The sequence below is a fragment of the Anolis sagrei genome, chromosome 1, assembly GCF_037176765.1.
Source record: "Anolis sagrei isolate rAnoSag1 chromosome 1, rAnoSag1.mat, whole genome shotgun sequence".
NCBI classification, from domain to species: Eukaryota; Metazoa; Chordata; class Lepidosauria; order Squamata; family Dactyloidae; genus Anolis; species Anolis sagrei.
In genome coordinates this window covers 10,570,390-10,642,478 of record NC_090021.1, presented here as the reverse complement: position 1 = coordinate 10,642,478, position 72,089 = coordinate 10,570,390, and the positions used below count along the sequence as shown (strand labels likewise).

Below are 72,089 nucleotides of genomic sequence, written 5' to 3'. Positions count from 1 at the left end.
CAAATAATGCTTCATCTGACTACATATACTGTACTTGGGACTTGTATCTCCTCATTAGCTATGTCTCTAGCACTCAGAAATTGGTTCCGCTTTAGCTGAGAATTTCTTATCTTTTTCTCTCAGAGCCTGGCAGAACGCCGAAGCTACTGGTCGGTTCTCCTATTTTGACTGATATCCTCCCGTCTATCTATTTGCTCATTAATTTCTGCAGCTGAGCCAGGTGCCGAGCTGTTTTCATGTTCCCTATCATGGGAACTCTCTGGTAACAATTCAGAAAGCACACTATCATCCCCACACCCCTCAGGGACATTCATATGGGAAACTAAACTTTGAACAGGGATCTCCTGGTCATTCTCTGCATCAATATCACTGGCCAAACCATTGCCATCTTGAAACTCATCTTGCACCTCATTGACATCACTCCCCACATCCAAAGCACCCTGATCCTGAAACACAATAACAGGCTGAGCTCCAACAGCAGCGGTATGCTGCCGGGGATGCATCTCTGGAGGCCCTGTGATCGCCATTACCAGCAACCACATCACCACAGCAACCATCATCCAATCAACTGTTCTGGGGTGTCATGGATTTCTAATTATAGTCTTTTTCTTGAAGTGACACCCCAACCGAGTTATGCTCGGGTTTTTGGCGAATTTTGACACGCCAAGCTCAAAAGGTTGCCCATCACTGCCCTAGGACCCCAGGATTTCAGGGTCTGAATCCTTGCTCAGCCTTGGAATTCCACTGAGGAGCTTTGGGCAGTTGACATTCTCTGACCCTCAAATGAGAGCAAGGGGAAAACCCTTCTGAACAACTCTCCCAACTCTGTTATTCTGTGATTCTATGAAATCTTGTCCAGGAAAGCCTGTGATAGTATTGCCTTAGAAACTTGAAGGTAATAAATAACACAACAATTTTCTTTGAGATTAAAAACACACTATATGCTTTCTGGACATTTAGGAAAGGTGTGAAAGTGACATTAAGATACTTCTACCATTACTACAAATAATAGCAAAGAGGTTGGGTATTCCTTATCTTGTGACCAGAACTGGGATTTTTTTCCAGGTTATGTAATACTTATATTTGTATATATGTATGTGTGTGTACTGTATATAACAACTGACTCTGTAGGTGAGGAGTATGGAGGAACTCCCCCCGGGGCGGGTGGTTCTGCGGGTGAAGGGACTGCCATAGGGGTGGTGACAGGTAGGGGGAGATACGGGAAAGGGAGAATGAGTTATCCAATTTGACACAAAATTTATAACAATGATCTGGCAAACCCAAAACGTATTAAGGACTCGAGACAAAAGCAAATTCGGCCCAAAATTTACAATAGAACATTGGCAATTCCAAAGATCACACATTCTACAACCATGCAAACGATTCGGCCTGAAAATGATAGGAACATATCGGCAACTTCTAAAAATCCTCCCGACAAGATACAGCTGAGGTGTCAGGATGGTGGTCCCTCTGGGTTAAGGGTGGTGCTGTTTAATGCCAGGTCGGTAAATGGAAAAACCTCCACCATTCGAGATCTAATTCAGGAGGAGCGAGCCGACCTGGCATGCATAACAGAGACCTGGCTGGACGAGGGGGGAGGGGTGAATCTCTCCCAACTATGCCCACCAGGTTACTCTGCGCAGCACCAGCCAAGACCTGGAGGGCGGGGAGGAGGAGTGGCAGTGGTCTATAAGGTTGATATTCCCCTGATCAGGTGCCCCATCCCACAATCATCATCATTTGAGTGTGCCGGCTTCAGGTTAGGTGACCGGGACAGGATAGGGATTCTGTTAGCGTACCGACCACCCCGCTGCACGACAGTCTCCTTACCTGAGCTAGCAGGAGTGGTCTCGGACATGACGTTGAGCTCCCAGCGGCTTCTGGTCCTGGGAGATTTCAATGTTCATGCCGAGACCTCTCTCTCTGGAGCGGCTCAGGACTTCATGGCCGCCATGACAACCATGGGCCTGTCCCAATTAGTATCTGGTCCCACCCATACTGCTGGACACACACTGGATTTGGTCTTTACACAGGGATGGGGTGACAGTGTCGGGGCGGAGGAGCTGACCATCGCTCCATTGTCATGGTCCGATCACTACCTGATTAGGTTTAGACTTACTGTTCCTCCCAACCTCCGCAGGGGTGGTGGACCCATTAGAATGGTCCGCCCCAGGAGACTTATGGATCCAAATGGTTTCCTGACGGCTCTTGGGGAGTTTCCCACCTCCTTGACTGGCGACCCTGTCGATGCCTTGGTCTCTCATTGGAACACCGAGATGACTAGGGCAATCGACACAATCGCTCCGGAACGCCCCCTCTCGAGTAACCGAGCTAACCCAGCCTCTTGGTTTACTGAGGAGCTGGCAGCAATGAAGCGAAAGAAGAGGTGGCTAGAGCGCGTGTGGCGCGGGAATCCGACTAAATCAGCCCAAACACATCTGAATGCCTTTTTAAGGTCCTATGATGTGGCAATAACGGCAGCACAAAAAACATATTTTGCTGCCAATATTGCATCTGTGAAGAATCGTCCAGCTGAGCTCTTCCGAGTTGTCAGGGGTCTGTTAAACCCGCCGAAAAGCGAGATCCCTGACAACTCTGGAGCCCGCTGTGAAGCGTTTGCTCGATTCTTCGCAGATAAAATTGGGCGGATTCGGTCGGCTTTTGACACCACCTTACCTGCAGTCTCTGGGAATGTAACGAGAGCATCTGCTTGTCAGGTTTTATTGGATTCATTTCAATTGGTTCAGCTTGAGGATGTGGACAGGATCCTTGGAGAGGTGCGGCCCACCACATGCATCCTAGACCCCTGCCCATCCTGGCTGTTAAAAGAAGCCAGAGGGGGTTTGGCAGAGTGGGTGAAGGTGGTGGTTAATGCCTCCTTACAGGAGGGCAAGATTCCAGCGAGCTTGAAACAAGCTATTATCAAACCGCTGTTGAAAAAACCATCACTGGACCCCACTCAATTAGACAACTATCGGCCAGTTTCCAATCTCCCCTATTTGGGCAAAGTCCTGGAACGTGTGGTGGCGGCACAACTCCAGGGATTTCTGGTAGACACTGATTATCTTGATCCGGCACAGTCTGGCTTTAGACCGGGACATGGAATGGAAACAGCCTTGGTCGCCTTGGTAGATGATCTGCGCAGGGAACTGGACAGGGGGAGTGTGTCCCTGTTAGTTTTGCTGGACCTCTCAGCGGCCTTCGATACCGTCGATCACGGTATCCTCCTGGGACGCCTCATAGACATGGGTCTTGGGGGTACTGCCTTGCAGTGGCTCCAGTCATTTCTTGAGGGACGGTCCCAGAAGGTGTTACTGGGTGACACCTGTTCGGCCCCACAACCGTTGTCGTGTGGAGTCCCACAGGGTTCGATCCTGTCCCCAATGTTATTTAACATCTACATGAAGCCGCTGGGAGAGATCATTCGGAGTTTCGGAATGAGATGTTATCTCTACGCAGATGATGTCCAGATCTGTCACTCCTTTTCACCTGTCACCAAGGAGGCTGTCCAGACCTTGAATCGGTGTCTGGCTGCTGTGTCGGACTGGATGAGAGCTAACAAATTGAAATTGAATCCAGACAAGACAGAGGTCCTACTGGTCAGTCGCAAGGCCGAACAGGGTATAGGGTTACAGCCTGTGCTGGATGGGGTTACACTCCCCCTGAAGACGCAGGTTTGCAGCTTGGGAGTGATCCTAGACTCACAGCTGAGCCTGGAACCCCAGGTCTCAGCGGTGGCTGGGAGAGCTTTTGCACAACTAAAACTTGTGCACCAGTTGCGCCCGTACCTCGGGAAGTCTGATCTGGCCACGGTGGTCCACGCTCTTGTTACATCCCGAATAGACTACTGCAACGCTCTCTACGTGGGGTTGCCCTTGAAGACTGCTCGGAAACTTCAACTAGTCCAACGAGCGGCAGCCAGATTGCTCACCGGAGCGACATACAGGGAGCATACCACCCCCCTGTTGTGCCAGCTCCACTGGCTGCCGATTCAGTTCCGAGCACAATTCAAGGTGCTGGTTTTGACCTACAAAACCCTATACGGTTCCGGTCCAGTGTATCTGTCCGAACGTATCTCCCTCTATGTCCCACCCCGGAGTCTGAGATCATCTGGGGAGGCCCTGCTCTCGACCCCACCACTGTCACAAGTGAGGCTGGTGGGGACGAGGAGCAGGGCTTTCTCAGTGGTAGCCCCCCACCTGTGGAACTCACTCCCGGGGGAGATTAGGGCATCATCATCCCTCCTCCCCTTCAGGAGGAGGGTGAAAACCTGGTTATGGGACCAGGCCTTTGGGCACTCTGGCAATTAAATCAATCAATCAGGCAGGTAAGACCAGCAGGATGGATGAATGGAACGAAAAACTAGATCTAGGTGTTAACAAACACTGACCATGTAAGAGGAGAAACTGGGTTTGTATTTGGTTTTAATGATTTTATTGATTTTATGGTTATATTGTATGCATGTCAACTGTGAATTGTTGTAATTTTTGTGTAATTTTGTGTACGATTGTTTATGATGCAGGCATCAAATTGTGCCTTGCTCCTGTAAGCCGCCCTGAGTCCCCTTCGGGGTGAGAAGGGCGGGGTAAAAGAACCCCCAAATAAATAAATAAATAAATATATACACATGCATACATACATATACACACACACATATATAATGAGAAATTTTGGAAATGGGACCAACTCTAAACACAACTTTATGTTTCATGTACATTTTATACCCATAACCTGAATGCAATTTTATCAAATTTTATCAAATTTCAAAAATTAATTTTGGGAATGAAACAAAGTTTGTGTACATTGAACTATCGTAAAGCAAAGATGTCCATGGTGATGCAACAGGTTATTCCATTTTGCTACTGAACATGGTGACCAGAAGGTTGGTGGTTTGAATCCGTGGAATGGGGGTGAGTTCCCATTGTTAGCCCCAGCTCCTGCCAACCTAGCAGTTCAAAAACATGCAAATATGAAAGTAGATCAATAGGTACCATCTTGGCAGGAAGATAAATGATGCTCCATGCAGTCATGCCGGCCACATGACCAGGAGATGTCTATGGACAACGCAGGTTCTTTGGCTTAGAAATTGAGATGAGCACCACCCCCCAGAGCTGGAGGTGAAGGGGAAGCTATACCTTTAACTATGTGTCTGTGGTTCATTGTTTCGAGGCATTGAATATTTGCCTTGTGTCTCTGTATATGCTGGAATCCGTCCTGAGTCCCCTTGGGAGAGACAGAGAAGAATACAAATAAATTGTTGTTGTTGTTATAGTATTATATTATTATAAGTTGTCACTATCCCAGCCATCCATATGGACATATTGGATTATTTCGGAATTCCAGAGAATGGACGCTTATTGCTCAACCCATACTGAGTGGTGCTGTTTGTTATACTTGCCGTGACTACTCGGTAGTTTTGTTGCTTAGTTTGCATTTCCTTCTGTCGAATGTGTGCTTTCTGGCTACATCTCATGACCGCTGTCTCAGCGCTGAGATTAGTATGAGGTGTCACAAGTCAAGTTTGTGATGTTACGGCATGGGAAGAAGTCCTTTTATAGGAGTTTTAAGGAATGAGTCAGCTAAATAACAGAGGAGGTGATGGAGGTTTAGAAGGCAAAATTTATGATGCATCACCATTTTTCTTTCCTCTTTCGTCCAAAGGCTGATATTGTTAGTTTCACTATGCTCTTTGGCCAGCTAATAATATCTCAGAATGGCTCGTAATCATCCAATGATGCTTTGCTTTCTAATGATCTAATGTGCACAGTATTATTATAAATACAGGTTGGGCATATTATAGATGGAATTTTGATACCTAAAATACTTTAGAATCCAAAACTATTCACATGACTAGCTGGGATAGTGATGCCTTTGCTTCCTAATGGTTCCACATGAACAAACCTAGTCTCATGCACAAAATTATTTAAAATATTGTATATGGAATTATCTTCAGATGATGTGCATATGGAGTATATGAAACATAAATATATTTCATGTTTACACGTAGGCCCCATCTCCATAATATCAAAGTATGTATATGAGCGTATTCCAAAATCCTAGAAAATTCAAAATATGGAGCATTCCTGGTTCCAAGCATTTCAGATAACAGGGCTCAATTACTTTCAGGCTATATGTATTGGAGATATTCGATTTCATACTTGGTCATCATTACATTATGTACATGCATGTAAAAACAGGTGTTTCAGAATACAAATGAAAGTATCCAGAATTCGGAACACTTTTGATTTCAAGGGATATTCAATGTGTACTGTGCTCATTTTCTGATTATGAGCTTCCCAAAAGCAACCTTTTGATACCTGGGGAATATAGGGTGTTGTAGTTTAATGAAGCACCAGCACTCTTTGGCAAAGACTGACAGGTCTTGTAAAACTGTAGCTGACATGATTTCATAGCATTGAACCATAGCAATTGAAATGATGTTGAACTGGATTAATTCTACAGTGTAGCTGCACCCCAGACATTTTGGTCTGCATAAATAGGAGAATAGTGTCTAGATCCAGGGAAGTCATGCTCCCCCTCTGTTCTGCCTTGGTCACACCACATCTGGAATCACAATGTGTTCAATTCTGGGCACTGCAATTGAAGAGAGATGTTGACAAGCTGGAACATGTCCAGAGGAGGGTGACAAAAATGATCAAGGGTCTGGAGAACAAGCCCTATGAGGATCGGCCTAAAGAGCTAAGCATGTTTAGCCTGCTGAAGAGAAGGCTGAGAGGAGACATGATGACTATGTATAAATATGTGAGGGGAAGTTATGGGGAGGAGGGAACAAGCCCTGGAGATTATGACGTGGAACAGTGGCTTCAAACTACAGGAAAGGAGATTTTACCTGAATATTAGGAAGAACTTCCTGACTATGAGAACTGTTTAGCAGTGGAACTCTCTTCCCTGGAGTGTGGTGGAGGCTCCTTCTTTTGAGACTTTTAAGCAGAGGCTGGATGGCCATCTGTTGGAGGTGCTTTGAATGTGATTTTCCTGCTTCTTGGCAGAAAGGGGTTGGACTGGATGGCCTGCGAGATCTCTTCCATCTCAATGATTCTATGACTCAGAACTCAGCTCTTTCTCACACGCTCATAAAATGGGTCATAAAAGAAAAAAATGAGAGACAACGATTTAGCCCACTTCTGATTGCATACCATCTTGGCTCATGAACATGAATTCACACACTGATTTTTGCTACACGATGCTTCCTTTCTCTGCTTGTATGTTTGAATTTTGAAAGGCTACTGTCAACATGCCTCTCGCATCGCTGCATTTTTGAAGGCTTGTTGAGTTTGAGAAGAGTGTTTGGATTCTTGAGTGTGATGGTCCAAAAAAAATTCAAAAAGCTCTCCTTTACAAACAAAATGTCTTGGAAGTCAGTCTATTGAAAAGGGGACATACAAAGTTTCCAGTTTCAGTGCAGAGTGGGGTGCAGACTAGCCAGAAAAAAAAGCCTTTCACAAAAATTTTACTCTACAGAAACAATTTCCCAGAAGTTCTCGTTTGCAGAACACCAAATGAGATCTGAGGCATCTTTTGGTTTTCTTCTGTTGGTGAATATCTACTGCCAATAAAACTGGAGCAACCAACCTTTTGGTTTGCAACATGCAAACCTTCAGATGATATTGCATTATTATTGAGTGATTTCTGTTACTGCAAAATCATGAGTTCGGAAGCTCAGTGCATCTAGCTTTCCCAGAAGGCTGAATCAGGATATGGATGGGTTTAAAGTCAAACGCATAGGTTTTTGTTCTCCCTAACCAAAAAGAATATCAGTTCAATGTATTGTCGAAGGCTTTCATGGCCAGAATCACTGGGTTGTTGTAGGTTTTTTTGAGCTATATGGCCATGTTCTAGAGGCATTCTCTCCTGAAGTTTACCCTGCATCTATGGCAAGCATCCTCAGAGGTAGTGAGGTTGTTGGAACTAGAAAAAAACTACAACAATCCAATATCAACTGAATTTGCTTTCCCAAAGACTGACATTCTGCAATTGTGAATATAGAAATTTTTATTTCATTTGACAGCTATTCAAGGAACCCATATCTGTTCCTGATTGGCTGAGAAGCAGCCCAGTTTGGACCCGTACTCTGGATGGCTGAAGACACTGTTGAGCACCTTCACTGGTTGGCTCTTGCTGGTGGCAGGAAATTCAATAAACTGTCATTGGGTTATATGAAGCGTCAGTCCCTGAGAGGAATGTGATCAAATGGAATGGAATGTGACAATATGCAAAAGAGTCTATGATGGGATTAATGGGTTAGTTCAGGTGGATACAATAGGGTGAGACCTGTGTACACAATGGATTCTTGTGGGTGATAATTCTCTCAATAGGTGAAGCTGGCCTGAGAACTGCGTGCCCGATCCTTTACACCAGTGGTCTCAACCTGGGGTCCCCAGATGTTTTTGGCCTTCAACTCCCAGAAATCCTAACAGTTGGTAAACTGGCTGGGATTTCTGGGAGTTGTAGACCAAAAACATCTGGGGACCCCAGGTTGAGAACCACTGCTTTACATAGATTGCTGAGATTCAATTGTAGCAGGAAACACTCCGATGTATATTGATAGACTAATTTTATCTCCTCTGAAGATGCCATCCACAGATGCATGTGAAACGTCAGAAGAAAATGCAGCTAGGACATGGCTGTATAGACCGGAAACTATACAACACTCCAATTTCCCCTCCGTCTTTCAATTTATTGTGAAAAAATTATGAAGATCAAGGCAGAGGTCTTGGGTGCAACTGCACACTATTCCAGAGATGATTTATGAAAAAGGTTATGGCGGGAAAAGGTTATGGTGTAGCTTTCTGGGTCTCGAAGATCAGCAGATACCATTTCATATAATTTCATATAATTCATAATTTGGGGAGTCCGATTTCTCAATATCATTGCAACACCTCACCATAACATTGCCTGATGAGAGCAAAATAAATCAGGACGCAGTATTCTTGATTTTGCTTGAGACGTTAATGAGATGTTATATTGATGTTTAACTGTTTATCATGTTACTATTTTAATCGTTTCAACTGTTTTTTATGATGTCAAGCATTGAATTTTTGCTATTGTTAACCGCTTTGAGTCGTCCGAGGGCTGAGAAAAGCAGTATATAAATGAAGTAAATAAATAAAAATAAATAAATATTCTGTCCAGGACTTTCTCCAGATTCAAACTTTTAGTGCCAAATCTACCAGTAATATATTTCCTTTGCCTACATTCAGACTGCCCCCACTTTTTTCCTTCCCCTTTTGGCTGCCATCCTCTTCTTAGCTGAGCCCAGCCATGAAAACAATGGTGAAATGGTTCATTAATTTACCACCTCACCACTGATCACATGGCAGGTGTCTCATTCTGGCTCTTCTTTGGCCACTTAACCTCAGAACAAGCAACTTCACCATTTAAAAAAACATTAAAGCCTTAAAGAAGTGCTTTCATTATTAAAATGGTTATATGTTGTGTGTCTGGACAGCAGCGCTTCTCAAACTGGGGGTCACGGGGGGGGTGTTGGAGGGGGTCGCCAAAGACCATCAGAAAACACAGTATTTTCTGTTCATCACAGGGATTCTGTGTAGGAAGTTTGTTCCAATTCTATTTCTTGTTGGAGTTTATAATGTTCTTTGATTGTAGGTGAACTATAAATCCCAGTAACTACAACTCTCAAATGTCAAGATCTATTTTCCGCAAACTCCACCAGTGTTCACATTTGGGCATATTGAGTATCTGTGCCAAGTTTGGTCCAGATCCATCATTGCTTGCTTCCACTGTGCTTTTTGGAAGTAGATGAACTACAACTCCAAAACTCAAGGTCAAAGCCCACCAAACCTTTCCAGCATTTCCTGTTGGTGATGTGAGTTCTGTGTGCCCAGTTTGGTTCAATTCCGTCATTGCTTGAGTTCAAAATGCTCTTTGATTGTAGGTGAACTATAAATCCCAGCAACTACAACTCCTAAATGACAAAATCAATTTCCCCCATAAACCCCACCATTATTCAAATTTGGGCATATTGGATATTTGTGCCAAATTTGATCCAGTGAATGAAAACACATCCTGCATACCAGATACTTACATTACGATTCCTAACAGTAGCAAAAGTACAGTTATGAAGTAGCAATGAAAATAATTGTTATGGTTGGGGGTCACCACCACATGAGGAACTGTATTAAGGGGTCGCGCCATTGGGGAGGTTGAGAAACACTGCCCTACAAAATAAAGGTAGAATAAGGCTTTTTTGTTTGCTAGTGTGGATGAAGCCTGAGATAAGGAACAGGGATCTCATCCTTTTAGTATGTAAGAATGGAATTTTCAGCAGGTCTACTGCTTTTCACAAAAGAAGCAGGAACTTTCAAACTATGTTGCAAAGGCAAGAGGAAAAAGAATCAGAGTTCCTAAAATGTTTTTAGGAACTCAGACGACCCCAGGATGCACATGACATTTCTGTTGAATTTTAAGTCAAAGTAGCAGACATTGCAACACAACGGAAAATGCACTTAAGTACTAAGACATTGGTGATGTAGGTATGGTACATACCCATGGGATTTTGACTTCCTTGCTCTTTTTTTAAAGCCAATATCCAAGGTTTGACTCTCTTCAGAAGTAGCTGGTGGGAATAGAACATCAGTGACATCATGGTGACCTCATTCCTGTTCCTAGAGGCTTATAGGAAATCAAAGAGGTCATGGGGAAAGTATATTTTGGCAGAAATGTTCTTGGTGAAGGCGGCCAACAGATGAGCCTAGCTGCACAATGCTATACATGTTTATTTGGAGGAAAAGTTGAATGACCATCTATAGCAGAGGTTCTCAACCTGTGGGTCCCCAGAAGTTTTGGCCTTCAACTCCCAGAAATCCTAACAGCTGGTAAACTGGCTGGGATTTCTAGGAGTTGTAGGCCAAAACACCTGGAGACCCACAGGTTGAGAACCACTGATCTATGGCATGCAAGGCTACACTTTCCATTTTTACAGCCCGTTTTTACAGTCCACAACTATAGAATATTATTGTTATCATCAACATCATTTCTACTCTGCCTTTCTTCCCATAGGGACTCAAGGATCTAACGATCATATGCCACAATTAATGCAGTTTGCTGCCTCTTGAACTACCATGGCTCAATGTTATCGATTTCTGGGATTTATAGCTTAGTGAGGCACTAGCACCATTCCTCAGAGAATGAAATGAATAGATTGGAAAGTATGCATCTAGTGCAGGTGTCCTCAAACTTTTTAAACCAAGGGCCAGGTCACAGTCCCTCAAAGTGTTGGAGGGCTGGATAATTTGAAAAAAACATGAATGAATTCCTATGCACACTGCACGTATCTTATTTGTAGTGCAAAAAACACTTAAAACAATACAATTAAAATGAAGAACAATGTTAACAAATATAAACTTATTAGTATTTCAATGGGCAGTGTAGGCCTGCTTTTGGCTGATGAGATAGCATTGTTGTTGTGGTTGTTGTGTGCTTTCAAGTCGTTTTAGACTTAGGTTGACCCTGAGCAAGGGCCGGGTAAATGACCTTGGAGGGCCATATCCATCCCCCAGACCTTAGTTTGAGGACCCCTGATCTAGTGTGTAGAATGAATGCATTTTGACGTCACTTGAATTGTCATGGCTCAATTTTATCAAACCTTTGGTGCTGTATTTGAACAGATCATCACCATCATCACCATCATCACCATCATCACCATCATCACCATCATTACCATCGCCTTCTTTGTGAAAGGGTGTTCGTGCCTTACAAAACTACATATACCAGGATTCCATAGTACTGGATTATGGGAATTAAAGTGGTATCAAACCACAAATTCTACAGTGTAAGTGCACTCTGTGGCTCTCCAGAGCACAGGAGCAAAAATGGTCATAAAATCTCATCTTATGTGCAAAAGATGAGAAGTTTGGTCTGGGTGGGGAGTAGATAAAGGAGTAGTGGACACAGTCCAGGTTTAGAGCTCCATATGGCCTCACAGGTCTGTTTTAGGAAACCTTCAAACTTTCCTTTATCTGGATAAAAGGTTAGAAGCTTCCAAGGGAGTCAGAGTGGTGTAGTAATTTGAGGGTTGGAGACCATGGTTTGAATCCCTCACTCAGCCATGGACCTTGGGCAAGTCACACTTTCTCAGCCGCTGTGCCCTTCTACACAGCCCTGTATCCCAGAATATCAAGGCAGAAAATTCCAAAATACCTGCTTTGAACTGGGTTATCCGAGTCCACACTCAGATAATGTGGGATTTTCTGCCTTGATATTCTGGGATATAGGGCTGTGTGGAAGGTCCCTCAGAGGACCTCAAACCAATCTAAACCAATCTTGCCAAGTAACCTCCACAACTGGGTCCCCATAAGCTGGGGCACATCAACACAGCTCCAGATATAACAATTCACCTTCTAGATTAGTGGTTCTCTCAACCTGTGGGTCCCCAGGTGTTTTGGACTACAACTCCCAGAAATCCCAGCCAGTTTTCCAGCTGTTAGGATTTCTTGGAATTGAAGTCCAAAACATCTAGGGACCCACAGGTTGAGAACCCCTGTTCTAGACAGATGACAGCCTTCCCCTAGTGTTGCATTGCATATACATCAAGAGACCGTCATTTTCCACAATTTTCAGGCACTTTCAATGTTTGTACTTTCCAGATGGCTTCCCAGAAGATCCCAGGGGGGGGGGGGGGGGGATTGCAGCCAGGCCCTTTGGTTGCTCAATTCAGTTGAAATAAAATGTCCAGCCCTTCCAGTTGTAAGATTTTCTTCCCTATTTTTATTCATTACGATGAAGTCAGCTTCAATTTATGTTGAATGTTTTTATGCTGAATGTTTTTATGTTGAATGTTTTTATGAATGTTTTTATATTGAATGTTTTATATTGTGTATAAGCTATTTTAAATTGTAAGTCACTCGGAGCACTTTGGTGGAGAGCGACTAATTAAGAAATAAAGTGATGATGATGATGATGATGATGATGATGATGAATTTATGTTGATTTCAGACAGATTAAGAGCACTGATCATCCACTTCTCTGAGCAGCACTTGAAAACCCAGAAGAGCCATGGCTTCTCCTTTCATTCAGTTAGCCGCTCTCTAATATGTGGTTTACTTTTCCAACAGCTTTCCACTGAACTCTTGTTTTCCTTGATAGTAAATATAAAGTGCCTCTGAGCATGTCCAGAGAACCTTTGCCTTTCCATTGGAAGCACCCTCATTTCAAATATAGGAATTAAATCTATTTTTCTCATTGCCTGCAATACTCCTTACATAAAATGGAAACAAAAACAGAAATAGAAACAAAAAAACTTCACAATGCAATACTTCCTCATCTTCTGACTAAAACGGTGATTCTCAACCTTCCTAATGATATCGAGCTCTTTTTGGGGGTTCTCCCAGCGAGGGGAGACCCAAAGAACCGCAAATGGGGTTCTGACCTTGGCAAGCGACCAGCGGAGGCCAATTCAAAAAGACGCAAAAACGTTGAAAATCAATCTCACCAAGGCTGAAGAGGAGATCTGCGACCGAAGCGTTTATTTTGCGATTCAGCTGAAAAGGATGCGTTACAGGGATGAATCCTCAAGTAAGCATACAGTACAGTGATTTTCAGGCATATTTATACAGTCAGAACAAAGAAATCCTGGTTTGAATCTCCCGCCCGCCTCCTGTCAGTTTCCCTTGTCCTGATTGGCCGGCTCCGGAACAGCTGGGAGGAGGCTTGGCCGCTGGTCCCACCCTCCCTCCAATCGCCGGCCGCTGTCGCCTCTAAAGGGCCAATCAGAGCCCTCAGAGCGCCTCCAGAGATTGTCCAATCAGCAGCCGGGAGGCGGGCTCTGGTTTGACAGCACAGGAGGGCGGAACGCCCGGGAGGCGTTCGCCAGCTGATTGAACACTTATTGTCTCCCCACAGCAGGGGAGACGGCTAGGGCAACAAAGGATTTCCTGGGTCCGATAAAGAATGTGTATAGGCAAAAGAGGGTGGCTATGGGCGATGTCTGGATCTCCAACCTTGCAGGCAAAGGGTCCTTTGTCACAAGGGAGCATGCACAAACACCGTGATTGATGCAATCAGTCTGGTTTTCCGGCTTCTGGCTGATCAAATCTCTGGCTTTTGTTTGTCTGCACTCTGAAAAACAAAGCCACAGATTTGCCAGTATTTTCCATGCAATGTCAATATGGATGGAGTTCCTTCCAAGGAAATTGAATTTCCTTAACTGTAATCCCCTGGTCGCATACTCTTTTATAGGGTAAAGTTCAAGAGGGGAAAGACAGGAGAGGGGGAAGGCGAAGATACATCTTATTTCATTTCATTTCATATTACACATACTCCATACATACATTCTTTTCAGTCCATCATAATTCATAGTTTTTCATAGGAAAGATCCCCATCCCAGCAAACTTTATTAGAAAACCCACAGCAATTAATGAAAGCAATCATCAGAGCCCCTGAGGTATTATCCTTTGCAACGAAAGGCATGCACCCACAGGCGGGGGCCATGCTTCTCAAGCGGCTGGTTTGGAGTTCATAGAGGAAATCCGTGGCGCTAGGGCACCAAGTCAATCAGAGAAGGCAGAAAAAAGTCCGAAAAAGAATCTGTGAGCGACGGCAGGCGGGCCAATGTCCCTTGGAGAACTGCATCTCCCAGCCAAGACTCAGGACTCATCTGGCCTCCCTCCCCAGGGCCGCTGCGGTCGGCTGCTGCAGATCCCAGGCGGCCTGAATCCACGTGGAGCGAGGGCTGCCGCGGGGAAGCGGGGAGTCCCGGTTTGACAATCAGCTGTTTCTCTGCAAGACAGAAGTTCTGGAAACAAAACTAATTTCTTCCCGGGAGGAGCAGCCCAAAACAGAGAAACTGGGATGGCAGATAGACTTAGAATTAGTCACTGATCAAGGCAAAATTGGAACGGCGGCGATCCGCCATGTTAAATGTTTAGTGGATAGCGGGGCCCGAGATGGCGGTTTCCTTATCCGCGTTTTGGCCGAACGCAGATTCGGGGTCCGGGGAGCACCTGGAGGCGCCCCCCGCGGGCTCACGGCTCTCCGGAACCCAGAAAGGAGTTTATGGCAAGGTTTATGGAGTGCTGAGCCAGGAAGGGATACAAAAGTATCATGCGGGAGGACAAAAAGTTTCAAGTTTCAAGTGGTTTATTAGGGAATGATACAAAGTAAGGAGAGGGGAAAGTTAGCTGAGGTTTGCAAGCATTCCTGGTCTTGGAGCTGGCGGCTGAGGCACATTCCATCTGCTGGCCTCAAAGTTCGGCCCAGGAACTGCGGAACTCCCTGCTGCAGTTCATACCAATGTAAATGCTGGGCTACCGGCCGCGTCCGCTGTCAAATCCCCACTCGGAGGCGCTGGAGGCCGCAGGAGGCGGCCTCCTACAGCCTCCGCCCACGCACGGTAGCCAGCTAATGGCAGCATGGCCATCTGCCTAGACGGATTTGCACGTCCCCTTTTTTGGCAAATTTTGAGCAGAGAGGGGGTGTGCGACCAGCAGCAGCTCAAGACCAGCAATAGGACAACTAGACCCAAGAAAACCAGAAAGCCCTTTCTAAGCCATGCCAATGAGGGAAGCCAGTCTGTCAGAAAACTGAGATCAAAGCCCACAGATTCTTTTATCCCTGCCGCCAAATCATCCAGTCCCTCTATGGCTTTTCTAACTACAGGGGTCCGGTCGGTCAGATTGAAGCAACACATGTGTCGCACACTCTCACAGCCATAGTGATTCTTTAACAAAAGAAAATCAATGGCAGCCCGATTGTCCAACACGGCCTCCCTTAGCTCATGCATCTCAGTAGCTATGGAGGCCAAGGCTTGTGAGGTGTAATTGATGTTCTTGACCAGAGCACAGGCCAGATGTTTAATGGCCCTGTAGTTCATTGCCGCTGCAACCCCAGGGGTAAACAGGGCCGCTGCCACAAATTGAGGAATGCCCTTGATTACCATAGAGGGATCACAATTTGGGTCCAAGTTTTGTATGGACCTAGCCTCTCGATCCAGGGAGTGTGCCAGCTCCAGATCGCTTTTGGAAGGCAAAAAGATAGACAGCCTGCCCAAGGCGCAATTCCCAATGGTGGAATTGGCTGGGAGGTAGCTATAGGCTGTCTGCCCGCACAGGAAGAACCATCCAGGGGGCAACACCAAATGGGCATTCATGTAAGGCAGCACTTCAACAGCGGAACAATTTAAAAGATTTTCTTTTGGCAAATCATGGCACTTCCCCACACACTTGGGGATTTGGAAGCAGTGATGGGCATGTGGCTGGTGTGCCAATTTAATGACCACCATGCCCGGCTCCCTTTCCCTGACGGCCCTGCCCCATACAGAAATGTCTCTATAGGACATGGCCTTCGATGGGATATTTTGGAAAACTGTAAAATTTCGAAAAATCTCCAGGGGCTCTGGAACCCCTATTAGGCAGGAAGAGAAGATATCAGTGGCTGAGGCCCCACTAGTCAGACAGAAATCGGAAACATTTAAGACTCGGTATGCCAACTGTTGCCAAAAATTGATCTTAGTTGACAACCACTCATACAGCACAGGGCTGGAAGCCATGCCTTGGGAAGGGAAAAGCAGGCAAAATAATAATGGATAGATCATGCTGAAAGGTGTTGGACAGCTCCTCCCCCTAGTGGCCGAATAGACTTACTGTTTGCAGAGAGTGCTGAACTGCTGGACAGCTCCCAGCGGTCTCGATAGAGCGATGGAGAGGCAAAAAGCGGCAGAGATGTCTCAAACGCGCTTGTCAAAATCAGCTGGTGGTGAGTTTGACAGCTGTCAGGAGCTGTCAGTGGAACTTCTGAACCCGGAAGTAGGCGGAAAAAGGAGGCTTCCCGTGGGGCTATCGGCTTGAAACTTGGTGGGGATCCTTTGGGGGCCCTCCTCGACCAGAGGCACGCCGTCTCCTCCTCCTGGCTGTTCTAGAAGGGGGTGGACCGGTGGGCTCAGGAGCCGAAGAGTCTTTCGGCGGCAACCTCCGGAATAGAAGCCGCAGATCCTCCCCTGGCTCTACAGCCCACTGTTCGTCGTCACCTCCTCCCTCTGTGGTCCCCACTTGTGGCTCTGGGGCGAGCTTCAGCCTGGAATGGTGGACCCAGGACCGGATACCCGCTACCTTAGCCGCAGTGTGGGTGGTGAGGAGGATCTGGTGGGGCCCGACCCACTTTTCGGTCAATGCCTCCGGTCGGTACGTACGAACCAGGACCCAGTCACCGATAGAGAAGTTGTGGACAGGAGCATCCAAAGGAACAGGAAGGTGAGAAAGCAGGTACCTATTCATAGAAGAGAGGATAGAAGTGAGAAGAGACAGTCTCTCCCTGATACTCTCGGATCCCACCTCATGCAAGTGCTCAGCTTTGAGGGGGACCCGGGAGGAAGGGAAAGGCCTACCATAGAGGATCTCAAAAGGGCTCAGCTTCAAGCCCTTCCTAGGAGCGGCCCTGATTCGAGTGAGAGCTAGTGGGAGAGCATCTGGCCAGGGCAGGCTCGCCTGCTGACAGATCTTAGCCAATTGCCTTTTGATGGTCTGGTTCATTCGCTCGACCTTCCCGCTTGCTTCAGGGTGCCAGCTGGTATGCAGGTTCCACTGGATCTGGAGAGCCTGGGCGACCTGCTGGGTGACTTTGGAGACGAAAGATGCTCCGTTATCTGAGGAGAGGCAGATGGGCAATCCGAAACGGGGGATGATGTGATTGAGCAGGGCATGGCTCACCTCCTTGGCAGCACAGGTGTAGCAAGGGAAGGCCTCAGGCCACCCGCTATAACAGTCCACAAACACCAACAGGTATTTGTACTTCCGGCTAGAGGGCAGCTCTGCGAAGTCCACTTGCCACACTTGCCCTGGTTGGAGGCCCGCCTTGAGATGCCCCACTTCTGGCCGCTTCTGGATCTTGGGGTTGTTCTTAAGACAGAGGAGACACCGACGACAAGCCCAAATGGACTGCTGGGCCATGCGAGGGCCGATGAAGAGAGTCCTGAGATGCTCCAGCATAGCATCATGGCCCCAATGGGTGCTCTTGTGGAGGCGCAGGGCCACTTCACGCATAAGGGGATCAGTCAGCAACAGACGGCCTTGGTTGTCCTTCCACCAGCCCTCCTCCTGCTTCAGACCCTCTCCCTTCGCGAACTCATCATCCATGGCTCCATACACAGGGAGGGAGGTCACAGTGGTGTCTGGGATCAAAGCACCAAGGAAGATGGGCTCTCGATTGGCAGCCGCCTTGGCTGCAGCGTCCGCTCTTCGATTCCCCTTAGCTGTGTCCTGGTCCCCGGCCTGGTGCCCCCTGCAGTGGATGACGGCTACTGCCGCAGGCTTGCAGACAGCCTCCAAGAGTCTCAGAATCTCAGCCTGATGCTTCACGGGGCTGCCAGCTGTTGTCAGTAGCCCCCTCTCCCTCCAAATGGCCCCGTGAGCGTGGAGCACATGGAAGGCAAACTTAGAGTCCGTGTAGATGTTGGCAGTCTTTCCCTCGGCCAGCTCCAAGGCTCTGGTGAGGGCGATGAGCTCTGCCTTCTGGGCGGAGGTGCCAGGAGGGAGTGGTTCAGCCTCGATGGTGTCCCAGAGAGTGACCACAGCATACCCGGCTCTCCTTTCGCCCTGATGGCAGCTGCTGCTGCCGTCGGTGAAGAACTCAAGCTCAGCATCAGGAAGGGGCTGGTCCTTGAGGTCAGGGCGGCTGGAGTAGACCTCCTCGATGGTGGCAATGCAGTCATGGGGCTCCTGGTCGTCTCCTTCAGCCAAGTCGATGGGCATCAGGGTGGCAGGGTTGAGGCGGTTGGTGGTGGCCAGGGTGAGGTCCCCTTGGTCGATGAGCAGGGCCTGGTAGCGCGTGAGCCGGCCGGCGGACAGCCAGTTGGTCCCCTTGGCATCCAGGACCGCCAAGACACTGTGGGGAACGTAGACGGTCGTCGGTTGGCCCAACGTCAGCTTCCTGGCCTCCTCAGCAATCAGGGCAGTTGCAGCCACGGCTCTCAGGCAGGCAGGCCACCCAAGGCTGGTGTTGTCTAGGCGCTTGGAAAAGTAGGCAACTGGTCTCTTGGTGCTGCCCAGGGGCTGGGTAAGTACCCCTGCTGCCACCCCCTGGCGTTCATGGACATAGAGGAAGAAGGGCTTGGTCATGTCAGGAAGTCCCAAGGCAGGGGCCGACATCAGGGCTTTCTTGATGGCTTCAAAGGCTGTCCTGCACTCAGCTGACCAGACTAGAAACGTCTCTGGCCCCGACGTCGCCTCATACAGAGGCTTGGCAATCAGTCCAAAGCCTGGAACCCAGATTCTACAAAATGAAGCCATGCCCAAGAAGCCCCTCAGCTGTTTCTTCGTCCTAGGCTCCTTGACCCTGCAGATGGCCTCCTTCCTCTCTGGTCCCAATGCCCTCTGCCCTTGGCTGACGTCAAACCCCAGGTACCTCACAGTGTCCTTGCAGATCTGGGCCTTCTTCTTGGATACCTTGAAGCCGGCTTCCCCCAGGAAGTTGAGGAGGCTGATGGTGAGACGTTCACAGGTATCCTTGTCCCCACAGCAAAGCAGCAGATCGTCAATATACTGCAGCAGGACCCCTTGGTCGCGATCAGGCCACTTCTCCAACTCAGAGGCGAGGCTTTGGCTGAAGATGGTAGGACTCGACGTGAAGCCTTGGGGCAGAACCTGCCAGCAAAGTTGCACCCGCCTGGCAGTGCCCACATGCTCCCACTCGAATGCAAAGATCTCCTGGCTATCCTTGTGAATAGGGATCGAGAAAAAAGCATCCTTTAAATCCAAAACAGTAAAGCAAGAACAGGAAGGAGGAATAGTAGAGAGTAGAGTGTAAGGATTGGGCACCACAGGGTGCAGATCCACCACCACAGCATTGATGGCCCTCAGGTCCTGAACAAAACGATATTCAGAACCATCGCCTTTACGTACTGGGAGGACTGGGGAGTTGAATGGAGAGGCACACTCTCTCAGCAGAGAGTGCTTTAAGAAATTATCAATAATGGGCTGGAGGCCTTTCCTAGCCTCCATGGGAATCCTATACTGAGGGATCCTTGGGGGAGTGATGTCTGGTTTGAGGGTGATTGAGACAGGGGCAATGTTCTTAGCTCTTCCCGGGACCCCATCTGCCCAAACTATGGGATCCACCTGTTGTAGGACTGCTAGAGGAATCAGATCAGCCTCTGGACTGGGCTGATGGAGAAGGAAGGCCTGGGCTCTCCATCCTTCTTCCTCAGGCACTGCTAGGATGATCTTTTCTGGCCCAAAGGCAACTTGGGCCCTGATTTTACAAAGGATATCCCTGCCCAGAAGGGGGACAGGACACTCTGGCATATATAAGAACTCGTGAGACAAGGTCCTCCCCCCCACTTCACACTCCATGGGCTTCATGAAGGAACGCTCTGCCTCTTTCCCCGAGACCCCAACTACCTGAGCCTTCCTGTTCCCCAATTCTGTTCCCCTGAACCCCTCTGTGAGCACTGAGTGGGTGGCCCCACAATCCAGGAGGAAGTCGACAGTTCTCCTCCCAAACTTCAATGGCACAATGGGGTCAGAGGGTGCCAGGGAGATCCTTCTTCCTAGTCACAGGACCCTCTCATGGGCCCCTCTTTCCCTTCCCTCTGGGCAGTCCCTTCTGATGTGTCCTGTCTTTTTGCACCCATAACATTGGACATCCCTGTAGTCCCTCTGCCTCCCCTGGTTCCGATTTCCCCCATTCTGTCTGTCCCTGTTGTCCCTGTGGTCCCTCCCTCCATCCCTGCCCCTGTCCCTGTCTGCCAGAGCAGCCAACATGCAAGTGGCCTGAACCTCAGCCTGTGCCCTCCTGTCATCCTCCTCCTTCTGTGCAGCAGCGTCTTCCCGGTTGTGGAAGACCTTAAAAGCTATGTTGATGAGCTGGGAGACGGGCATTGCCTCCCCTCCCTCTATCTTCTGGAGCTTGAGTTTGATGTCCCTGGTGGACTTCCCAATGAAGAGGGTGTTCAGCATGCGCTGGCTGTCGGGGTCAGTGGGGTCAATGTTGGTCCAGTTCTTGGCCATTCGACACATCCGGTCGTAGAAGTCCGAAGGACTCTCGTCCGGCTTCTGTTGAATGTCAAGAAGCTTGGAGAGGTTCAAGGGGCGAGGGTATACCAAAGGCACACCCACCAAGATATGGCGATGGAAGGCCTTCAAGGCTTTCCTGCCATCCTCAGTATTGAAGTTCCACCCAGGATCTTCCTTGATGGGGAAAACAGCCTCCCTGTCCTCACCTTCGTCCACCTCCCCCTTCATGGCTTCAGCCTGAGCAGCGGCCAGCAGGCGGCGCTTCTCTTCCTGGGTGAGGAGTGAACCCAGAAGGGTCATGACATCCCCCCATGTGGGGCGATGGGTTAGGAAAATGGTTTTGAGCAGCTCGTACATTTCAGTGGGATCCTGGGAAAGAGGAGCTGTGTTCCTCTTCCAATTGATGAGGTCTGAGGTAGTGAAGGGAACATGCACGAGGAAGGAAGTGCCTCCCGGCCCCACTGTCTCCCTCAAAGGAGCCTGGATGTGAGCAGGGTGGCTACGCAAGCTGCCCTTGGTGATGAGGGGCTCAAAGGGATCCTGAGGGTCTGTGGGGACCCTTGGGGAAGCTGCAGGTGGGGCAGGAGAGGGGATCAGGGGTTGCTCAGGAGGGGGAGGGGCCCTGGAAGCGCCTTGGTGGCAGCAAGGGGAATGGGAAGTTGCTGGGGCACTGATGGCAGGGAGCCTGGGTTGGGGAGCGAAGCAGGGGGCGAGGGGGTCAAGTTCCCTCAGGGATAGGGGCTCCAGCCGCGGGCTGGGGCGCCTTTTGGGGGTCTGAGCGGGAAGTGGGAGAGGATCAAGAGGGGTGCTGTGTCTGGCCGGGGCGAAAGAGGAAGAGGAGGAGGAGGGCGGGCAGCTGAGGCTCAGCGAGGGGGTCCTGGAGGAGCTGGGGGGTGAGGATGGGGTAGGAGTGGGGCTGCAGAGAGGGGCAGATGGCAGTGGAGGGTACAAGGGGGTGGAGGCGCTCTGGATAGAGGGCCCAGACTTTGCAGAGGGAGATGTCCCTGCTGGGGAAGATCGGGGCTGGCTGGGTGCCTGAGCTGGGGAGGACAAGAGGGCAGGAATCCCTGGGAGGAGAGATTCTGAAGGAGGGGTTGCAGAGGAGGGCTCAGGAGAAGTTACAGGAGGGGAAAAGGGAAGGCTGGGGCGATAAGGAGGGGGATAAGCAAGTGTGTCAAGGAGGTCCTCCTCGGGAGGAGGCAAAGGGTCTGGAGGGAGGCTTCCCGGGGGCTGGGGCTTCGTTCCCTTCTCCTTGCATGGGAGGAGCTGGACACGACTGCCCCCTTCCGCCTCCTTCCGGTGCAGGGCGAAAAAGCATGAGGCATAGGCTAGCTCGGCCCATTTGGCCCTGGCACAACAGTCCTGCTGGAGCTTCAAGATGAGCTCCGGGTCAGTGCTGCCGTGAGGGGGCCACGAAGCTCCGCCTTCCAAGGGCCTGGTGGGCCACTTCCTCATGCTAAATTTCACCATACTGGCCTGCGTCAGCGACCGTGACGCGACACTGTCCCATTCCGCCAGTATCCTTCCCAAAGGTGTTTCTGATGGAACAGTACGATTGACCCCTGAATAACATGCGCCCATCTCTCTTGATAGCCCCACACTGAAGTGGCTAATCAGGGTAGCCCCCCCAACCGCTGGTAGGCTAGAGCCTGAACGGTCCCCTAGCAAGAGAGCCCGAGGCGATCAGCCCTTGGCAGCTAGGCAGTCCGAAAGGGAAGGGCTCCCTCTCCAGCGTAGCTCCAGCCAAGGCCGCAAAAGCGAGCTGAGTTGCTATTCTGGACCTCAAACGTGGATGTTCGCTACCTCCCGCCAGGAATTTGTTACCGAGACCCAGAGAATCCCTCCCCAGTGGGCCGACTCCGAAGCTGGTTCAGAAAGCCTAGGGTCCCCTCCCACCTGGCAGCCAAGGCAGCCCGCGGTTGGCTTCTTACCCGTCCGGACGTTTTCTTCCCCCCTTCTCGCGTCGGTCGCTCCTCTTCCTGGAAGTCCTTAGATCAAGGCTTCCCTGGCGCTCCTTTGTGCTGAAACCCCAGGTCAGGGCTTAGGAGGAGGTGGCTGCGGGAGAATTTGTAGTTTTGGTTAGCTGGTCAAATGGAAGTCCAAATTGGGAGAGGCGCCTCTTTTCCCGAGCCGCTCCTCCGCCGCCACTGGCCCAAAGAATCAGTCCAAGGCGCCTGCTTGAGAATTTAGGCTATAATTTGGTCTGGAACCTCAAGCAGCAGTCCCTTCGTGGTAAAGCCAAATGATATCGAGCTCTTTTTGGGGGTTCTCCCAGCGAGGGGAGACCCAAAGAACCGCAAATGGGGTTCTGACCTTGGCAAGCGACCAGCGGAGGCCAATTCAAAAAGACGCAAAAACGTTGAAAATCAATCTCACCAAGGCTGAAGAGGAGATCTGCGACCGAAGCGTTTATTTTGCGATTCAGCTGAAAAGGATGCGTTACAGGGATGAATCCTCAAGTAAGCATACAGTACAGTGATTTTCAGGCATATTTATACAGTCAGAACAAAGAAATCCTGGTTTGAATCTCCCGCCCGCCTCCTGTCAGTTTCCCTTGTCCTGATTGGCCGGCTCCGGAACAGCTGGGAGGAGGCTTGGCCGCTGGTCCCACCCTCCCTCCAATCGCCGGCCGCTGTCGCCTCTAAAGGGCCAATCAGAGCCCTCAGAGCGCCTCCAGAGATTGTCCAATCAGCAGCCGGGAGGCGGGCTCTGGTTTGACAGCACAGGAGGGCGGAACGCCCGGGAGGCGTTCGCCAGCTGATTGAACACTTATTGTCTCCCCACAGCAGGGGAGACGGCTAGGGCAACAAAGGATTTCCTGGGTCCGATAAAGAATGTGTATAGGCAAAAGAGGGTGGCTATGGGCGATGTCTGGATCTCCAACCTTGCAGGCAAAGGGTCCTTTGTCACAAGGGAGCATGCACAAACACCGTGATTGATGCAATCAGTCTGGTTTTCCGGCTTCTGGCTGATCAAATCTCTGGCTTTTGTTTGTCTGCACTCTGAAAAACAAAGCCACAGATTTGCCAGTATTTTCCATGCAATGTCAATATGGATGGAGTTCCTTCCAAGGAAATTGAATTTCCTTAACTGTAATCCCCTGGTCGCATACTCTTTTATAGGGTAAAGTTCAAGAGGGGAAAGACAGGAGAGGGGGAAGGCGAAGATACATCTTATTTCATTTCATTTCATATTACACATACTCCATACATACATTCTTTTCAGTCCATCATAATTCATAGTTTTTCATAGGAAAGATCCCCATCCCAGCAAACTTTATTAGAAAACCCACAGCAATTAATGAAAGCAATCATCAGAGCCCCTGAGGTATTATCCTTTGCAACGAAAGGCATGCACCCACAGGCGGGGGCCATGCTTCTCAAGCGGCTGGTTTGGAGTTCATAGAGGAAATCCGTGGCGCTAGGGCACCAAGTCAATCAGAGAAGGCAGAAAAAAGTCCGAAAAAGAATCTGTGAGCGACGGCAGGCGGGCCAATGTCCCTTGGAGAACTGCATCTCCCAGCCAAGACTCAGGACTCATCTGGCCTCCCTCCCCAGGGCCGCTGCGGTCGGCTGCTGCAGATCCCAGGCGGCCTGAATCCACGTGGAGCGAGGGCTGCCGCGGGGAAGCGGGGAGTCCCGGTTTGACAATCAGCTGTTTCTCTGCAAGACAGAAGTTCTGGAAACAAAACTAATTTCTTCCCGGGAGGAGCAGCCCAAAACAGAGAAACTGGGATGGCAGATAGACTTAGAATTAGTCACTGATCAAGGCAAAATTGGAACGGCGGCGATCCGCCATGTTAAATGTTTAGTGGATAGCGGGGCCCGAGATGGCGGTTTCCTTATCCGCGTTTTGGCCGAACGCAGATTCGGGGTCCGGGGAGCACCTGGAGGCGCCCCCCGCGGGCTCACGGCTCTCCGGAACCCAGAAAGGAGTTTATGGCAAGGTTTATGGAGTGCTGAGCCAGGAAGGGATACAAAAGTATCATGCGGGAGGACAAAAAGTTTCAAGTTTCAAGTGGTTTATTAGGGAATGATACAAAGTAAGGAGAGGGGAAAGTTAGCTGAGGTTTGCAAGCATTCCTGGTCTTGGAGCTGGCGGCTGAGGCACATTCCATCTGCTGGCCTCAAAGTTCGGCCCAGGAACTGCGGAACTCCCTGCTGCAGTTCATACCAATGTAAATGCTGGGCTACCGGCCGCGTCCGCTGTCACTAATGCCGTGACCCCTTAATACAGTTCCTCATGTTGTGGTGTGACCCTCAACCATAAAATTATTTTCATTGCTACTTTCATAACTGTAATTTTGCTACTGTTATGAATCGTCATGTAAATCTCTGATATGCAGGATGCATTTTCATTCACTGGACCAAATTTGGCACAAATACCCAATACGCCCACATTTGAATACTGGTGGGGTTTGCGGGGGGAATTGATTTTGTCATTTGGGAGTTGTAGTTGCTGGGATTTAGAGTTCATTTACAATGAAAGAGCATTCTGAACTCCACCAACGATGGAATTGAACCAAACTTGGCACACAGAACTCCCCTGACCAACAGAAAATACTGGAAGGACAATGGTAGTAAAGCAAAACTCCTTTGGGTATATGGTGGCTGGATGTAGATTGTAAATCTATTGTAGGAAACACTGTGGGGGTTTGTAGCACATTTGAGACTAACTGGGGGCTCATCTACACAGTACTATATCCCAAAATATCAAGGCAGAAAATTCCACATTATATGAGTGTGGACTCAGATATCCCAGTTCAAAGGAGATATTGTGAGATGTTCTGCCTTGATATTCTGCAATATAGGTCTGTGTGGAAGGGCCCTGAGAAATATGTTGGAAGCATACACTTTGTAGACTGAAGTCTACTTCATCGTATGTATTGGAGGAGGTAGATTTAGGTCTACGAAAAATAAAACTTATGTTACCAACTTCATTTTTGCAATACTGATATTCCAGACTTGCAAGGCTATCTCTTTCAATTATCACACCAGGCTGATAAAGGATAAAAGTTTTTTTGGATAATAACATCATGTCTCCCCAGAGTCCTATTGTACTTGTATCATGATTGGATCATCTGTATTATAATTCCATCATTGCTGTTCTGTCTCTCTTTGTTGTATGATAATTTCCCAGTACTACAAAGTGAAAACACCAAAATTGTGCCCTTGCCACAAAATAAAAATGAAAAAACAAACAAACCACAGTACTCATGCACTATGTAGGGTGAATATGGGTAGGAAGCAAGGATATTCATGGGAATTCATATCAATAAAGTGCCAACACAGTGCAATTTTGGTAGGTGATGACTCCAATATCAGTGTTTTTTTCTATTTATGTTTCAAAGGCTTTTGTGTCCGGAATAATTGGGTTGCTGTGAGTTTTCCGGGCTGTATGGCCATGTTCTAGAAGCATTCTCTCCTGACATTTCACCCACATCTATGGCAGGCATCCTCAGAGGTTGTGAAGTTTGTTGGAAAGGCAAGTGTGTGTGTGTGTGTGTGTGTGTAGCTGGTCTGAGTCCCTCTGCAGAGGTAGGATATATATATATATATATATATATATATATATATATATATACACACACACACACATACACACACACGCACACACATATACATATATATACATACATACACACACACATATATATATGGATGGAATGTGGTGGGAGAAAGACTTGTCTACTTGAGACAAATGTGAATGCTGCAATTGATCACCTTGATTAGCATGGAAAAGCCTTGCAGCTTCAAGGCTTGGCTGCTTCCTGCCTGGGGGAATCCTTTGTTTGGAAGTTATTAGCTGGCTATGATTGTTTCTTGTCCGGAATTCCCCTGTTTTTGAGTGTTGTTCTTTCTTTACTGTTCTGATTTTAGAGGTTTTTTTAAATCTGATAGCCAGATTTTGTTCATTTTCATGATTTTCTCCTTTCTGTTGAAATTGTCCACATGCTTGTGGATTTCAATGGCTTCTCTGTGTAGTCTGACATGGTGGTTGTTGGTGTGGTCCAGCATTTCTGTGTTCTCCGATAATATGCTGTGTCCAGGCTGGTTCATCAGGTGCTCTGCTATGGCTGACTTCTCTGGTTGGAGTAGTCTGCAGTGCCTTTCATGTTCCTTGATTCGTGTTTGTGTGCTGTGTTTGGTGGTCGCTATGTAGACTTGTCCACAGCTACTATTTTCTATTTGCTTAAACAACACGATTGCCCAAAGACAACAGACCAGTGTGATAAAATCCAGAGTTTATAATGTCTGAAGGAGAGAAGGGAGTCCAAAGTGCATCTCAAAAGACTATTTGTCCCTCACAGGCTCACATTACAGCTTCATCTCAAAATGCTATCTTCTGATGAAACACCCTAGAATATTATCTATCTACACTGTAGAATGAATGTAGTTTGAATAGATGGCTCTTCCAACTCTGTGATTCTAAGCTGCAATATAATATGCTTGATTTAAAGTCCAATTCAATTCAGTGGGTCTAACATCTGATAAATATGTCTAAAGGATCATAAACTCTAGCATATAATAGACTAGCTGACCCCTGCCATGCGTTGTTGTGGCCCAGTCTGTTGATCTGGAAAATAAAGTAATGAGAAATGTTGATTTCTAATATATGTAATTTCTTGTGCTTGTTGGTAAACAGTATTTCTTGCTGTTTCTTGCTGTCAGTGTTGATGTGGAGAGCGTCTGGTTTGCCTGCTCTGGAACATGCAACATAGCATTGTCCTTCTTTATGGGTCCCTTTCAAATCTATGATACTACATGTGTGTGTATGAATCATATCTATCTCTTATCTATGGCTGGATGGCTCTTTGTCAGGAGGGCTTTGATTGCGTTTTCTTGACCTGGTGAAGGGAATTGGACTGGATGGCCTAAGTATGGGAGTTCTGTGTGGGAAGTTAGCTCCAGTTCTGTCGTTGGTGGGGTTCAGCATGCTCTTTGATTATAGGTGAACTATAAATCCCAGTAACTACAAATCTCAAATGTTAAGGTCTATTTTCCCCAAACTTCATCTGTGTTCATATTTGGGCATATGGAATATTTGTGCCAAGTTTGGTCCAGATCCATCATTGTTTGAGTCCACAGTGCTCTCTGGATGTAGGTGAACTACAACTCCCAAACTCAAGGTCAATGCCCACCAAACCCTTCTACTGTTTTCTGTTGGTCATGGGAGTCCTGTGTGCCACGTTTGGTTCAATTCCATCACTGGTGGAGTTCAGAATGCTCTTTGATTGTAGGTTAACTATAAATCCCAGCAACTACAACTCCCAAATGACAAAATCAATTTTTTTGAGTGAAGGACATACATTGGGTTGTTAGGTGTCTTGTGTCCAAATTTGTTGTCAATTGGCCCTCTGGGTTTTGAGTTCTGTTAATCCCACAAATGAACATTACATTTTTATTTATATAGATTAAAAACATGGGAGGACAGAAAATTATTTGGAACCTAAAAGCAAGTTATGAAACTCTCTGCTTGGGATCAGAGATGGGATCAGGTGTGTTTGTGTTCGAGTACTTGTTTTTGCAATATGTGCACAATGAGATATTTTGGAAATAGGACCTTAAGTCTAAGCAAGAAATTCATTTGTGTTTCATATACACTTTACACACATCACTCTAAAGTAATGTTATGGTTTTAAAGAGGCAATAGATCTCATCTTGGAAGCAGGGTCAACTCTGGTTAGTACTTGAATCGAAGAGCGCCAAGGAACACCAGTTTATATTTTAGAGCAAGAATTTGGCAAAACTACCTCAGGGTCCTTCCACACCGCCATATAATCCTGAATAACAAGGCAGAAAATCCCAGAATATCTGCTTTGAACTGAGTTATCTGAGAGCCCTTCCACACAGCCCTATATCCCAGAATATCAAGGCAGAAAATCCCACAATTCTGTATGGAAGTGCCCTGAGAAATTAATGGGATCACTATAAATCATAGAATCAAAGAGTTGGAAGAGACCTCATGGGCCATCCAGTCCAACCCCATTCTGCCAAGAAGCAGGAATATTGCATTCAAATCACTCCTGACAGATGGCCATCCAGCCTCTGTTTAAAAGCTTCCAAAGAAGGAGCCTCCACCACACTCCGGGGCAGAGAGTTCCACTGCTGAACAGCTCTCACAGTCAGGAAGTTCTTCCTCATGTTGTGGTGACTTGAAAGCACATGAGCACAAAAGGCATTTCAGTAAGTTTTGCTTGTGACCTGATTATACAGCAAACACCTGCTGAAAATATAATTTCCACACAACCATGAAAGGTACAGGAGCCTTCTCCAATTTTAAATCTAGCATCCCTACCACTATTGGAGGAAGATTAAGGTTTTGTTGTGAGCTAGTTAAGTTAGTGAACAAAGTATTTCTGTGCGTAAAGAAAGCTAACAGGAAGAAAATTAAAGTATTGTAATGTGATGCTATGAGTTGAGTTGCATGGATGCATGCACTGCTAACACAACAAATGAATGAGTCTTTAGTGTGCATCTACACTTTAGAATGAATTCAGTTTGACGTAGCTTTAACTATGATAGCTCAATGCTGAGGAGGTTATTGTATTTTGCACATATCTCTATAAATAAAAATGTAATGTTCGTTTGTGGGATGAACAGAACTCAAAAACCACTGGATGAATTGACACCAAATTTGGACAAAATACACCTAACAACCCATTGTATGTTCTTCACTTGAAGAAATTGATGTTGTCATTTGGGAGTGGTAGTTGCTGGGATTTATAGTACACCTACAATCGAAGAGCATTCTGAACTCCAACAGTGATGGAATTGAATCAATCTTGGCTCACAGAACTCCCATGACCAACAGAAAACACTAGAAGGGTTTGGTGGGCATTGACCTTGAGTTTGGAAGTTGTAGTTCACCTACATCCAGACAGCACTGTGGACTCAAACAATGATAGATCTGGAGCAAACTCTACACGAATACTCAATATGCCCAAATGTGAACACTGGTGGAGTTTGGGGGAAGTAGACCTTGACATTTGGGAGTTGTAGTTGCTGGGATTTATAGTTCACCTACAATCGCAGAGCATTCTGAACCCCACCAATGATAGAATTGGGCCAAACCTCCCACACAGAACCCCCATGACCACCAGAGTGGGCCACAGAAACGCGTGGCAGGGGACGGCTAGTAATATAATATATATGACTCATGGGGAGCATTGCAGCAATGTTTCATAGAATCATAGATTTGGAAGAGACCTCGTGGACCATCCAGTCCAACCCCTTTCTGCCAAGAAGCAGGAAAAATGTACCCAAAGCACTCTGCCTCTGTTTGAAAGCCTCCAAAGAAGGAGCCTCCACCACACTCCAGGGCAGAGAGTTCCACTGATGAACAGCTCTCACAGTCTGAAAGTTCTTCCTAATGTTCAGGTGGAATCTCCTTTCCTGTACTTTGATGACGTTGTTCCGTGTCCTAGTCTCCGGGACAGCGGAAAATAAGCCTGCTCCCTCCTCTCTATGACTTTCCCTTATTTGTTCAGTTGCTTCCAACTATTTGTGACCTCCTGGACCAGCCCATGCCAGAGCTCCCTGTCGGCCGTGGCCACCCCCAGCTCCTTCAACATCAAGTCAGTCACTTCAAGGATAGCATCCATCCACTTTGCCCTTGGTCGGCCACTCTTCCTTTTTCCTTCCATTTTCCCCAGCATTCTCCAAGCTTTCCTGTCTTCCCATTATGTGGCCAAAGCACTTCATCTTTGCCTCTCTTGTCCTTCCCTCCAGTGAGCAGTTGGGGATTATTTCCTGGAGTATGGACTGTTTTGGTCTTCATGCGGTCCAAGGCATTTTCCTCCTACACGACAGTTCAAACGCGTCTATCTTCCTTTGCTCTGCTTTCCTTATGATCCATCTCTCACACCCATAGGTTACTACAGGGAATGCCGTTGCTTTAATTATGCGGTTCTTCATTGCCAAGGAAGTCATAGGGTTTGCTAAAGTAGAAGGCAGTAGGAAAAGAGGAAGATAACGTGACAAATGGATTGATTCAATCAAGGAAGCTGCAGTCCTAATTTTGCAAGACCTGAGGAAAACAATGGGTGAAGGTCTCACATTGAAAAACTTGCCATAAGTCAAAGTCAACTTGATGGTAGATAGCAACTGAAAAAAATCTCCCTGCTGCCCTTCCTGACAAAAACTATTTTATTCCTATAGACTTTTAAAACTGAAAGTTTTAAAAGAATTCTTGCTTGAATGAAACTGTTTTAAAAAGCCTTTTATCTGGAATTTATCCTTTTATCTGGAGCTGAATTGTTTTAATATTGTGATTAGATCCATTCTATTTTAACATTTTACTTTATCTCTGTTTGTAATTGTGTTGCTCTTTAAGATTTTTGAGCCAACCTGGATCCCAGTCTAGGGTAAGAGGAGATTGGCTAACCATAAAAAGGCAACATGTTGTTTATATTTCTTTTAAAAAGGTTTTATTATCCTTGCAGGTCTGTGAATAATAAACCTTCCATTCCCTTCATCCATTGAGTCATAGAATCCTAGAGTTGGAAGAGACTTTGTGGGCCATGCAGTCCAATCCCATTCTGCCACTAAGCAGGAAAATCGCATTCAAAGCACCCTTGACAGATGGCCATCTGGCCTCTGCTTAAAAGCCACCACACTCCAGGGCAGAGAGTTCCACTGCTGAACTGCTGAACTGCTTTCACAGTTAGGAAGTTAGGAATGGAAACTCCTTACACTATAGAAATAATACAGTCTGATACCACTTTCACTGCTCTGGCAAAATGCTATGGACTCTTGCGAGTTGTAGTTTGGTGCATGTTTTGGCAGAGAAGGATAAAGATCTTTAAAAACTAAATTTCCCATGATTCGACTGCATTGGGCTGTAGCAGTCAGAGTGGTCAAACCGCATTAATTCTATGGTGTTGATGCTCCATGGATGTAAGCAGTTTGAGTGTGGGACTATGACTCCTTTACTTTCCAGTCTTGCTTGCTAAATTGGGAGGAAACACGTAAGCCTCAGCATAGGACTATAGTTTTGACCATGAGCGCTTGAATTGTGTCTTCCTGCATGGCTGAATGGGGTTGGATTGGGTGGGCTTTTGGGGTTCTATGACATTGCAACTCATTTGGCTGGAAAGTGCATTGCAGAGATAGCATGCTTTGGTGGTCTGAGCATTTGATTACAGCTCTGTTGACCAGGGTTCAAATCCCCTTAGCCATTGAAACTGCTTTGATAATCTGGATTATATGGCAGTGTAGAGGGGCCTCAGTGAAAGGAAAAGACTGATCCTTACCAAGAAAATGCTGTGATAAATTTGCCTTAGGGTTTAAAAGCACTCAACATAAGGAACAGCTGGACTTGCAACCTCAAGGCAGGTTTGCTTGACAAACATATGTAGGTTAAGTGACAAGGGCTCCAGTTCTTTAAGGGAGGAAGGTGCGATGTCCCTTCTCCACTGCCATATAAAATCCAAATTATCTGCTTTGAACTGAATCATATCGCAGTGTAAACTCAGATAATCCCTATAATCTTATTATAGAATCATAGAATCATAGAATCCTAGAGTTGGAAGAGACCTCATGGGCCATCCAGTCCAACCCCCTGCCAAGAAGCTGGAATATTGTATTAAAAGAACCCCCAACAGATGGCCATCCAGCCTCTGTTTAAAAGCTTCCAAAGAAGGAGCCTCCACCACACTCCGGCGCAGAGAGTTCCACTGCTGAATTCCACTCACAATCAGGAAGTTTTGACAGTGCAGAAGGGGCCTGAGTCTACATTGCCAGGTAATCAAGTTCAAAGCAAAAAATGTGTAAGGGTAAGGTTTGGGTTAGGATTAGGGTTAAGGATTAGGGTAAAGTTTAGGATTAGGGTTAGGGGTTAGAGTAAGGGGTTAGGCTTAAGGTAAAGTTAAGCGTTTGGGTTAGGGCAAGGTTTAGGGTTAGGATAAGGGTTAGGGTTTAGGGTAAGGTTTAGGGTTTGGGTTAGGATTAGGGTTAAGGATTAGGGTCAAGTTTAGGATTAGGGTTAGGGGTTAGAGTAAGGGGTTAGGCTTAGGGTAAAGTTAAGCGTTTGGGTTAGGGTAAGGTTTAGGGTTAGGATAAGGGTTAGGGTTTAGGGTAAGGTTTAGGGTTTGGGTTAGGATTAAGGGTAGGGTTAGGGTTTGGGTTAGGATTAAGGGTAGGGTTAGGGTTTTACAATTAAAGCACTCTTACACTCTTATTATAATATCTGTGTTCCGTTCTGCATCGTGCAAACAGCTCTCCTGAAGGAACGAAGCGGGAACAGCATAACGCTCACAGCTTCCAGACCCAGCTTTCATGCTATTATTATACACCTGGAATATTGTGTCCAATTCTGGGCACCACAATTCAAGAGAGATGTTGACAAGTTGGAATGTGTCCAGAGGAGGGCAACTAAAATGATCAAGAGTCTGGAGAACAAGCCCTATGAGGAGCGGCTTAAGGAGCTGGGCATGTTTAGCCTGAAGAAGAGAAGTCTGAGAGGAGAAATGATAGCCATGTATAAATATGTGAGAGGAAGCCACAGGGAGGAGGGAGCAAGCTTGTTTTCTGCTTCCCTGGAGACTAGGACGTGGAACAATGGCTTCAAACTACAAGAGAGGAGATTCCATCTGAACATAAGGAAGAACTTCCTGACTGTGAGAGCCGTTCAGCAGTGGAACTCTCTGCCTCGGAGTGTGGTGGAGGCTCCTTCTTTGGAAGCTTTTCAACAGGGGCTGGATGGCCATCTGTCAGGGGTGATTTGAATGCAATATTCCTGCTTCTTGACAGGGGATTGGACTGGATGGCCCATGAGGTCTCTTCCAACTCTATGATTCTATTACCCTGGACTTAATGTCAGGGGAAAACCTTTGCCTACCCTTACCTATTATTATTATGATGGCCATCTGTTGGGAGTGCTTTGATTGTGCTTCCCTGCTTAGAAATGTGTTGAACTGGATGGCTCTTGGGGGAAGGGATTCTCTTACGACTCATAGGAGTTGACAGGAGAAAGAAGAAGGCTGCACGATTTAACACCTCATAGAATCATAGAATCAAAGAGTTGGAAGAGACCTCATGGGCCATCCAGTCCAACCCCATTCTGCCAAGAAGCAGGAATATTGCATTCAAATCACCCCTGACAAATGGCCATCCAGCCTCTGCTTAAAAGCTTCCAAAGAAGGAGCCTCCACCACACTCCGGGGCAGAGAGTTCCACTGCTGAACGGCTCTCACAGTCAGGAAGTTCTTCCTAATGTTCAGATGGAATCTCCTCTCTTGTAGTTTGAAGCCATTGTTCCGCGTCCTAGTCTCCAAGGAAGCAGAAAACAAGCTTGCTCCCTCCTCCCTGTGGCTTCCTCTCACATATTTATACATGGCTATCATATCTCCTCTCAGCCTTCTCTTCTTCAGGCTAAACATGCCCAGTTCCCTAAGCCGCTCCTCATAGGGCTTGTTCTCCAGACCCTTGATCATTTTAGTCGCCCTCCTCTGGACACATTCCAGCTTGTCAATATCTCTCTTGAATTGTGGTGCCCAGAATTGGACACAGTATTCCAGATGTGGTCTAACCAAAGCAGAATAGAGGGGTAGCATTACTTCCTTAGATCTAGACACTATGCTCCTATTGATGCAGGCCTGGTATGGTTCAACCTGGGATTGGATGGGAGAGTGTGTGACTTGCTCCAAGGCTGTGCAAATGACTCTCTCTCTATGGGCTTCCTCGCGAGTAACCCAGAGAGAGGGACAGAACTTCCTCCTCGCTTTGCAAACAGGGATCACGTGAGTGGTGGAGGGGGGGAATCACGTGCTCCTGGGTCAGGCGCTGCTGATGGAAGAAAGGGGGGGGGGCAGGAGAACCATGTGGGGTGAGTCAGCAAGGGGCGGGGCTTAGGAGGGAGGGAGATAAAAGGAAGCAGAGGACCTTGGAAGGAAGAGGCTGCAAAGAAGTTGGGGCGAAAAATAGCTGATTCAGGTGCTCAGGTAAGAGGGGTTCTTGTCTCCCAGGTGGGCTTCTCTGTACTTTTTTTAGGGAAGGGAAAGAAAAATGATTTGGGGGTGCAATTTCCTGTAGAACTGATGCATTTTGACTCCCCCTCCCCTTTAACCGCCATGGCCCAATGCGATGGAATCTTGGAAGTTACAGTTGGTGAAACTACAACTCTCATCGCCCCCTAGCATGAGGCCTTTGCAGTTCAAGTAGGGCTCAGAGTGCATTTGTAACAATAGTATCCATTTTGTAGCTTCTTGCAGGCCTTGGAAGGAAGTACTGTGTCCCTTTAAAAAAAAGGTTTGTGTAGACTCAGGGTGGAGCTGAATTGCCTGGTATTGCTTTGGTGCCCTATCCTGGGGAATGCTGGGATATGTAGTTTGGGGAGATATGCTTTGTATGCGGATTATCAAGAGTGGAGAATTCCAATGATCCAACTTCACTAAGCTTGGGCCAACTTGGGCCCTCCAGGTGTTTTGGACTTCAACTCCCACAATTCCTAACAGCCTGTTGGCTGTTAGGAATTGTGGGAGTTGAAGTCCAAAACACCTGGAGGGCCCAAATTGGCCCATTCCTGATCTACACTGTAGAACTCAATTCTGCCTTGGTTAGACCACACTTACAATATTGTGTCCAATTCTGGGCACCACAATTGAAGAGAGATATTGACAAGCTGGAATGTGTCCAAAGGCGGGCGACTAAAATGATCAAGAATCTGGAGAACAAGTCCAGTGAGGAGCGGCTTAAAGAGTTGGGCATGTTTAGCCTGTAGGAGAGAAGGCTGAGAGGAGACATGATAGCCATGTATAAATATGTGAGAGGAAGCCACAGGGAGGAGGAGGGAGCAAGCTTGTTTTCTGCTTCCTTTGAGACTAGGATACAGAACAATGGCTTCAAACTACAAAAAAGGAGTTTCCATCTGAACATTAGGAAGAACTTCCTGACTGTGAGAGCCGTTCAGTAGTGGAACTCTCTGCCCCGGAGTGTGGTGGAGGCTCCTTCTTTGGAAGCTTTTAAACAGAGGCTGGATGGTCATCTGTTGGGGCTGTTTTGAACGTAAAATTGTTCTGCTCCTTGGCAGGGGGTTAGACTGGATGTCTCTTCCAATTCTATGAGTCGATTATTTTTGTTCTCCCCCCCCCAAACATTGGAAAACCACGACCAATCCTGCACAATTCTTATGTGCCTTTGAGTCATGGTTTTGTCTTGGCAAGGTTTGTTCAGAAGGGCTTGACTTTGAGGCTGAGAGAGTGTGACTACCGGTGATTTTCCATGCCTAAGCAGGGATTCAACCTGACACTCAAACCTCTATTCATTGGTTATTCTGAGCTCTGACAGTTATCTTTCACATTGATTTCAGGAATACATATAGTTGGCTCTTGGTATCTATGGATTCAACCATTCACACCTTAAAAGAATTCCATAAAGCAAGTGTTGGTTTTGCCAGTTTGTATAAGGAGAGCCATTTTCCTGCCCCCCATTTATGTAAATAAAAATGTAATGTTTGTTTGTGGGATTAATATAACTCAAAAACCACTGGATGAATTGACACCAAATTTGGACACAAGACACCGATCAGGCCAGTGAGTGACCATCACTCATAAAAACACTGAAAAACACAGCGTGAGGAATGTAAAAAGGCAGAAAAGCAAAAAAAAAAAAACACTACAGCACATAAGCAAAGTGACTCCACCGGCAAACAAAACACATAATAGCATATCCACGCACTCTTTCGGACTACAGTTCCCAGCATCCTGTAGACCAGGCCCTTTAGGGGAGAAGGAATTATAGAATCAAAGAGTTGGAAGAGACCTCATGGGCCATCCAGTCCAACCCCATTCTGCCAAGAAGCAGGGATGTTGCATTCAAATCACCCCTGACACAGATGGCCATCCAGCCTCTGTTTAAAAGCTTCCAAAGAAGGAGCCTCCACCACACTCTGGGGCAGAGAGTTCCACTGCTGAACGGCTCTCACAGTCAGGAAGTTCTTCCTAATGTTCAGGTGGAATCTCCTCTCTTGTAGTTTGAAGCCATTGTTCCGCATCCTAGTCTGCAAGGAAGCAGAAAACAAGCTTGCTCCCTCCTCCCTGTGGCTTCCTCTCACATATTTATACCAAATGCACTGCTTCCAAGCTGCAAACGTTCTTTTCCTTGGATTTCTTTCAGACCATCCCAATTCCTGCATATTTCCAATTTCCTATTCCTGTACTGTAGCTCCCAGAAACCAATAAATAGATTAGATAGAAATAGATAGATAGATCAATGAACCAATCAGGAGGACTGCTGGGAGTTGCAGTCCAAGAATAGGTAGAGAAGGGAGAAATGGGAGAAAGAGGAAGGGAAAGAAAAGCGGGGAAGGGAGGGAAGAGGAAGAGAAGGAAGGAAGGAAGGAGAGAAGGAAAGCAAAAAAAGAGAAGGAAGGAGAGAAAGAGGAAGGCTGGCCATAGCAACGTGTGGCAGGTACAGCTAGTTATAGATAAAGAGACTTGAACATCCACTGATTTTGGTATCCACAGGAGATCCTAAAATTTCAGCCTAACGAATACCGAAAATCCATTGTATTGTTTTCTTCTTCAAAAATAGAATCCTATCCAGATGTATTGGACTAAAATATCAAAAGCCATTGCCGTCGGTCTCCCTAGTCCATGAGTCTGTGATGATGGGAGCTCTAGTTAGCATCCCACATGGGAAAAGCACATGAGAGATTAATAACTATAGTGATTACGGTGCAGAAAATCCTACTGAAGCCTATCAGCAAATGGGATTATCTTTCCTTCTAGATCAGGGGTGGGCAACATGGTGGAAATACTTGCCAAGCTCCTAGAATGGAAAACCTTCCAAGAAAGTGTTGTTGAAGGCTTTCATGGCTGGAATCACTGGATTGCTGTGAGTTTTCTGGGCTGTCCCATATAGAATAATAGAGTTGGAAGAGATCTCATGGGCCATTCGGTCCAACCCTCTGCCAAGAAGCAGGAATATTGCATTCAAAGCACACTCGACAGATGGCCATCCAGCCTGTTTAAAAGCTTCCAAAGGAGGAGCCTCCACCACACTCCGGTGCAGAGAGTTCCACTGCTGAACGGCGCTCACAGTCAGGAAGTTTTTCCTAATGTTCAGATGGAGTCTCCTTTCTTGTAATTTGAAGCCATTGTTCCGCATGTGACTTCCTCTCACATATTTATACATGGCTATCATGTCTCCTCTCAACCTTCTCTTCTTCAGGCTAAACATGCCCAGCTCTTTAAGCCGCTCCTCATAGGGCTTATTCTCCAGGCCCTTGATCATTTTAGTTGCCCTTCTCTGGACACTTTCCAGCTTGTCAATATTGCTCTTCAATTGTGGTGCCCAGAATTGGACATATATGGCAGGCATCCTAAAAGCTTGTGAGGTCTGTTGGAAGCTAGACAACTGAGGTGTATATATCTGTGAAATGTCCAGGATTGGAGAAAGAACTCATGTTTGCTTGAAGCAAGTGAGAATATTGCAAATGGTCACCTTAATTAGCATTGAATGGCCTTGTAGCTTCAAAGCCTGGCTGGTTGCTGCCTGGGAAATCCTTTGTTGGAAGTTTTTAGCTGGCCTGGGTTGATTCTTGTCTGGAATTCCCCTCTAAGAAAGGCCTGATAGAAGCTGTTTCTGCCCCTGTGTCTACACAGTTGCCTTTGCTCAACTCTAGACTTTGTGCAAGATTGCAATGTCATTTTCAGCCTGAGCGGAAATTAAACCCTTTTGTTTTATGCAGGGATGTTTTGTTTCCTTTTGTGGAAGATGATTAGTCATGCGATGAACGGGACGAAGATTTAGTGGAGTCTTGCCTTTTTTTAAAAAAATGAGGAAGGTGGGAGAACTTTCTCAGGGTGGAGCATTTTGCAATGTCTGGATCTGCAAAGAAGAACATCTTATAGTTATTTCCTGGCCCAGTTTTGTCTCTTTAACTCTCTTGCATTGTTCTTTCAGTACATGTGAGTAGTTTAGTGTACTTAATATGGGAGGCAAGGAAACTTTCCATTGGGTTGTTGTTTTGAGGTGACTGGACTGACCTTGAAGGAGCTGGGGGTAGTGACGGCCGACAGGGAGCTCTGGCGTGGACTGGTCCATGAGGTCACAAAGAGTCGGAGACGACTGAATGAATGAACAACAACAAAGGTTTTTTCAGGCTATATGGCCATGGTCTAGTGGCATTCTCTCCTGACGTTTTGCCTGCATCTATGGCAAGCATCCTCAGAGGTAGTGAGGTCTGTTGGAACTTGGAAAAATGGAAAAAAAACCTTACAATTTTTTTACATTGTTGGACACCAGGCCCTTTGTATTTGCTGGGGTTTGCTTCTAGGATCCTTGTGGATACCAAAATCTATAAATGGTCAAGGCCCATTATATTCAACGGCATACTAAAATGGGGGTGGTGATGCCGACAGGGAGCTCTGGCGTGGGTTGATCCATGAGGTCACGAAGAGTCGGAAGTGACTGAACAAATGAACAGCAACAACTAAAACGGGCCTCCAGGTGTTTTGGACATCAGCTCTGGCAGTTCCTAACAACTGGTAAGCTGGCTGGGATTTCAGGAAGTTGAAATTATTTATTTATTTATTTATTTACTTCATTTGTATACCGCTCTTCTCAGCCCTTAGGCGACTCAGAGCGGTTTACAACCAATCAGTATACAAAGTGCACAACCTTAGCATTTAAAAACGGTAACCATGGCAGCTACATCATATAACAATACAACAATACATCAATATAACATCGATACATCAATATAACTAATCCATCACGTCTCATCAGTAAAGTCATAATCCGATCTCATTGTCCATTATTCCATGTTCCAATAATCAATCAATTAATTGCACTGCTTAATTAAACGCCTGTTCAAAGAGGCAGGTATTCACTCTCCTCCTGAATGCTAGTAAGGAGGGGGCCGATCTCACGTCTGCGGGAAGGGCGTTCCACAGCCGAGGGGCCACCACTGAGAAAGCCCTGTCTCTCGTCCCTGCCAGCCGTGCTTGTGAGGCTGGCAGGATCGAGAGCAGGGCCTCCCCGGACAATCTTAATGTCCTAACTGGTTCATAGGGGGTGATGCGTTCGGACAGATAGGTCGGGCCAGAACCGTTTAGGGCTTTATAGGCTAAAGCCAGCACTTTGAATTGTGCCCGGTAGCAAATTGGCAGCCAGTGGAGCTGGCGGAACAGAGGAATTGTATGCTCCCTGAGTGCCGCTCCTGTTAACAACCTGGCTGCCGATCGTTGGACCATTTGTAGCTTCCGAGCAGTCTTCAGAGGCAACCCCACATAGAGAGCATTGCAGTAGTCTATACGGGATGTAACCAGCGCGTGGACTACCGTGGCCAAGTCAGACTTCCCAAGGTATGGGCGCAGCTGGCCAAAACATCCGGAGGCCCAAAGGCTGGGAACCACTGCTTTTATATACACTGGTGCCCCTTATATAAAATGGCGAAAGAAAGATTGGTGCAAATATTTTTCAAGCCATGGAAGGTTGATTCTGTGGATGTAAAATCCTTGAATTCAGAGGGCCACTGATATAAAGGAATGGAGCATCCATGGATTGTTGGTTCCCACAGAGTATCTTGGAACCAAACCAGCTGTAATGGGGAAATGTCAGCCACAGTAGCCTGTGTCTGCATTCTTGCCTCTTCTCCTCATGAAGGTGTATCTGAAGTCCCTCATTACAAGGAAGAGGCGGGTTTGGGAGGGCAGTTTGGCCTTGCTGCAGACTTCGCAATTGAACTGGAGCCTTGCCATGTAAATAAGGTCTTGATGTAATTTCCAAGAAACAACAAGGGCGGGGCAGCCAAGAACAGACAAAGGGACAAGTTTATTCTCAGCTGTGCCTCTGGTTATAAAGTTCTGATGCCTGCATGCATGCCTTAATAACTTCATAAAGAATACTGCAGGAAACAAGTGTCTAGAATTCACAATCACATTATTTCAGTAAATGGGTTTAGGCCTGGGTAGGAGGAATTATTTTACTTGATTCGGGAGAGAGAGACTAAAGGTATTCTCTTTTGTGATGGCATGCCCGAGCCTTTGGGAAAACTATATTGTCTGGCTTTACTCGGGGGCTATCTGTTAAGATTAAGACCCTTTAACACACGGGCAGTTTAGACAAGGTGAAAAGATAGTCAAAATGAGTTTACTGAAGCAAGATGTATAAAGAGTTAACTCCACCTGAAACTATCATAAGGTAACTTAAATCAATACGTTACAAATTGAGATCTTGTTGCTTCCAGTCATTTTTCTGGTGTCTTTGAAAGTCTTTGGTGTAAAGCGTTGGATTATAAATTGTTGCTTACAAACTGTCTTAATCTTCTTTCCTGTGAAGCTTAGGCTGGCCAAAAGTTTCTGTTGTCCTTTGGAGTGGTGGTATAAAATTACTGTTAAATGTTTGAATTGCTTGGTCTAGGATTACAAAAAATATCCAAGCCTCTGTAGCTGTACTTGCAGGAAAAAAAAGGAAAGAGTCCAACTAAAGCTCTAAACAGGGGAATTGATCAACTAAGACTGGTCTGTGGGGAGATTTTAAGCTCCACCCAGAAACTAATACAAATGAAGTTATCTACACTATTGGGAAGGCCTATAAACAGGGGAAACTAAAGCAGAGGAGAAGTCACAGCCAAAACTTCACATCTTTCAAGCAGTGGAAAAAAGTCTGAATTACCAGATCTTGAAACTATAACTCCCAGAATCCTCCTTGTGTATCCTTTCTGTTGGTAATAGAAATATCCCTGCTACAGAAGGGGCAAAAGCAATTCTGAACAGGATGAAGGGATTAAAGAGTCTTAGTTTCAAGGACAATCTGTCTACAGCAGGCATGGGCAAACTTTAGCCCTCCAGGTGTTTTGTACTTCAACTCCCACAATTCCTAACAGCCTACCGGCTGTTAGGAATTGTGAGAATTGCAGTCCAAAACACCTGGAGGGCCAAAGTTTGCCCATGCCTCATCCTAAAGTCTTTTGCCACCTGTTTTCCTCTTGCAGGCATCTCTTTCCAGATGTATAGCGCCACTTCTCACTTTGGTTTCTGGGTTTTGCTTCCCATGCTCTTGGTTTCTTCATAGCTTTTCTGCTTAGGAAGCAGTTCCTTGTTTGCATGAAAGTTTGAAACACAGTTGGTTCAAGCATCAGGGCTGAAAAGTCAGCATTTTTCTGCACTCTAAATTTAGCAGGTTGTTTTTCCATCACCATAGATTTTGTATTCTCAAGTTCAACCATTATTTTTGATTATTATTTTTTTAAAAGGAACAAATTCAAAAAGCAAATGCATATTTTTCATTTTGTGTAAGGGGGATCACATTAATCAAATCCAGAAAAGTGAAACCCTCAATTGGGAAGGGCTGACTGTATACTGTAGGTTTTTTCAGGCTATAGGGCCATGTTCTAGAGGCATTTCTCCTGACGTTTCGCCTGCATCTATGGCAAGCATCCTCAGAGGTAGTGAGGTCTGTTGGAAATAGGAAAATGGGTTTATATATTTGTGGAATGACTGGGGTGGGGCAAAGAGCTCTCTGCTGAAGCTAGGTGTGAATGTTTCAGCTGATCACGTTCAATAGCATTTGAAGGCCTGGCTGAGCCTGGGAAAATGTTCTGTTGAGAGGTGTTAAGATGCAGGCGAAACGTCAGGAGAAATGCCTCTAGAACATGGCCCTATAGCCCAAAAAAAACCTACAAGAACCTAGTGATTCCAGCCATGAAAGCCTTCGACAATACGCTGACTGTATAGCTCAAGGTTCAAGTTTCTGCTGTTACATAGAGGACATAATTTTGGATGATAAAAGCCTCAGGCCTTTAATTCTGCACTAGACATCATTTTGATAGGTGTTTGCTATTTGCTTTTTCATGTGTTCGCGTGAAATCCGGGAAAGTATTCCCCATGGATATGGCAATGGTACTCCGTTATTTATAATCTCACTAGCCATGCCCTGCCATGCGTTGCTGTGACCCAGTCTAGTGATTCCTATGTTATCCACTATTACAGTGTTTCTCAACCTGGGGATCAGGACCCCTGGGGGGGGTCATGAGGGGGTGTCAGAAGGGTTACTAAACAGTATTTTCTGTTGGTCATGGGGGTTCTGTGTGGGAAGTCTGGCCCAATTGTATCATTGCTGGGGTTCAAAATGAATTTTGATTGCAGGTGAACTATAAACCCCAGTAAATACAAGTGACTGGACTGACCTTGAAGGAGCTGGGGGTGGTGACGGCCGACAGGGAGCTCTGGCGTGGGCTGGTGCATGAGGTCACGAAGAGTCGGAGATGACTGAACGAATGAACAACAAATACAACTCCCAAATGTCGAGGTCTATTTCCCCCCAACTCCAGCAGTGTTTATATGTGAGCATATGGAGCATTCGTGCCAAGTTTGGTCTAGATCTTTCATTGTTTGAGTCCACAGTGCTCTCTGGATGTGGGTGAACTATAATTCCCAAACTCAAGGTCATTGTCCACCAAACCCTTCCAGTTTTTTCTGCTAAATTTAGAATTTGGACCTGGGTGTCCTTGATCTAAATCCAACACTGTTGCTACCTCTCTATCTTGTATAATAAACAGATGGAACGAAAGCCAGAATTGAGATGGAAGGGATAATGGGTGTTGTAGTTCAACACATCTGGAGGTCGCCAGCTTAAAAGAGACTGTCCTGGAACAATTTGTATCCCTTTCAATAGATAGAGCAAGGAGGATTAACACTTGCAAGTAGCAGCAAGTTGGAACGGCCTCATTCTAGTAAATAACCAACTTGGAAGATCCACTGCAAGTATAAACTTCAAAGTCCTTGTTTCTGTTGACTGTAGCAAAGTCACGAGTTGGCTGCTTTTTTAGATAGAGAGGCAGTCCCTATCCACCCCCCCCCCCCTTATCTTTTGGGTTTCTTGTTTCTGCACATACTATCTTGAAATGTACATTGCAGCTTTTTCTGAGAGGCTTCTTCCTTGCCCTCTAACTGCTACACAACTGGAACCTTCGAAAACTTGCAGTCCACCCCATGATAGGCTTTTATTTTGAGCTTTGCCAAGTTGCGTATTAGTTTTGCTGGGATGACAGAGCCACACTCCAAACATTCCTGCATGCAAAGCAGAGCACCCATCCAATGACTCCTTGCTACGATTGGCAGGGCATCATATACTGTTTGGATTGCAACTCTTAAAATTTGCTATGGTCATTATGTCTGCTGGGAATTGTAGTCTAGCAATACCTGAAGTCTTATATGATTTCAGAACCCTGATTGACAGTTTAGAAACACTGCTAACTTGGAACACACTGGAAAACAATTAAGTCGTTTATAACTCCACAAATCCTTTGACAATATATTGTTCATCGCTGAGCCTGGAGCCCCAGGTCTCGGTGGTGACCAGGGGAGCATTTGCACAGCTTAGGCTCGTGCGCCAGCTGCGCCCGTACCTCGGGAAGTCTGACTTGGCCACGGTAGTCCACGCTCTGGTTACATACCGTTTAGATTACTGCAATGCTCTCTACGTGGGGTTGCCTTTGAAGACGGCCCGGAAGCTTCAATTGGTCCAACGTGCGGCAGCCATGATACTAACAGGAGCTGGACGCAGGGAGCATACAACCCCCTTGTTGTACCAGCTCCACTGGCTGCCGATTTGCTACCGGGCTCAATTCAAGGTGCTGGCGTTGGCCTATAAAGCCTTAAACGGTTCCGGCCCAAGATACCTATCCGACCGCATCTCGACCTACGAGCCCGCCAGGACTTTGAGATCTTCCGAGGAGGCCCTGCTATCGATCCCGCCTGCTTCACAGGCACGGCTGGCGGGGACGAGAGATAGGGCCTTCTCAGTGGTGGCTCCTCGGCTGTGGAACACCCTTCCCGTGGACATCAGACTGGCTCCTTCCCTGATGATATTCCGCAGGAAATTAAAGACTTGGTTGTTCAAGAAGGCGTTCGAACAGGAAGTGCAATGATTGGTAATGACTATAGGAATGGAATAACGGAAAATGATATTGGATTGTGGTTTGGACGATGAGACGACGCTGAATGGTTTTCATAATAATTATGATGTTTTTGTATAATTGTTGGATTGTGAATTGTTTTTATACTGTGTCTTGAATTTTGTTGCTCCTATGTTGTACACCGCTGTGAGTCGCCCCTGAGCAGAGAACAGCGGTATATAAGCACAGCAAATAAATAAATAAATAAATAAATAATTTATGTAGGTTGCATAGATTCTGTAGATCTGCTTTAGTTGGGCATAATAAATGGATTTGGGCTATTAAATACATCTTTTGTTTTTACTCTAAGGATGCAATGTCCTCACAATATCCCTGAAAGGTGGAATCTGGTCTCAAGTCACCCAGGTATATTATGGCTAAATGAGAATTCGACCAATAGAAAACTAGAGAGGAAAAATTCAAATGGATAACAAAATAGAAAAGGGACTAAAGCTATGAGAAACATGTATGTATGTGACTTCCATAATTGATAAAAAAGGCATTTTCTCAGTCCTCAAGCATTTTTCTCTTCTTTTCAATAGGGTTTGCTATTATCCACAGTTTTGCTTATCTGCACAAAGTCTGAGAACATGTCCCACATGAATAACAGGGGTTTTATTTAATCTCTTAATTGATGCTTCTGTTGGTATTTTCTTTGTTTAAGGGCCCTCCCTTGTCTTCTCTTCTTACATGAGTATTTCTGCCCAGGTGTTCTTGTTTGAAATTCAGTATTGTTGCTAGCATTTAAGCAAGAACTCAAATTGGGTCAAAATCCAGATTGTATGCTCAATGGTAGATAGGATTTTGTATCACAGTATCTGCTTGAGATGTCCTCAGAGGTGGGAATCACAAGACTTTCCAGAAGTTGTACTTCACCACTGGCTATATCTATTAGTGGGAGTTGCAGTCCAAAAGCCGATGGAGGTTGTAGCATTCCCACTGCTGATTTGCAGTGTCACAGCAATGGTGACCTAAGAGTTAGAAGGACCACAAATGCTGTCTAGTCCAATCTCCTGCCAGGCAAAAATACACAAGTAAAGCATGCCTAAATATGCAACCTCTGCTTGAAGACCTTCAAGAAGATGTTAAACAAGTACTGGACATGAATGGAGCCACCAAAGAATCTATCCCAGTGGTTCACAACTTTCCTAATGCTGTGACCCCTTAATACAGTTCGTCATGTTGTGGTGATCCCCATCCATAAAATTATTTTAATTTCTACTTCATAACTGTAATTTTGCTACTGTTATGAATCGTAATGTAAATCTCTGATATGCAGGATGTATTTTCATTCACTGGACCAAATTTGGCAAAGATACCCGATACACCCACATTTGAATATTAGTGGGGTTGCAGGAGATTTATTTTAGTCATTTAGGAGTTGTAGTTGCTGTTATTTATAGTTCATCTACAATCAAAGACCAGTTCTGACTTCCACCCATGATGGAATTGAACCAAATTTGGCACACAGAACTCCTATGACCAACAGAAAATACTGGAAAGGTTTGGTGGGCATCAATCTTGAGTTTAGGAGCTGTAGTTCACCTACATCCAGAGAGCACTGTGGACTCTAACAATGATGGATCTGGACTAAACTTGGCACAAATACTCAATATGCCCAAATATGAACACTGGTGGAATTTGGGGAAAATAGACCTTGACATTTGGGAGTTGCAGTTTTTGGGATTTATAGTTCACCTACAATAAGAGCATTCTGAACCCCACCAACGATAGAATAGGTCAAACTTCCCACACAGAACCCCCCTGACCAACAGAAAATACTGTGTTGTCTGATGGTCTTTGGCGACCCCTCTGACACCCAACACCCCCCCCCCCCCGAGATTTCGAGCCACAGGTTGAGAAACTTTGCTTTACAGAGACCATCTCAAACTAGACAGACCCCTCTTGCATGCAGTTGCACATTCATAGAATCAGAGTTGGAAGAGATCTCATGGGCCATCCAGTCCAACCCTCTGCCAAAAAGCAGTAAAATTACATTCTTTGACGCCCCTTCGTGACCCACCCAGGGGTCCCGATCCCCAGGTTGAGAAATGCAGAGTTACCCTCTTCTATCTTCCTTAGGCGAGAGATTTGCATTTTTCAGCAGCTGGCCGTCTCCAGGCTCATGGCTTTGTAACTTTTGGTGTAACGTACATCTCATAGACGATGTGGTGTAGTGATTTGAGCACTGAAGTACAACTCTGTAGCTGACAGTTCAAATCTACCCCTTTCCTTCAGGTATGGAAACACTTGGGTGATCTTGGACAGCATACTCTCCAAGCCCCAAAGGAAGACAATGGCAGACCCACTCTAAATAAATATTACCAAGAAACCCCTTTGTTATGTTTGCTTTAGAGAAATGACTTGAAGGCGCGCAACAAGGAACACCTGGATTTGCAACTGTAAGGCAGGCTTGCGTGACTGCAAATGTGGGTTGAGTCACAAGGGCTCTGTCTCTTTCAGGGAAGTAGGTGGGCGAGACAGTGTCTTACTGCCTTTGTATTATATGTTGTTGCTGTATAATAGTTTGCAAAGATTATAACGGGAGAGCAAACCACCCTCCAAACCAAAGTTGTGGGTTTGAAAAGAAAACAAGTTACACAATTGTACTCTTGAGCCATAGTGTCTGTTCTTTCTCCCCCTCTATCATGGGTTTCTGCACATTGCATAAGAGAAAGTGTTTCAGCAAATTTTAAGCAAAGGAGATGGATATAGTCTAAAAACCTGGCTGTTTAGGTTCGCCTTTGGTATTTATTTATCGTGTCAGGCAACCGAACAGTTGTATTACATTTTTGACAGAACAAACAAACAAATATACAAAATACACAGAGTTTGCAAGTTTGGTAGTTGATTAAATGTGCTTTGACCAGTATCTGGCCACTTGGAGTGCTTCTGGTGTTGCCGCAAGAAGGTCCTCCATTGTGCATGTAGCAGGGCTCAGGTTGCATTGCAGCAGGTGGTCTGTAGTTTGCTCTTCTCCACACTCGCATGTCGTGGACTCCACTTTGTGGCCCCATTTCTTAAGATTGGCTCTGCATCTCGTGGTGCCAGAGCGCAGCCTGTTCAGCGCCTTCCAAGTCGCCCAGTCTTCTGTGTGCCCAGGGGGGAGTCTCTCATCTGGTATCACCCATGGATTGAGGTGCTGGGTTTGAGCCTGCCACTTTTGGACTCTTGCTTGCTGAGGTGTTCCAGCGAGTGTCTCTGTAGATCTCAGAAAACTATTTCTTGATTTAAGTCGTTGACATGCTGGCTGATACCCAAACAAGGGATGAGCTGGAGATGTCACTGCCTTGGTCCTTTCACTGTTGGCTGCTACTTCCCGGTGGATGTCAGGTGGTGCAATACCGGCTAAGCAGTGTAATTTCTCCAGTGGTGTAGGGCGCAGACACCCTGTGATAATGTGGCATGTACAATCCCCACATCAGGACCAGCTCAGTACAACATGCCTGGCAATGCACTTGTATCTCATCCTTCAGCAATACTCAACCTATTGCTTGTTCCCATGTGAAATCCCCCACCAGTCACTACCCGACTCATCCAGGGTTTTAATAATTTTATATATATATATATATATATATATATATATATATATATATAAATTTTATTCTACCCCTTTTAACTTGGTCCAGCTGGCCATGCACATTTTAATTTTCTTTTGTTTTATTTTGTTTCATGTATTTGATTTTGTACTCATTTGTTTGTTTACATTTGATTTGATGTTATTTACTGTATGTATTTAATTTGATTCGATGTAATTATTCGGGCTTGGTCCCATGTTAGCCGCTCCGAGTCCCTGTCGGGGTGATGGTGGCGGGGTATAAATAAAGTATTATTATTATTATAGTAGTTAGACACTCCTTGTTTCAGATTTTTTAACTATGGATGTCTCCTTTCAAACACTGAAATCAGAATTGTCTAATACAGGACTTACAATTTCTGTTTGTGGTTGGTTGTGAAAATTGGATGCTTAAAAAATCTGAAAAAAAGAAAATGAAGTTAATTAAAATGTGATGTTGAAGCAGAGTTCTGTGGATTACATGGGCTGTTAAAAAAAGACAAATTATTGGCTTCTTGAACCAGTCAGGCCTGGGGCCTCCCTAGGAGCCAAGATGACTAAACAGAGGCTGAGTAAACAGATCCTGAGTATATCATGAGATGGCGTGACGTGTTCGACAAGAGAATAAAGATGAGTACAATTGAAAGTAGTAGGAAAAGAGGAAGAGTGCATTGTAATCAGGGAAAGCCTGGCCTTGAGTTTACAGGATCTGATGAGAACTTTTGGAAGTCTCTTATTCATAGAATCGTGGAGTTGTAAGAGAGAGGGCCATCTAGTCCAAGAAAAACACCCCCGACAGATGCCCATCCAGCCTCTGCTTAGAAAACTTCCAGAGGAACCTGCCACATTCACAGGCAACGTATTTTACTGTCAAACAGTTCTTATCATCAGGGCGTTCTTCCTAATGTTCAGGTGCAATTTGAATATTATATTCCACTAGCTGTACCCTGCCATGCATTACTGTGGCCCAGTCTGTGTATATATGTTTTATGTGTGTATATGCGTATATATGTGTGTTTGTGTATATATGTGGTTTTGCACATGCAGTGTATTTTTTGTTTGTTTTTTGGCTTTTTAAGTCTCTTCTGCTTTCCGGGGTTTTATGAGTGATGGTCACTCATTGCCCTAATAGGTATATTGTGTCCAAATTTGGTGTCAATTCGTTCAGTGGTTTTTGAGTTATGTTAATCCCACAAACAAACATTGCATTGGGTTGTTGTAGGTTTTTTCGGGTTGTATGACCATGTTCTAGAGGCATTCTCTCCTGACGTTTCGCCCGCATCTATGGCAAGCATCCTCAGAGGTGGTGAGGTCTGTTGGAACTAGGAAAAAGGGTTTATACTAGGCTTGGGCGGTTTCGTTCGTTAATTTCGTAATTCGTTATTAATTCGTATTTAAATTAGCTTACGATCCAATATTGAGCCATGCAGGACTACTGTGAGGAGTAATTAAAAATCGAAACAATTTTTTCAATTTGTTTCATAATTATTTTCGTATGTCTGGTGCAAGTTTTATAGTTGTTGTTTGTTTTATCAGTGATAAAAAATAAATTATCACACCAACAGTCAACAACAGAGGGAGAGGGAAGCTTCAGAAGTTCCCCTTGTCCCATTTGGAGGGTTTTTTAGCATATTGCGCAATCGCGTCCGCCATTAACGAATCGATTCGTAATTTTACGAAATTTCGTATATTTCAAACTTTTTTAAAGGAAAATTTCAGAATTCTTTAAAAAAACGAAACGCAAGGACCCCCTAAAAACGAAACAAGTTTAGAACCAAATTTTTCCGTGGTTACCCAAGCCTAGTTTATATATCTCTGGAATAACCAGCGTGGGGCAAAGGACTCTTGTCATTGTCACCCTGGTCATTCCACACATATATAAACCTTTTTTCCTAGTTCCAACAGACCTCACTACCTCTGAGGATGCTTGCCATAGATGCAGGCGAAACGTCAGGAGAGAATGCCTCTAGACCATGGCCATACAGCCTGAAAAAAACCAACAACCCAGTGATTCCGGCCATGAAAGCCTTCGACAAAAATTGCATTTTTATTTATATAGATTGTGTCCTGTTCTTTAGAATAGCAGAAAACAAGCTTCCTTTCAGATATTTAAACATGGCTATCATGTTCTCTCTCAGTCTACTGTTCTCCAAGCTAGACATACTTTTCCCCCTAAGCCGTTCCTCAAAGGGATTGGCTTCTAGACCTTGTACCACTTGGGTTGCCCATCTCTGGACAACTATCAAAAGTCCTCATCACACTAGAGCAGTGGTTCCTCAACCTGTGGGTTCTCAACCTGTGGGTCCTCAGGTGTTTTGGCCTTCAACTCCCAGAAATCCTATCAGCTGGTAAGCTGACTGGTTGAGATTCACTGCACTAGAGTGTTCACTTGGAATGGTGTGCTACCTTCTGCAGATTTCTGGAATTTGTAGTTTAAGCTGCTCAGCCAAAGAGATCCCTGGACCTCATTAACCTCATTAACTACAAATGCCAGTATTCCGTAGGAGGCAGCCACAGGATTTAAAGTGGATAGATAGATCCTAGATCCCTTTCACATGAACTGTTTCCAAGCCAGCTGTCACCCATTGCTATATATAGAATCATAGAATCAAAGAGTTGGAATAGACATCATGGGCCATCCAGTCCAACCCCATTCTGCCTAGAAGCAGGAATATTGCATAATAAAGCACCCCTGACAGATGGCCATCCAGCCTCTGTTTAAAAGCTTCCAAAGAAGGAGCCTCCACCACACTCCGAGGCAGAGAGTTCCACTGTTGAACAGCTCTCATAGGAAGTTCTTCCTAATGTTCAGATGGAATCTCCTTTCCTGTAGTTTGAAGCCATTGTTCCGTGTCCTAGTCTCCAGGGAAGCAGAAAACAAGCTTGCTCCCTCCTCCCTGTGGATTCCTCTCACATGGCTATCATGTCTCCTCTCAGCCTTTCATTTTTATTGCCAAAGTGGAGTAGCGTACCTCTCTCCTTGTCAAAATTCATTTTGTCAGAGTTGCCCATTTTTGACACATGCAGACCAATTTCCCCATCCTTGCCTAAAATGCTCAACATGTTTTCTCTCTATACACTCAAGATATTAGGTGTCCAACTTGAGCATCATGTATCTGGAATTATGAAAGCCTCAGGAAGTGTCCATATGGGTGACTGAGATAGTCACACCTTTATTTATTTATTTATTATTTGCACTTGTTAACCGCCACTCTCAGCCCGAGGGCGACTCGTGGCGGTGTACAGAACATAGAACATAGAAAGACAACAGTTTACAGTAGATTAAGACCATAACACAACATCTTACTAATACACAACTAATTAAACTAAAAATCCGCTTCGTCTTGTTTGGGGTCATAGTCAATCTCATAGTCATAGTCCATAGTCCTTTGCTATCTTATTTATTTATTTATTTATTTCACAGTTTTCTATACCGAGCTTCTCAACCTCATTGAGGGACTCAGCCCGGTTTCCCCAGCCATAAAAAATATATACACTCATTAAAATATCATATATCACAATTACAAAAACAACTTTAAAAACACTATATATAAAACTACAGTGGTCAGTCGTCCTATTAAGATGGATCTACATCAACTTCCATCCAGGGTCCTATGGTGTTGTCTCATTCATCGAAGGCCTGACTCCACAGGCATGTCTTCACCCGTTTCCTAAATGTTAGGATAGATGGGGCGGTTCTGGCCTCCAGAGGGAGAGAGTTCCAGAGTCGCGGGGCCACCACCGAGAAGGCCCTGTCCCTCATCCCCACCAGGCGCGCTTGCGAGGACGGTGGGACCAAGAGCAGGGCCTCTCCAGATGATCTTAATAATCTTGATGGTTCGTAGGGGAGAATACGTTCGGAGAGGTAAACAGGGTGAAATGTACATAGACATTGTTTCATGACTCGAATTATTAAAAAAAATATTCCACAATTAGAGAAGTATTTTATTTATTTATTTATTTATTTATTTATTTAAAACATTTATATTCCGCCCTTCTCACTCCGAAGGGGACTCAGGGTGGAGCACAGCATATACAAGGCAAACATTCAATGCCGGGACATAAATTCACATACAATACATAAACATTAAAAAACATTTATCAGAATATTAAAATACACCATTTAAAACCATCCTAGTCATCCACATCAAATCTAATTGGCCTTTCCTATTCCTGCTTTATTGCCCTGTCCCGAAAGCTTGGTCCCACAGCCAAGTTTTTACCATCCTTCTAAAGGACAGGAGGGAGGGGGGCAACCTGATCTCACCAGGAAGGGAGTTCCATAGCCAGGGAGCAATCACCGGAAAGGCCCTGTCTCTCGTCCCCACCAGTCGTGCCTGTGACAATGGCAGGATGGAAAGCAGGGCCTCCCCGGAGGATCTTAATCTCCACGATGGTTCATAGGGGGAGATGCCGGCGCCATTTAGGGCTTTATAGGCCAAAGCCAGCACTTTGAATTATGCCCGGTAGCAAACAGGCAGCCAGTGGAGCTGGCATAACATGGGAGTTGTATGCTCCCTGTATACCGCCCCAGTTATTAACCTGGCTGCTTCTCCTTGGACTATTTGAAGCTTCCGAGCAGTCTTCAAAGGCAACCCCACGTAGAGTGTGTTGCAGTAGTCTATCCTAGATGTAACGAGAGTGTGGACCACCGTGGCCAAGTCTGACTTCCCAAGGTACGGGCGCAGCTGGCACACAAGTTTTAATTGTGCGAATGCTCCCCTGGCCACCGCTGCAACCTGGGATTCCAGGCTCAGTGATGAATCCAGGAGAACTCCCAAGCTGTGAACCTGCGCCTTCAGGGGGAGTGTGACCCCATCCAGCACAGGTTGCGACCCTATGCCCTGTTCGGCCTTGCAACTGACCAGGAGGACCTCTGTCTTGTCTGGATTTAACTTCAATTTGCTTACCCTCATCCAGACCATCACTTTCTGTCAAGTCAACTTTGACTTATAGTGACCCCATAAAGGAAAAATCTTCCAAGTCACCTTATCCCCAACAGATCGGCTTATGGTTTGCAAACTCAATGCAGTGGTGTTCTTGAGTTCACCACGGGAAAAGGGATCTTCCTCTTTTTCCACTGTCTTCTTGAGAGCCATATATAGAGCCATATATTTGCTCTATAGTGAGCCCTCTATATTTGCTGGAGTTTGTGCTGCAGGACCCTGCACAAATTGATAAACTGCAAACCGTGTGTGTTTTATTAAACTTAAGATAGTCCTTCCTTTGGGAACTCTAGTTCCTTCATCACAACTCCATGGGCTTTCTCTGCTGGCAAGTGACCATAGAATCATGCTGAAAGACATACAAATGCGCAAAGAATTGTTCTCTCCCGAAATCTCTTTTAAGTCTCCTGTCACAACCCGTATGGCAGAAGTCACACTGGATGAGCTAAGGATTCCCAAAGAGAACATATTGGTAAAATCTGTAAATGATTGCATCCGCAAAAATGAAACCTCTCCAGCACCATGTTTCCAATAAGTAGACTTTTTTCCTTATCCACTGTGTTCATTGTTCAGCTTTCACAACCTTGCATAGACATACAAAATAACCAATCGCCCTCCTTTTCCTTCAAGGATCCATCTCCAAAATGTGGCGGTCTGTAGTGGCTCTGTGTCTTCTGGTGGCCCTTACCAGCGCCCGGAATGTCCCTTCCTTCCCTCCTCTCTCCCACGACATGGTGAACTACATCAACAAGCTCAACACCACTTGGCAGGTGAGTAAACCTTCGACTGGTTAATGGGGTTGGAAAGAAGAAGTAGGGCGTAATAGAGGAAGGGGGTCTTCATCTATTGATCCACAGAGGTATTGTGTGACAAATGATTCTGTTCAACTACACTAACACTTGCTGAGATGTAATAGGCAGTAAAGTCGAGGGTACAAGAGAAGGAGACACTCAGCCATGGATATCCTTCCTGAAACTAAGGCACCTTTGACACAACCAACTTCCTGCCCCTGATACCTTGAGTTTGAATGCAAAACTTGGAGAAAATATATTTATTTATTTATTTTCTTGCTAGGCCCGCCACGCGTTGCTGTGGCTAACCTTTCCTCCCTCTTTCTCTCCTCCTTTCTTTCCTTCTTTTCTTCCTTCTCTCTTTCCTTCCTTTCTTCCTTTTTTCTTTCATTTTCTCCTTCCTTCTCTTCCTCTTCCCTTCCCCCCTTTTATTTTCCTTCCTCTTTCTCTCCTTCTTTCCTTCTCTGCCTATTCTTGGATTCAAACTCCCAGCAGTCCTCCTGATCTATCTATTTATCTATCTCTATATTATCTATTTTATCTTTCTGGAGGATTGCTGGGAGTTGCAGTCCAGGAACAGGACATTGGAAATATGCAGAGATTGGGATGCTCTCAAAGAAATCCAAGGAGAAGAAAGCTAGCATCTTGGAAGCAGCACATTTGGATCATCCTCTCTAAAAGGGCCTAGTCTAGGGGATGCTGGGAGCTGTAGTCCGGAAGAGAGTGTGGATATTTTATTGTGTGTTTTGTTTGCCAGAGGGAGTCCTTTTGCGCATGCACTGTAATGACTTTTTGCTTTTTTGACCTTTTAAGTTCCTTTTGTTGTGTTTTCAGTGTTTTTATGAGTGATGGTCACTTGTTGGCCCGATAAGTGTATTGTCACTAAATTTGTTGTCAATTCCTCCAGTGGTTTTTGAGTTATGTTAATCCCACAAACGAACATTACATTTTTATTTATATAGATTTTGCATTACTGCTATCAAAATTCCCAGTTAACCTTCTGACTGATGGAATTCTGAAAGAATATGGGGAGAAAACCAGTGTCTTAGTGGAAAAGCAAATGTTTTGTACATAGAAGTTTAATCCCAAGCATCTTTTGACTGATGGAATTTTGGTATCTTTGACGGTAAATTGGGCAGTTCTTCAGGATTTAGTAGAAACTTTACAAAAGGGTTGTTTTTTGAGTGATCTTCGGGTCTCAAACAAAAATAATGGTTTAGGTTTTCACCAAGAGTCCATTTAAAGCAGTACAGTTAACTTGAGGTCTTGGTTCACCAGTTAGCTGGAAAATATTGACATAATTTGTGTCCCTTTGATTTCTTACAAGGCTGTAGTAACTAGGGTGCCTTAAAAATGGTTTAACACTTGGCCCAAGGGCATGAAAAATATTTACACCACAGGCCTGTGTGATGTTTGCACTATTGTCGAAATTTGGAGAGGATGGAGAGAGATAGAATGATCTCATAGCCTTTAGCTCTCCAAGATAAGCATAATTGGTTATCTAAGCCTTGTAGGTTTTCTAGGATTTACACTAGAATTAATGCAGATATGCCACTTCATGGTTCAAAGTTATGGAATCGTGGGAGTTTGCAAAGTCTTTAGTTTTGTCTGCTAAAAGAGTGCTGGTTCCTCAGAAAAACTACAACTCTCAGAATTCTGTAGCATTCGGTTCTGGCAGTTAAAGTGGTGTCAAACTGCATTGATTTTAAGTTTAGATGCACTCCTTGTTGTCCTTCTCTATGTTCTAACTTCACAATGCGGTTCTTGAATTGTGGTCCAAAACTGAGCACAGTATTCTAGACAAGGTTTGACCAAAATAGACTTGTGTGGGACTAGGACTTCCCTTGACTTGTACACTTCATGTGCCCATTAAATCTTTGGACTGGATGCCAGCGTCGTTCTTGACAGTTTTAGTCCAAGATCTAATGCCCTGAATCAGTCATTTGCTTCTTATCAATCATATTATGCCTTCTTAGCTGGACAATTGGATACCCCTTAAAACTTCTGTTTCTCTGTTCTTTTCTTAAGGCTGGACACAATTTCCGCAATGTTGACATGAGTTATGTGAAAAAGTTGTGCGGAACATATTTGCACGGCCCCAAGTTGCCCGAAAGGTAAGGCGTTTATTCTCTTTGCTGCTAATATTGCTGTTAACTTTGGACCTTTTGAGACAAAACGACTGTCTAGTCTTTAGCTCTCAAGGTTGTCTTTCTGATAACAGTCATCTCCTGAAAGAACAGGGAGAGAAAACCAGCGGCTTAGTGGAAGAGCAAATGTTTTGCATATAGAAGAGCACAAGTTCAATCCCAAGCATTTTTGGATAGGTACGGAAATATTTCTGCTTTAAACCCACAAGGACCATTATTATTGTAGATTTCATCATCCCACACTTGGATTCCTGTTTGACTGTCATGATGCCATCTTATAACCTGTGATTCCAGGTGTGGTCTGACCAAGGCAGAATAGAGGGGGAGCATGACTTCTCTGGATCTAGACACTTTTGGCTCTTGGTATTCCTGACCATTGGCTGATAGGACTTTTGGAAATTGAAATCCAATATATTTGAAGGTCCAAACCTCTAGTGCTTTCTCAAACTACGAACCTCAGAAGCTTTCACAAATGCAGCGTAACAGGCAAATATAGAATATTGGAACGATTGGATGATGCGATTGGACACTGATTTTAATTAGAAGACACTATTGATATATGTTTTATATGTTTTTACTGGCTTTGTGTGATTTTTATATTACATGGTAAATGTTTTTAACTGCATTTTATGGTATTCAGGCATCGAATTGTTGCCAACTGTAAACCGCCTTGAGTTGCCGTCAGGCTGAGAAAAGCGGTATACAAATATGGTAAATAAATAAATAAAATGTCCAAGGGACGTAAAACACACTGGAGTTAAGTAGTTTGTTGTGTAGCGGAGCTCTGGTCTGAAAGAACTGGCTTGATTCCCATTTGGACCAGAAAAAATTCTAGATGACTTTGAGCCAAATACCTATTGAAAACTCCGTTGAGAAAAGCTGTTCAAAGCACATCTTCTCTAGATGAATCTCAGGGACTTTGAAAGAGGAGAAGCTCAGAAAGGCTAAGCATAGATGTGCAGGTGTCTGAGAGTCTTGCAAAAATGCACTTAACCAACACTCTCTCCTTTTTTCTGCTCCCAAAACCAACAAGGTATGAGTTTGCAGGTGAGATGGAACTGCCAGACAGCTTTGACTCACGGAAGCAGTGGCCAAGTTGTCCAACCATCAATGAGATCAGAGACCAAGGTTCTTGTGGCTCTTGCTGGGTAAGTTGGACTCTGAAGAAAATTGGTGTGCAATTGGTTTTGCAGACAATAGGATCTCCAATTTAATAGGTATTAGGAGTGTGCTACACACATAAAGAGAACCTATTTACCAAATCAGCAAATAATAAATTTTGTAAAAAGATAAAGCTACAAATTTGGAGGCCTGTCATTTTATATCTTAGTATTCCTTCCCGCCCTCAATATGAGTACATGAACATACATAGTTCTGATTGTATATCTTTTACAGTGCCTTGTACATTGATGGCAATATATGAATATGCCATCATCAATTGACAAGGATTCATTTAGCAGATTTTATTTGGTCTGAGCCCACAATCAGTGACTTCCACATGAGTGGAAGTCACTGCTGTGAAAGTCAGATTTTACTCTGAACATTAAAGCCATTCAGATTTTACTCTGAACATTAAAGCCACTGTCAAAGGCAGCAGACTGCTTACAGAATAACCCTTTGGATAGATAAATATATAAGTTGAATGTCCCCTATCCAAAGTCCTGGGGATATTTCAGATTTGGGAGGATTTTGGAATTGTGTCTGTACATAATGAGATGCCTTGGAGATTGAATACAAATGTTTCATATATACCGTAAACACAGAGCTAATACACCATGGTGCCACCGGTGGCACAGCGGGTTAAACTGCTGAACTTGCTGACCAAAAAGTTGGCAGTTTTGAATCCAGGGAGTGGGGTGAGCTCCTGCTGTTAGCCCCAGCTCCTGCTAACCCTAGCAGTTTGAAAACATGCAGATGTGAGTAGAACAATAGGAGGTGTGTACGGACAATGCTGGCTCTTTGGTTTAGAAATGGAGATGAGCACCACATCCCAGAGTCGGACATGATTAGACTTAATGTCAAGGGGAAACCTTTACCTTACATAGAGGTGAAGGCACTTTTACACACCAAACTTTTTCAAATTTCTTCATAAAACAACATTTGGGTACACAGAGCCCTCAGAAAACTGGGGTGTCACTATCTCAGCCCACTCACATGAGCAATTTTGGATAATGTTGGAATTCTGGATAAGGGATGCTCAATTTGTAATATCAATAATATAATATATTTTTTTCTTTAAAAATCAATAATATAAGTAAAAACCTTAATTTCCATGAATTGCCACCTGCAGGCATTCGGTGCAGTAGAAGCCATTTCTGACCGGGTTTGTGTCCATACCAATGGCAAGGTGAATGTGGAGATCTCTGCAGAAGACCTTCTCTCTTGCTGCGGCTTTGAATGCGGAATGGGGTGAGTTGTGTTTCCTTTTGCTGGAGAGGATTTCCCATTCAGGACTGGAGAGCTCACCTGACTTTTGCTTCATTTTAAGGGGTCTTTGGGTGTGGACTTCATGCGAAAAAAAGGCTTGTGGTAATGATGCTGTGTGACTCTAACTGCTTTCCTTTTGATGACAAGAGATTAAGAGGGGACAAGGTCACCATGTTCAAATAGTTGAAAAAATCTCATATTTAATCTGCTGAAAAAACAAATTTTGTTTTTGAGAGAGATTCCTTTGACTATACAATAAACCCACATATTATGTGGAGGATCTATTCCAAACTTTTCATGCAATATGATTTTTTGCGCAAACTGGAACCTTATTTTTGAGCAACTGGCTGGAGCATATCATTGAATTATTCTGGAGGTTCTAGGAGATATATTGAGAACTATTCTCTCTAGGCTCCAGTGTGATTCTGTGCTCAAATTCTGGTAGTTTTCAGCCACCTTTAAAAACTTCCATGCCTTATTCATTTTCTGTATGAAACCTCTTCACAGCAGAGTCTAATTTTTCTTCCTTGCAGTTGCAACGGAGGCTACCCATCTGGAGCATGGAAATACTGGACTGAGAGGGGCTTGGTGTCTGGTGGGCTTTATGATTCTCACGTGGGTGAGTCACCTTCCTTCCCAAAATGGCTCTGGAAAGGATAAGTTATGTACAATACCTTGTCATTTAGATATTGTTATTAATATTAACACAAAAGCACAGTATGTCGCAGCAAACAAGATCTATATGCTGGATTTCGTATCACAAAATCACAAGTCGAACACTTCCCAAGAGTCTAGGACTGTGTGCTGTAGTTTTGAATGATGTGTGCAGATCCAAGTAAGGTGGCCTTTTGCAGTTGACAGATCATGATTTTGTCAATGTTCATTGTTTCCAAATGCCGGCTGAGGTGTTTTGGCACGGCACCCAGTGTGCCGATGACCACTGGGACCACCTGGACTGGTTTATGCCAGATCCTTAGCAGTTTGATTTTGAGGTCTTGATAGCGGCAGAGTTTTTCCTGTTGTTTTTCTTCAATGCGACTGTCACCTGGTATGGTGACATCAATAATCCAGACTTTTTTCTTTTCCACAATTGTGATGTCTGGTGTATTGTGTTCCAAAACTTTGTCAGTCTGGATTCAAAAGTCCCACAGTATTTTCGCATGTTCATTTTCCACGACCTTTGCGGGTTTATGATCCCACCAATTCTTTACTGCTGGCAGGTGGTACTTGTGACATAAGTTCCAGTGAATCATCTGGGCCACAGAGTTGTGTCTTTGTCTGTAGTCCATCTGTGCGATTTTGTTGCAACAGCTGAGGATATTATTTGCCCAGGTTGATTACTGTGACTATCCAGTTTGCTACTTTCTAAATGGAGTCACTGTCAAATCCCATTGGCACTTTGTGCCTGATTTCTTCACCCATTAGTTGCCTCTAAATCTTGGGTGTTGGATGGTACAGGGGTGAAGAGGTGATTTCCCCATCTTGTTCTCTAGCAGTGATTTCAAATACATCATATCTTCATGGAAATAGTGACATTTTCTATCACTATTTTGAGACATATTTTGTCACCATACTGATATAGATAGTGGGATTAGGGAAGTTGAGAAGTTCTGTGTGAGAATGGAGGCATTTCCCCAGTTTTGGGGAGTCACTCTGTGGTTTGCAAGGAAAATATTATAGGATTGGATCTTTGCGGGGAAAGGGGAAACTGTTTTCTTAACTCACTACTTCATAACCTACTGTGAAAGTCTGGCTGTTTCCTATTGAAAACATATATTGAGCCAGAAATACTGACTTTTCATTCTTGTTTCTGCTGCGCAGGCTGCCGGCCATACTCCATCCCGCCTTGCGAGCACCACACCAACGGCACTCGGCCCCCCTGCAGCGGCGAAGGTGGAGAGACCCCCGAATGTGTCAAGCAGTGTGAAGATGGCTACACACCTGGATACAAGCAGGACAAGCACTACGGTAGTAAACACTTACAAAATCTGGGGAAAAAATAATCCAAAACACTTCCGGGATACTCAACCTGTAATGAAGTTTAATTCAAGTTCAAACTGTGTTAGGTGGAGTTATGTTTTCATATAGGAAACTAGATTTTCTGCTTAATGCATAGGTAATAAATGGCTGCTCTGATTTAAGAATGTCTTCGTTAAAACTCAAAGCAAATATATATAAATCTGTCTAGTAATGTCATATCCTCAAGTTAAGACTACTGACAGATTTGAATGTTTATGCAAGCAAAAGCAGTTTAATTGGGTGCCAAAATGAACAGTGTGTGAATTAAAGTATTTTCTAGTCCCTGCGATAAAAGAGGTTCAAGAAAGGATTTGGGGGGGGGGGGGGTAAGCAGCTGCTATCAAATATTTCCCAGTCGCTAACCTGAACTGTAGAGAATAGGGACCTGTTTCGTGTCCCTGTTGGAAGCCCCGATCCGTTTTTGGGGAGCCTCCCAAAATTGGGAGGACAGATACGTGTTTTCGCTTTGGGATTCCGAAATATCTGTTTTCTATCGGCCCATTATGGGGATCAGGGGCTTCCCAGGCTCCTCTTCCCATCATTTTAGGCATTAAAGCTATTTTACTCTATAGGAGATGTGCTCAGCTGCAGGCAGGCACGTGCTTTAAGGAGGCTTCTTACTATTGCACTCCAGGACAGGAATAACCCTCTGACTTTAACACACCACATGTTGAGTAGGGAAAAACATCGTTTTAATGAAGATAAGTAGAAGCAGCAAAGTAAAAAAAGCACTTTAAAGGAATAGGTAAATCCAATTAGGTAAGAAGATAAGCAGGAACAATTTAGTCCAAGGTAAAGTTCAGCAAAGTCCAAAAACAAAGTCCAGACTTCTCTAACAAAATCCAAACCCAGGAAACGTTGATCCAAGGCAGGAGTATGTAATCACAAGAGACAAAAAGCCAAACCAAGAAACAAGAAATCCTTAAGCATGAATCTTCCAAACACTGCTTCCATGAAACAAGGACAAAAACTTAGTGATGCTTCATCTGGCTACAATTTCCATGCTTGGAACTTTTATCCCCTTGTTAAGCTATTCCAAGCACTCAGGAACTGGTTTCGCTTTCCTTGGGTGCCCCTTATCTTTTTCTGTTGAAGGCATTGCTCGACCTGTCTGTTTTGACTAATATCTTCCTGTGTATCTATATGCTCATTAGTGTCTGCAGGTGCCAAGTTGTTTTCAAGCTCCAAATCCCGGGAACTCTCTGGGAGCAATTCAGGGAGTAAACCATCATCCCTAGACCCTGTAGGGACATTCTCATGGGAAACTACACTTTGAACAGGTGCCCCTATGTCATTCTCTGCATCAATATCCCTGACCAAACCATTGCCATCTTGGACCTCATTTACATCATTCCCCACATCCAAAGCACCCTGATTCTGAAACACAATCACAGGCTGAACTCCAACACTTTCCTGTTTCTACTCTAAAGGAGAGGTGCTTGACTGCAGGCAGGCACACATGTTTTCTGGGCCTTCACGCCACACACACGTACTCTCTTTCCAAGTCAAGGAGGCAACAGGCAAGTTCTCATTCTTACTCTAGAGGAGACACTCAGCTGCAGCGCTTTCTGGGCCTGCATGGCACGCACACACATGCACTCTCTTCCCAAGTCAAGGAGACATGGAGAGCAACATGCTCACGAGAAACAGACGAGAAGCTGGGATTGGCTCCCACTTGCTGGTTTTCATCCCGGGAGGGGGCTTCCCGTTATGTGGTTTGGCACACAACTCTATTAGAGAAGCATTAAGGGAAAGTAGAAAGTAAGAGTTGGAAACTTCAAAACTGTGTTTAAATGGTTTCAGTGCTTTCTGATTTTACTTTTCTTTCGTATTTCCAGGCGTTACCTCATATGGCGTCCCTCGCAGTGAGAAGGAAATAATGGCTGAGATCTACAAGAATGGGCCAGTGGAAGGAGCCTTCGTTGTGTACTCTGACTTCCTCTTGTACAAATCAGGTAATTCGGTCTTTGGACAACACTATTTAAAAGTAGCCACATTGAAGTTGCAGAGAAATATCTATGAAAGAATAAGTCTTGAAAGAATTAAAGCCGTGACTTAAAGGCAGGAGAAGGGCATGGGAAATTTGGAGGATGAGGAAGAAGTAGTCATTGTCTTACACAGTTCGGCTTTGGTCCAGAATCCCCAACAATACAGTATGTCCCCTGTATCCACGGATTCTACAACCACAACTCCCCAAAATAAACATTGATTTTGCCATTTTTAAGGGACATTATATCACTACACCATTGTTTATAATGGGACTTCAGCATCCGCTGGTTTTGGTATCCACAGGATGCCGTGGAACCAAACCCCAGCAGATACTCAAGGCTGATGATAAATGCCCATTGCATGCATCTGTTTTCAAAAAGTAAAACTTTGTTTCCAAAGACATTTCATTTTTCAGAGCCTGTTCTAGGTTCTTTGGTGAGATAGGGTAGTCTACAAATAAAGTGGGAACCTCCGGTGGTGCAGTGTGTTAAACCACTGAGCTGCTAAACTTGTTGACCAAAAGGTCACAGGTTCGAATCCAGGGAGTGGCATGAGCTTCTGCTGTCAGCCCCAACTTCTACCAAGCTAGCAGTTCAAAACATGCAAATGTGAGTAGATCAATAGGAACCACTCCAGCGGGAAGGTAACGGCACTCCATGCAGCCATGCTGGCCAAATGTCCTTGGAGGTGTCTATGGATAACGCCGGCTCTTCGGCTTAGAAATAGAGATGAGCACCAACACTCAGAGTCAAACACGACTGGACTTAATGTCAGGGAAAAACCTTTACCTACCTACAAATAAAGTATTATTATTAGTATTAGTATTTAATATTTATATTGGCCTTATACTGGCACAACCTGGGGATCACAACCAGATACAGTGAAGACCTCTGCCCTGGCGCTATGCTACTCTGCTGCTGAATATGCATGCCCAGTGTGGAACACATCTCACCACGCTAAAACAGTGGATGTGGCTCTTAATGAGACATACCACATTATCACGGGGTGTCTGCGCCCTACACCACTGGAGAAATTACACTGTTTAGCCGGTATTGCACCACCTGACATCCGCCGGGAAGTAGCAGCCTATAATGAAAGGACCAAGGCAGTGACATCTCTGGCCCACCCCCTGTTTGGGTATCAGCCAGCACGCCAACGACTTATATCAAGAAATAGTTTTCTAAGATCTACAGAGATACTTGCTGGAACACCTCAGCAAGCGAGAGTCCAAAAGTGGCAGGCTCAAACCCAGAAACCCAATCAGTGGCTGATACCAAATGAGAGACTTCCTCCTGGGCACACAGAAAACTAGGCGATTTGGAAGGCGCTGAACAGACTCTGCTTTGGCACCACGAATCTCATGAAATGACAGATCCCAAGATTTCATAGTTTGTAACCATGCTGGCTAAACAAAAACTGTAATTTGTATGGCAAACCCCTGGCATAACACTGGGGGTGGAGTTGAGGGGGTTGAGTAGGGACCTTATTTGGATTATTCTTGCATTTGAAAGGTGTAGGATTTAACTTTTTTCACCCCTCCTCGTTTCTACTTGCAGGTGTCTATCAACATGTTTCTGGAGAGGAAGTTGGTGGCCACGCCATCCGTATCCTGGGCTGGGGCGTCGACAATGGCACCCCTTACTGGTTGGTGGCCAATTCCTGGAACACAGACTGGGGTGAAAATGGTAAGAGACTCTATGGTTTTGAGCACATATGGGACCAGTTTCATGCCTTGACATTGTGGACAGAGTGGGCAAGTTGAGACTCTTCTGCCAGATGTCACCTTACATCCACCATAATCTTTGATGAAGGATGGTGGGAGGTGTCAACCAATAGCATTAAAACACATGGTAGTTATCCCTGGTGTAGGCATTGAATCTTGTGTAGTGAAACCATTGATCCCATTGGATTAGATTATTTTAATTGAATCTTGTTAGTGTTGAAGTGACATTCCAACTCACGGTGATCCTATGGATGGTTTTTCTGGCCAAGGTTTCTTCAGAGAAGGGTTTGCCATTGCCTTCTGAGGCTGAGAGAGTGTGCCTTTTGTACAAGTAGGTTTTCATGATTGAGCCTGGATTTGCTCCCAACTTCCAGAGTTACTTACTTACTCAGGTAATCACTTGTTGCCTGAGTAGGATAATCCTCCAGGGTGGGTGACTGTGGAACCCTATTCTTGATCTGCATCATCCCCGCAGTGAGGGCATTGGTTTCCAGGTGGAAGGTGGTCCCGGTCAGGGTTGGCTTGATGTGCCTTCCTTTTGGCACGTTTTTCTCTTTTGCCCTCCATTCGTGCCTCTTCAAATTCTGCAGCACTGCTGGTCACAGCTGACCTCCAGCTGGAGCGCTCAAGGGCCAGGGCTTCCTAGTTCTCAGTGTCTATGCCAGAGATTTTAAGGTTCTGTTTTCCGTTCTTGAGTTCGGAGTAATGCAATTGCTTTAGGAGACGGTGGTCGGGCATCCAGACAACGTGGCTGGTCCCGCGGAGTTGATGGCGGAGGACCATCGCTTCAATGCTGGTGGTCTTTGCTTCTTCCAACACGCTGACATTTGTCTGCTTGTCTTCCCAAGGGATTTGGAGGATTTTACAGAGGCAGCGCTGATGGAATAGTTCCAGGAATTGCATATGACGTCTGTAGACAGTCCACGTTTCGCAGGCATATAGCAGGGTTGGGAGGACAATAGCTTTATAAACAAGCACCTTGGTAGCATAGAATAATAGAATCAAAGAGTTGGAAGAGACCTCATGGGCCATCCAGTCCAACCCCCTGCCAAGAAGCAGGAATATTGCATTCAAATCACCCCTGACAGACGGCCATCCGGCCTCTGATTAAAAGCTTCCAAAGAAGGAGCCTCCACCACACTCTGGAGCATCCCTACGGATGTCCTCAAACACTCTCTGCTTCCAGAGTCTTGGTCTACCATCAGACCATTGCTTCATGCTGGCTTCTGTTGGTTAGTTTTACAATTGGCTAGAAGATCAATTAAATCCATTGTGGAATGAACATTTGTTTCATATCTCATTGGTTCAGTGGGTTGTAATTATCAATTAGATTTCGGCCTATTATAGAAATTCTCATCTGTTTCACAGTAAAGAATAGAATTGTTTGAAAACCTCACTGAACCTTAGAAGCCGCTGTTTCCTTTTGCCTTATCATACTGGAAAACAGCATCTTTCCTCTCCACTTTTGCACTTTGATTTCAGTTTTCAGCAAGTGAAGTAAGTAAAGGACAAAGGGGGGAGGAGGAGAGATAAGTCGATGGAAAGTGGGACAGCAAACGATTAATTGGAGCCACTTCTGCCAAAATGGCAAAAGTTGGAGAGTAAGAAGAGGGAACTTTTTCAAGCTCTCGTTGCAACTTACTTACATTTGAAAGTGGAAAGTCAACACACAAGAGTTGTATGCAGCGGGTCCTCCATATTCACTATGTCTAAAAGCACAAGATCCCTGCAAAAGTGGGAAGATCTTTTAGAAAATATACTATTTTTGAAAAATTGAGTGGACATCTCCTAGGAATCTCTTAGGTCTTCCAGAGAAGTTCTAGGTCAATATCCACTGAACGTTGACCATAGAATCCTATTAGACGACTTAGAGAGCAGTGGTTCTCAACCTGGGGTCGCCAGATGTTTTTGGCCTACAATTCCCAGAAATCCCAACCAGTTTACTAGCTGTTAGGATTTCTGGGAGTTGAAGGCCAAAAACATCTGGGGACCCCAGGTTGAGAACCACTGACTTAGAGATTCCTGAAGGTTATATACTAATCCAATTAAAACTTGTGTGCCAGTTGCGCCCGTACCTTGGGAAGTCAGGCTTGACCATGGTAATCTATGCTCTGGTTACATCCTGAATAGACTACTGCAACGTGCTGTACGTGGAGTTGCCTTTGAAGACTGTTCAGAAGTTCCAGTTGGTCCAATGGGTGGCAGCCAGATTGTTCACTGGAGAAGGATATAGGGAGCATACAATTCCTCTGTTACACAAGGTCCACTGGCTGCCAGTCTGCTACTGAGCACAAGTCACAGTGCTGGCTTTAGCTTATAAAGCCCTAAATGGTTCTGGCCCAAATTTCCTGTCCAAACATATCTTTCTCAATCAACCATCATGGAGGTTAAGATCGTCTGGGGAGGCCCTGCTCTCAGTCCCACCTCCTTTGCAGGTCTGGTTGGTGGGAACGAGAGACAGGACCTTATCAGTGGTCATCCCTCAGCTATGGAACTCCCTCCCTATCCCACCTTATCAGTGCCCTCCTTTTTGGTCTTCAGAAAGAAAGTAAAGACAAGCTGGAATGTGTCCAGAGGAGGGCAAGTAAAATGATCAAGGGTCTGGAGAACAAGCCCTATGAGGAGCTGCTTAAGGAGCTGGGCATGTTTAGCCTGAAGAAGAGAAGGCTGAGAGGAGATAGGATAGCCATGTATAAATATGTGAGAGGAAGCCACAGGGAGTAGGAGGGAGCAAGCTTGTTTTCTGCTTCCTTGGAGACTAGGACACAATGGAAGAATGGCTTCAAACTACAAGAAAGGAGATTCCATCTGAACATTAGGAAGAACTTCCTGACTGTGAGAGCCGTTCAGCAGTGGAACTCTCTGCCCCGGAGTGTGGTGGAGGCTCCTTCTTTGGAAGCTTTTAAACAGAGGCTGGATGGCCATTTGTCAGGGGTGATTTGAATGCAATATTCCTGCTTCTTGGCAGAATGGGGTTGGACTGGATGGCCCATGAGGTCTCTTCCAACTCTTTGATTCTATGATTCTATGATTCTATACTAGGTTTTTTATATGTTGTAAGGCATTGAATTTTTGCCGTGAACTTGTTGGAAACTGCTTTGAGGCCCCCGGGAGAGAAAAGCGGTATATAAATGAAGTAAATAAAATAAATAAAATAATCTGTTAAAGTCAAACATGCAGTTGTTGGAGGGCCAAACTGTCAAACGTCTTCCTTTGACCTCCCAGGCTTGAGGAAACGTTCTCAAGGTGTTCCTCTCACCTTCTTCTAGGTTTCTTCAGGATCCTCCGTGGAAAAGACCACTGTGGAATCGAATCTGAGATTGTCGCTGGGATCCCCAAGACGAGCGATTACTGGAAGATGCTGTGAAGACGTTGCCCTTCTGAATCCAGTTGATTGTTCTGCAAATAATCAAGTTGATTTTTATCCTGTGGAAATGGAAGTGGTGGTGACAAAACCACCACACTTCTCAGACATTTTAGATTTCAGATTGTGTTTTTTTAATAAAGCCTTTTAAAATGTTTTAAAAACCATTACTCAGTGCTGTTGTCTCCAGCAGGCAGGAAGAATGAGGCTGCACGGAGTGGGGCAACTCTAGAGTAATTGAGAAGCGAGAACAGAGGGATGCAATTGAGTCTGAGAGCTGTCCTCTTAGCTGATTTAGTCATTTGGGGTAAATATATTGTTGAGTATTGTTCCAAGTGTGCTATAGAATCAATGGGGTGATTGGACTGTTGAGGGGGACACAAACCTAGGTGAGCCATAGCATGGTGCCAAAGAGGATTTCCAAGGCAATGGATTGGAAGCAGGCTAAAATGATTGACCGCTGATTATATGAGGGTTGACTGAAAAGTAATGCCTCCACCTTCGTAACTCCTCAATAGATGGCATTACTGGTATGCGGCAGGTACTGACTTGTTCAGTAGACTCTCCTCTACAGTTCCATTTTGGCAGGGAGCCTTAGCATTGAACAGTAGCGTTGTTAAAAGGTTAAGTATGGAACCCTGTGCAGACTGTATTGTCGAAGACTTTCATGGCTGGAATCACTAGGTTCTTGTGGGTTTTTTTCGGGCTATAGGGCCATGTTCTAGAGGCATTTCTCCTGACATTCTCCTGAGATGCAGGCGAAGCGTCAGGAGAAATGCCTCTAGAACATGGCCCTATAGCCTGAAAAAACCCACAAGAACCTGTGCAGACTGTAGGTCAGTGCGAATTAAGCAACATGCAGTCATTGAGTTCTTGACAGCAGAAGGTGTCACCTCAACATCTTTAAACTAACTCACCCAATGATGCACAGCTTGTATTCTCTGATGAATCTCCTTTGGGGTGACACCTTCTGCTGTCAAGAATTCAATGAATGCACATTGCTTAAATCACATTGACTGACCGTCCACGCAGGCTTCCATACTTTGCACTTTAACAACACAACCGTTCAATGCTAAGGCTTCCCACCAAAATGGAACTGTAGAGTAGAGGCTACTGAACAAGCCAGTACCTGCCGCATACCAGTACTGCCATCTATTGAGGAGTTACAAAGGTGGAGGCATTACTTTTCATTCAACCCTCGTATATGTATTGAGACTTTTATTGGATAATGTTGAAGGTTAGCATTACCCAATAAGGCCAGCAAAGAGAGGAGACATTTGAGACAATGATGAACTATCTTATGCTTTGCTCCTGCCATCAAGATGGTTCCCAGACTTTGCTCCATCATATGTTTTGGACTCCATCTCCTGCTTATTGGTTAAACTGGCTGTGGCTTTGAGGAGATTAAGTCCTAAAGGCCCAGAAGATCCATAATTGGGAACTTCTGTGCCAGTCTCGCTTTATGTCTTGCTGATTCTCTATCTCTTCAAGTTCCTAGGCAACTAGGGGCAAAATGGAGGCTCTGTGTTTATACTGACTAACCCCAACAAAGTTCCATTGAAGTTGTAGGTTTTTCAGGCTGTATGGCCATGTTCTAGAAGCATTCTCTCCTGACGTTTCACCTGCATCTATGGTAGGCATCCTCAGAGGTTGGGAGACGTCACAACAGGCAAAACGTCAGGAGAAAATGCTTCTAGAACATGGCCATATAGCCCGAAAAAAACTACAACAACCCAGTGATTCTGGCCATGAAAACCTTCGATAATACAGGTTCCGTCAAAGGCTTTCATGGCTGGAATCACTGGGTTGTTGTAGGTTTTTCCGGGTTATATGGCCATGTTCTAGAGGATGCTTGCCATAGATGCAGGCGAAACGTCAGGAGAAAATGCCTCTAGAACATGGCCATGTAGCCCAGAAAAACCTACAACAACCCAATACAGGTTCCATTGTATTTGCTCCTGGAAACTTCAGATCTGTACTTTGGCTTTTATTGGAGTGTTGTGCCACCATGTGGCAAGTAATCTGAGGCTTCAATTGTTATAATGGGATTTAATCATGGATGAATAATAATGGGATTTAATAATGATGAAGCCCACTCTGTTTCCCTAGATAAGGTCTAGATGTCACTTTATTGTGTTGTATTTCACAAGTCTTTACCATAACTGCACTAGCTGAATTTGCACACGAATAGTCACCGCTTCAGTAAAATATATACATAATGATAATTTACAATTGCAAATCATCAGTAAAGGAATGGAGAGGGCAATGATCAATGCATGCAGATAGTGAGGGAAGAATATACGTTCGGATCATACTAAAAGCAGACCCACTTGTCTAAATTCAAGTCTCTTTATTTTACATGTAAGGCCCACTGAGGTCAATGGCTCTACTATGAGTTGGACTCCAATTGAATCTGACACATAGGCTCTGTTATTTCACTGTCTTCCAGCTTCAAATGTACTCAAATGCACAAAGCCTTTAAACTTGTGGTTGTTGCAAAAGCAGCCAAATGTTTACCATATGACTTCAGTTGGGTTTTTTTTTCATCTCGCCAATAAAAAGTTGAAATCTCATTGCCAGTCTTAAGTCTAATGTGTCTTTTACTGCCCACTGGTGGCCAAGAATAGTTGTGTTCCTATTTTTCTTGATGTTATACCCAGGCATTGGGCAAACATGGGCCCTCCCGATGTTTTGGATTTATTTATTATTATTTAGAAGTTTTACATACTGGTCTTCTCACCTCCAAGGAGGGACTCAGGCCAGTTCACAACACGTGTTCATATACAAAACAGCACAATGCATCATAATTATACATTAAAATATAAGTACAATAAAAACATCATCACATTACACAAGCCAAGTCGTCAGTACAGTCACAATTCGTCGCCATCCTTCCATGTGGACAAGAGTTATTGACTCAATCCTCAAATGCCATATTTCCTAAAGGTCAGGAGGGAAGGAGCAGATCTAATTTCTGGTGGGAGGGAATTCCAAAGCTGAGGGGCCACCACCGAGAAGGCCCTGTCTCTCGTTCCCACCAAACGTGATTGCAAAGGTGGGACCGAGAGAAGGGCCCCTCCAGAAGATCTTAGTAACCTTGATGGTTCATAGGGGAGAATCTGTTCAGACAGGTAAACTGAGCCAGAGTCGTTTAGGGCTTTATAGGTCAAAACCAGCACTCTGAATTGTGCTCGGAAGCTAATCGGCAGTCAGTGGAGCTGGCATAACAGAGGGGTCGTATGGTCTCTGTACCTCGCTCCTGTTAGCAATCTGGCTGCCGCACGCTGGACTAATTAAAGCTTCCAGGCAGTCTTCAGAGGCAACCCCACATAGAGAGCATTGCAGTAGTCTAAACAGGATGTAACCAGAGCGTGGACCACCGTGGCCAAGTCAGACTTCCCAAGGTACGGGCGCAGCTGGCGCACAAGTTTTAATTGTGCAAAAGCTCCCCTGACCACCGCCGAAACCTGGGGTTCCAGGCTCAGCGATGAGTCCAGGGTCACTCCCAAGCTGCGAACCTACGTCTTCAGGGGGAGTGTAACCCCGTCAAGCACAGGCTGTAACCCTATGCCCTGTTCGGCCTTTTGACTGACCAGGAGTACCTCTGTCTTGTCTGGATTTAGTTTCAATCTGTTGTCCCTCATCCAGTCCGTTACAGCGGCCAAGCACCGGTTCAGGACCTGAACAGCCTCCTTAGTAGCAGGTGGAAAGGAGTGACAGAGTTGGACATCATCTGCGTACAGATGATATCGTACCCCGAAACTCCGGTAGGCTGTTAGGAATTGTGGGAGTTGAAGTCCAAAACATCTGGAGGGCCCAAGTTTGCCCATGCCTGCATTAAAGCATTGTAGTAACAAACCAAAGTTGAGCCAAACACTTAGATATGGACACATACACAAAATGCAATAACAAAATGTATGGGGACACAATGTAATTCATGAAAACCTTTCATCCATATTATTAAAAATATATGGTTTGTCAGATAGTAACATACATACCCAAGATTTTTGTCATATTCTTAAGTCTGTGCAACATACCTACATTTTGCAGCTGACCCACAAACGTGTTGTGACAGAGTTTAGAAAGCTTTGCATTAAGAGATACTCAAATTCACAACCATGGCCAACCTACTGTATTGTGTACACAATTATCCCCAGGCTATGTGTTTACAGTGTATAGGAAACACTAATGAATATTGTGTTTAAACATGTTTATATATATGTAAAACATATGTATACA

At 45.2% G+C, this 72,089-nt stretch overlaps 1 protein-coding gene across 1 annotated transcript; it reads left to right on the top strand.

Annotated features, from left to right (window-relative positions):
• Positions 1–34,818: 34,818 nt before the first annotated feature.
• On the top strand, positions 34,819–70,423 carry CTSB (cathepsin B). Its single transcript, XM_067462744.1, has 10 exons — positions 34,819–34,926; positions 54,021–54,160; positions 56,210–56,295; positions 57,362–57,476; positions 58,619–58,737; positions 59,289–59,374; positions 60,577–60,723; positions 62,613–62,729; positions 64,320–64,448; positions 67,756–70,423. Exons 2-10 carry the CDS (start codon positions 54,035–54,037, stop codon positions 67,851–67,853), a joined length of 1,023 nt encoding a protein of 340 aa, XP_067318845.1. The 5' UTR covers positions 34,819–34,926; positions 54,021–54,034; the 3' UTR covers positions 67,854–70,423.
• The last annotated feature ends 1,666 nt before the right edge of the window (positions 70,424–72,089 follow it).

What these genes read in the sequence shown, in the direction of transcription:
- CTSB (XM_067462744.1), top strand. Translation starts at nt 54,035, where the DNA reads ATGTGGCGGTCTGTAGTGGCTCTGTGTCTTCTGGTGGCCCTTACCAGC. An exon ending in AGCTCAACACCACTTGGCAG is followed by an intron (nt 54,161 to 56,209) that starts GTGAGTAAACCT and finishes TCTTTTCTTAAG; the next exon opens with GCTGGACACAATTTCCGCAA. An exon ending in CTTCCTCTTGTACAAATCAG is followed by an intron (nt 62,730 to 64,319) that starts GTAATTCGGTCT and finishes TTCTACTTGCAG; the next exon opens with GTGTCTATCAACATGTTTCT.